Genomic DNA, 72,089 nt, shown 5'->3' on the forward strand with positions numbered 1-72,089 from the left:
TGCTCAGAGGATCCTAGTCCTCTTTGGATCTACCTATCAATGTGAACAGACATTCTCAGTTATGAAGTTCAACAAATCCAAACACAGATCCTCTATGACTGATGACCACCTCTCAGCTGTCCTTCGCATAGCCACTTCAGACATTCCGCCAGATTTCAATGCCCTTGTTCAAGCCCAGAACAGACTGGATTATTCTCGCTGAAGAGGTAACATGAGGTGGAAAGCATTACAAGTTATTGTTTGTGGAGATTAACAAATTAAAAAATAAATTGCACTGGTTCAATAATTGTTTTTCTTATTTAACCAATAGACCACAGTTTCACATAACCTAATATACATATTTACAGAGTGCTTTATTCTTCTGATTATCAGTACCAGCTATTCAAAATATTTAATTTAAGTATTTTACAATGAAAGAAAGTTGGTGGCCCTCTGACACAATTCAGGCTTCTCATGCGGCCCCTGATAAAAATTAATTGCCCACCCCTGGCCCATGAGCTCATTAAAAAGAAAGGTAAAGATTTCCCCTGTTCAGTAATGTCTGACTCTAGGGGTGCGTTGCTCATCTCTATTTCTTCACTAAGGGAGCCAGTATTTGTCCGAAGACTGTCACCTTCCTACCAAACTGGCATCTATTTATCTACTTGCATTTGCATACTTTCAAACTGCTAGGTTGGCAGAAGGTAGGGCAAGAACAGAAACTCACCCATGTGACCACACAATGATTATCTAATCTTTGTTTCTGTCTGCCTGCCTGCCTGCCTGCCTCTCTCTCTCTCTCTCTCTCTCTGGCTCTCTCTCTGTGTATCTGTGTATCACTCTGTCTCTGTGTCTCTCTTTCTCTCTGTCTCTCTCTCTCTCTGTCTCTCTGTCTCTCTCTCTCTTTCTGTCTCTCTCTCTCTCTCTCTGTCTCTGTCTCTCTCTGTCTCTCTGTCTCTCTGTCTCTCTGTCTCTCTCTGTCTCTCTGTGTATCTGTCTCTCTCACTCTCTCCCTCAGTCATCTACCTATCTGTCTGTCTCTCTCTCTCTGTCTCCCTCTTGTCTGTCTGTCTGTCTGTCTGTCTCTCACTCACTCTCCACGACATCCAGCTGTCTGTCTGTCTGTCTGTCTGCCTGCCTGCCTGCCTGCCTGCCTGCCTATCTATCTATCTATCTATCTATCTATCTATCTATCTATCTATCTATCTATCTATCTATCTATCTATCTAGACACATGGGCATTCTAGGAAACTTAAGGCAGGTAATTCTGTTTTGCTGCGAACATGCAAGGGGTTTTAATGATTAAGGTGCACTGAAAACATTAAATGAAATCCTTATCCTCGCCCCACATTCATACCACCATAGATCTTTTAGCCACAAAATGCCAAAATTCACTTCCATCAGCAGAATCTGTGAGAAATATATCATCCCTATTCTTTATTAGATAGGATTACAGATTAATGGCCCATGACACCACTTCCTCTCAGGTTCAAAGGGTTAGTAGCAGCAGGGTCAACTTCAGAAAACTTAATTTGAAATTGCCAAGAAGTGAAGAAGATTATAATTATGAGTACAAGAGGTTTGATATATGAATTAAAAAACCAGCTTTGTGGGTGAAAGCTGAGGAACTTTGGCTATCAGAACATAGTTCTGAGGAATTATCTCCTGGCAGCACAGAGCTGCAATTACTGATCTGCCCTCAAAAGCAGGCAAGAATATTTATTTATTTTATCAAAGTTTTGTGGCTACTCATCTCACACAAGGTGACTCTGGGAGATATATAACAAAATAATTAAAATCAAATGTAAAAAAAAAACAATTTAAGCAATTAAATAAGTATCATAAGTAAAACTAAAATTGTGAGAGGGCTGATTGAGATCTGTAAGATTCAACTTGGACCAGTCACTTGGAGCAAAGGTTTTGTCTTCCAAGCTTTTGGATTCATGCTGGAGCCCTTCCTCACTGAGAAGTTCCCTGAGGATGGGCTCCAGCGTGAGTCCGAAAGCTCGGAAGGCTAAACCTCTGGTCCCAGTGACCAACCCAGATTGGACTCTGCAACATTATCCTGGGACACGAATATTCACCTTCATGGTGCAACAATGTGTGAGCTCTCTAATGTCAAGGGATGAAAAAAAAATCATGTTTTGAGGGCTTATCTCAGGGGGATGGAGTTCCAGAGGCACTGCAACAGAAAAAGCAACAGATGAAACATCTTGGTGGACAGGACTCAAGATGCCCCTCCGGTGCACTTGATGGGATTGGTAATTGGGGTGAAGCAGATGCTCAGATAACATGGCCCATGTTATGTTGGGTTTTAAAGGTCAAAACACCTTGAATTACACCCTGAAGCAAACCAACATCCAATACAGATCATAGAGCAGAGGTTAACATTTGATTCTAGGAACACCGATAAGTAGCTTGCATATTGTACCTCCTGGTGCTTCAGGTATTCTTCAAGGGCAGCCCATGTAGAGCGTACTAGAGTAGTCCATTCAGGAGATGACCAGGTAATGAGTGACTGTGAATATGGCAAGATAAGACATGGTGAGGTGCATGTGACGAGGACAGCAACTGGATCAGAACACAGAGTTATGCAAAAACTCTCCTTGCCATGACTGTCATCTGCTCCTCAAGTGGGAGTCATGAGACCAGAAGGAACCTTAGATTGTCCACTGCAGTACAATCCCTCCAGTGCCAGAGATGTCCCAGTGTTAAAAGAAGGCCTAAAAACAAAAAGCCATTTAGTCCTGCAAGGGTTCAATTGAAGCCTATTGTTCCCCATACAGAACCCCACAGCCTCCAGGTACTGGGGGAACAACACATAGTTTGTCAGAGGCAAAGAGGTATAGTTGTGTATCATCAGCATATTGATAACATCTTGCCCCATTTTAATGAATAGATCTCTCCTAGGGATTTCATGTAGATTTTAAACAGGAGCGAAGAGAGTACCAAACTCTGTAGCACCCCACACAATAGGGGGTGAGGGTTGGATACCTCGACTGGTATTGGTCCTCTAGGAAGACAGAAAGCCAGGTCAGTTTAAGAGTTACCTACTCCCAAACCCCGAAGCCTATCCAGAAGGATACCATAGTTGATGGAATTAAAAGCTGTTGAGAGATCAAGGAGAGCCAGATGTATGCATTACCTCCATTCTGTTCTGCCAGAGATCATCCAAAAGTGCAATCAATGTCATTTCTGTCACAAGTCCAGGCCTGAATCCAGACTAAAAAGAGTCCAAATAATCCATTTCATTCAGAATCAACTGAAACTGCTGTGCAACCACCTACTCCATAACCTTCCCTAAAAGAAGGAAAGTTGGACGCTGTTTTAAGTTTTCCAGTATAGGGGGATCTTGCTCTTCAGGAGCAAATAGACCAGTGGTAGTCAACCTGGTCCCTACTGCCCTCTAGTGGGCGTTCCAGGTTTCATGGAGGGCAGTAGTGGTTTTGTCCGATACTGAAGCACTTTCCTTTTTTTTAATTTAATTGACTTTTTTAAAAAAATTCATAGCATTATTTAAAAACACTTTCATTAGGTTTTCATAAAATTCCCTGTGACAATTAAAATTTCTGAAGATATACTATTTGTATCGCCTGCACATAAGTTTAGTTCATGTTACATAAGTAAAACTAAACGGCGCTATAGTGCAACCGCAAACAAAAGAGGCTCAACCCAGAATAGCTCGCGTATCTCCCCCCACACCACGCAGCTGTAACAGACAAGCAGAGCTGGTAGCCGGCGCCCCCCCCAACCCAATCCACGATACGCGAGAGGCATGTGCAGACGATGATATACGGCACATTACTGTGGAACCGGTGGGCGGTTTGAAAATTTTACTATTAACAGAGATACAAAAGTGGGTGGTAGGTATAAAAAGATTGACTACCCCTGAAATAGACCAATGCCCCCTTAGGCAGTGAAGGCACAACCCCCTCTCTCAAGGAGAATCCACCTCCATTAGAACACACCCACATGTCACCCCAAGGGTAGCCTTCACCAGCAAGGAGTGACAGGGTCTAAAGCAGGTGGTGAAGGTCGTAGTCATAAAGTCCCTCAGGCCCAACAGGTTCAAACAATTCCCAGAGAATAGAATAAGAGTGTGCTCCAGGCATTTCTACAGGAACTGAACCAAGATTGGGCTCTAATTGGAAATGAATCTGAGTGGTTTTGTCTGATAGATACTTTGAAAATCACTCTGTACAGCCTCTGGTCACCCCAGCCCAAGAGGGCTCAGGCCTCCAAGAATAAGGTCAATGGGTTGCAATCTGGAATGCAATAGGGGTAGAGAAGAAATACGAAACTTTGCAAGACATAATCATTGCTACCTTAACGGCTTAATAAACTCGTAATCAAAAAATTGCAGCTGAAAGGATTTTTGGACCATTGCTGCTCTAAAGGTAAGCCACTTGTTATTCGGCTCATGTAGAAACCAAACCTACAAGCAAGCAAATTACACAATGGCCGAATTTCCCAGAAAGTGCTTGAAACTAGAGATAGTAGCAGCTGCTTGCCTTGTTTGCTCAAAGTCACTGTTTCTGGACTAAGTGAAGGGAGAGTTGCAACCTACAGCATTGCCGCAAATGAAAGTGCTTGTTTTTCCTCTATCTATTTGTGCTTCTGGGGGAAAAAAATCCTATTAAATATATTCCACCTCTGTTGTACACAAATGGAGAAGAAAAACCTGCAAGTGGACAGAGGGGGCGGTTTGTGTTATAACCTTTGTATTCTCAGATCAGATTAAATTTAATCCTCTGTCTGAGATCAAGCAAGAGCAGGAGCTGCTCATCTATGGCTTATTCACCAACCATTTCTTGGATAAGCCAATCTTCCAAGTTCAAGAAACAGATGGATCCTGAAATATATATATATATTTATGTGTAATAAATCACTTGCGAGTGTGAGAAAACCCCCCACTATCCTGATCATGTGGAGTAACAGAAAAATCGCATTTATTACTAACACAAAATATACTAATCATAGCTCACCATGTGATACTTGTGCAACATGTTAAAAGAGGTGTGTATCTACTCTGATGAAGTCTCCTGAGTCATGCAATTTAGGGTCTGCCCCCATTTCTCCCCCCCTTCCCTTTTCTGTCTTGTTCTGGATGCCTGAAATTGCTTTGCTGGCTGAGGGATTCTGGGAGTTGAAGTCCACAAGTTTCCAAGTTGCCAGGGTTGGAGACCCCTGCTTTAAATCCTTCCTTCAGGCCCATTTATCTGTGAAGATTGTGGCATACATTGCTAGTTCCGCCATGTTGTATTGCAATGCAGCCCATAACTGAGCCTCTGCAGATACAATTGAAACAATTAGAGATTTACCCCAAATTTCTTCTTCCCATTCCCTCCCCCCCACCCCCTTTTAAACATTTTGAAATGTACATGTAAATGTCTTGGGCCAAGACACCATCCTCAGTCTCAATATTTCCCAACCTTATTGGGGATTGATTTGATTTGATAAGGCTGCCTGATACCAACAGTTCTAGGAAACCGTTACATGTGTCAGTCTCAACTCCCCAAACTCCCCAGCCAGCAAAGCCATGGCTGAGAATTCGGGAAGTTGATCTCCACATATTTAGAAGCTACTGAGACAGGGGTGTCAAACTTGCATTGTCACGATGGCATCACATGACATATCACAACTGTTTCCCCCTTTGCTAAATTGGGTATGGGCGTGGCCAGAGTGTGACACATCCGGCCTGCGAGCTGCAAGTTTGACAGCCCTGTACTAAGACCAGGAAACACAAATATTGATTGTAAAACATGGCTAAACTAGCAATCTTCAAAATACCTTAGATGTACCTCTCTGAATTCCAAAGCTTCTGCGTTCCATTTTCCCCAATAAAACTATCAAATTCCAAATGAAAGCTGTCAGGACAGAAAAATTTTCTTGATCTGACCTAATCTTTTCCCTACGTAACTGAAAACAGGAACGCCATATTTAGCTAGATGTTCTGACCAAAATGATTATTTAGATGCCCTCTTCCCACAAAAGGGACAAATGTTTTTTCAGTTTAAGAGAGCTTTCTCTTAAGTATTAGCATTCTTGCTAGGTCAAAGGTGCAGGCTCTTCATGTAACAGAAGTGGCCAACTTATCTGCTGTCCTTCATTGCTTTTAAAATCCATGCATCAGGATATGCTTAAAGAAACCTGACTTAGTCCCACAAACAGTTAGATATATCATTAATGACATGAAGTACACAAGAAGTGCTTTGAAGCTGGCACAAGCACGAGCAATGACTACTTGTAATCATCGAAGCAGCCCACTGTTTTCTCCACTGTTGGGAGAACATGAAAACCAGGTGCTGCAGCTTTAAGGACCATAGTGACTTTAATGAATGGGTGCCTTAAAGCAGCAGCATCTTTTTTTTTCAGGCTTTCATGGAAACCAGGCTGTTTTAATGAATAGTAGAGTTCTCCTGTCTTCGTGCAAGGTCTGAAACACTTCTGAAAATCTCAAAAAGTACACAGTCCTACTCTGTACTTGTTCATTTTTTAATAACAGCACATCAGCAAGATAGTAGCTAGAAAAGAGCATTCCTTTCTTAAGTTTCTGGATAGGGTAAAAGGCTGTGATTTATATCAAGATTGCAGAGAAAACTTGCTCAAATCAGCTTATTTAACAGTGTGAGAAATGGCATTAGCTGAAAAATTAAGGCAACAACAACAAAAAAAAACCTTGAAGACTCTTTTAGGTAAGGATTGTTTTTCTCACATTGGGTTTTCATTTTTTTCCTTAATGAATTAATTCTAGTTAAACAAATGCCTTTTTGAAACAAAATACTAAATCTGGTTAATATTTCATCTCTCTCTTTAATACAGTAAATTTATGCTGTAACGTTTGCATACTCCTAACTTTTTTTTACTTGTTTTATTTTTAGTCTGCATGGAGGCAGAACACAGCGGATGCCACCCAGTAACAATATTTTGTATAAAAAAATGGAAAACCAGTGGATATAATGATTAAGGAGCAGCCTTTAGAAGGTGCTGTCACCCTGGCTAGTGGTAGAGGTGTCAAGTCACCTCCTGAAGATATTCACAGGGAGATCACAAAGGCCCAGCCGAAATGTAGAGCCGGCCATTTGACCCTTCAGCAACCAAGAATGTGGCACCATCTCAAATGTGTCCCATCCAGCCTTTCTGTGGATAAATGATTTAGACAGTTGTATTAAAATGCAAATTCCTGTCTTGCTTCCTAGTTTATCATCGGACTCGTTACACAATTTGCCAGTTATAGAGGAAAAATTATCATAATGGGTCCCTTGGGAACAATTATAGAAATGATATCAAACGTTACTTAGCATCCCATTCTGCTGTAGTTACCTACCACTTTTGTTCTTTATCAGTTGGAAGTGGGGGGAAATAAACAATGGCATCCATATAGCTATGTATAAATGGAGCATTAGCCAGGCTGAATTCCTCTTTACTCTTCTCCCCTCCCTCCCTCCCACTGCTCCAGAGAAGCTCTATTCCATCATTGTCCTGTCTCCTTTGTTTTCCACTCAGCAGTCCTTTAAAGCAGGAGTTCTAATTGCCAGGAAACCTTACCAAAGTCTGCTCCTTTTTAAAGAACCCATCAGGGGAAAAAAGGGGGGGGGGAAATCCCACCCCATATAGCTTTAATGTTTTCACTTCAAAAAGGAGAAGGGGAAGAAATGAAGCATAGCAGTGAAATAAGAATTTTTTGTGGCATTAAGGAAAGGAATGAAAAAAACTCTTTCCTTCTAGCTCCACTGGAATAATTCAACTTGGACATCATGAATTCTAGCAAACAATTGTCCTGTTGCTCCAAGGCCTTTTTTTTTTTTTTTGCCAGTGTGGTACTTCTAAAAATGTGTCACTAGAAAACAAGAATAAAATAATGTGTTTATAAAGTACAATGGAAGTTACAGCCATAATTGTCAGATGGTGTGACTTCTTAACTTTTCCTTAAAGTATTTTTAATTTAGAAAACTTATTTAGAAAAATGATGATTGGCACCCCTTTGAAAGAAAAACAAAAGTTGCAGGACAATCTAGATTTATTTCTAAACAATTTGATATAAAATTGCTGTTTGCTAAACATGGCATACACACCAGACTCAGTTGGACGTTTATAACTGAGGACACATACATAGGTGTGTTCTTCGAAGTCATTCTGTGTGGCAAAAATCAATCTTGTGATTGAAGAAACATCAAGTCCAAAGCCCCACTGAGCTTATACCAGCCAGGGCAGAAGTGTGTATGTTTGTGAATCTGGGGGTAGAGAATCCTCAATAGCTTTTATTTTTTCTACCACTGATTTGCTTTTGAAGAGAGAAAGTTTACACCAGTTTTCCCCTTTTTTCTTATACCCAGTAAGAAAATTTTACTACTAACAGAGATACAAAAGTGGGTGATAGGTATAAAAAGGTTGACTACCCCTCCCCCAGGGAGTTATGGCAAGCCAACCTGAGTCTCATTCTAATATTTTTCTACCCATCTGGATTTCATGCTTTTTTTTTTAAATTTATTTGCATTTATATCCCGCCCTTCTCCGAAGACTCAGGGCGGCTTACACTATGTTAGCAATAGTCTTCATCCTATTTGTATATTTATATACAAAGTCAACTTATTGCCCCCAACAATCTGGGTCCTCATTTTACCTACCTTATAAAGGATGGAAGGCTGAGTCAACCTTGGGCCTGGCGGGACTAGAACCTGCAGTAATTGCAGGCAGCTGCTGTTAATAACAGACTGCATTAGCAGTCTGAGCCACAGAGGCTTTTGTGCCAGCTGTTGTCTTATCAGCTTCTGGATGGCTTTTCCAAAATAATCACCATGACTCCGTATCATACACACACAAATTAGATGCCTTTAAATAGCTGTTCCCCTTGTACCCAACCACTCCTGGCCTCTGTTGCAAAATCAACCTGTGGCTTCAGAAGGAGTTGTGCTCCTGTGGAGAAAAAGCGCCTGAAATCACATTAGCCACCCAGCCTCTTCCACACATGGGAAAGATCAGAGCCCAGAATAAGCAGGTGGGCCAAGGTGGCACCACCCCATAGAAGCAAAAGAAATGTCTCACCAGGACAAATCTAGAGCCAGCATGGAGACCTTTGGCAGCTCTTTGTAATCCCTTTGGGATGTTATAGTCCTGGATAGTTGAGAATCATCTAAACATTTGTTATGTTTAACTCAAGATATGTATTAAGAAATAATTATTTTTAAAAACCTTCTCATTCCAACCTTTTCTGTCTCTACCTCCTACCTCCATCCATGGAGATAATTTTGTTGTTCTTCTGGTTTTTCTTAAAACCTAATTGGCAGTCCATCAAGGGACAGTTCCTTGCATCCTATAATCACTATGTTTAATCAAGTGTCTCTGAAGAAGAATATTGTCCAAAGCTTTTTGAAAGTATATAAAGCCAACAAGACCATCTATTAGCATTCCTAAAAACATTGAAATGGTGGTAAGGCAGGATTTCTGTTTATAGAATCCATGCGAGACCTATATTTATTTTTATTCTTTTTATTCTTTAATAACTTACTTTGAATAGGCATTAAACTGACTAACTGTTTTGCCAAGTGTCAGGGCAGTGATCAAGTGCTCATGCGATTGGTTCTTTTGAATCTGGAAGCAATAAGCAAACAAGTAAATGAAGGGATATTAATTTTTATTATTAGCTAAAAGCATAACATAAAAAGCTTACATACCAAGTGTGATAATACCCAAGTCTCCTATAAGCTGCCAGGAGCTCTTTAATAATGACAGCAGAATTACCCCAAAGGTGGCCAATTTCCAAAGTATCAAGTATTAGGTTCCATGCAGAAGCTGCCAACAGCAACCCCAATGGTTTTTTTTAATCAAAACTATCAGAATTCGCGGTCCTGTTATGGTCAGGAGACTGCAAGACCTGACCTTGACTGGCTGGCCTATATCTTCAGGATGGGAATCGAAAGTCTGGCATTTTCATAGCTCTGAAGATATTTGAAGATCCTATCTCCCCAGCTTCTCAAATATTCCATAAATAAGAGTAGAAAAGCCAAGCAGAATCAGAATCAGCATTAAAATAATACAAAGCAGAAATCAAAATATGTCACTGATCTCCTCAAAATAACAATGGTCTTCCATATTGCCACTACACCAGCCCATAATCTACCATCTCTCCCTTGGATCCCCTTTTAAAGGTTAGTATTATATTGATTACTTTTGGCACTGGACCAAATCTGAATTTAAAAAGTCACACAATTTTGCAAGGAGGTCAAAATGTTCGCATTTGACCATTTTGAGAATTTGCAGGTGGATTTGTCCCTGTAGATTGTCTCAACAGGTCCTAGAACATCTTTTGTTACCTCAGTTTGCTTTTGTTGTTCCAGTTCTGTCCTTGAGAAAATCAATAGAAGCATGGGTATCTGTCCCATCTTTTCCGTAATAAAGACAGATGCAAATAGTTCGAAGAACTTGCTGCTTCCTTGCTGAGTTTATTTAAAGAAGCTCCTCAAATTCAGGTTTTTTTTGTAGTTGATATGACCTTTTTATACTTTTTCTCTAAGAGTTTGTGCTCTTTTTTTGGTTCTCCTTAGAAAGACAGGATGGTCTCTACTAGAAAGTCATGCTGTTCTTTTCTTGGACTTTGGTTGATCCTTTTTAACATTGCAGCATACATTCAATAATTCTGGCTTTAAATGAGTTCTTGATTTTGTGAAGAATTTTGGCAATTGTTTTGTTTAAGTCTCTTTTTCAATGGAAGACAATATATGTATCTCAGAGATGAACTGTGAGGTCCTTGGTGCTCTTTGAGTTTGGTTGTTTGCAGACATTTTATTACCCAACTAGGTGATATCATCAGTGACAGTTAATGAGCGTTTGTTCCCCATTCTGCCAGTGCGGTTGACAGTATGGATTTTTCCCTTGGTAGTTCCTTGATTGTTTGTTTGATGTTAATTCCTGCTTATCTGGGAATCAGCTGCAGGAGAGGATGTGTTTTTGGTCTTTTTGTTTCCTTCTTAGCTTTTTTTAATTGTCTACTTTGTATGGTGTGTAAATGTGGCTTATCTCTATGTGTCTATTGGCAGCTGATTTGTCTCTATGTCAAGCTTCCAGGAATTATCCAGCATTTTTGGATTTGACTTTTTTTTTTTGTTTACATTTATATCCCGCCCTTCTCTGAAGACTCAGGGCGGCTTACAGTGTGTAAGGCAATAGTCTCATTCTATTTGTATATTTACAAAGTCAACTTATTGCCCCCAACAATCTGGGTCCTCATTTTACCTACCTTATAAAGGATGGAAGGCTGAGTCAACCTTGGGCCTGGTGGGACTAGAACCTGCAGTAATTGCAGGCAGCTGTGTTTTAATAACAGGCTTCTTACAGCCTGAGCCACACCACGGCCCTAGACTTGATCTAGGATACTCACAGTTTCCCAGTTGAAACTATGGTTGAGTCTGTTTCTGTGTTGTAAGTTTAAGTCTCAGTTTTCACCAGTCAATAGTGAAATTCACCAGTCAATATTTTTTTTTAGAAATTTTCCTATTTGCAATCAAGTGTGACTGTGTTACTGGACACTGCTGACATTTTCCAATTTGCATGTAAACTAAATATAGTAACATTATATTCACTGTTTCCTACAGATAACAATACATCTATATCTAGCACCAAACCATTATTACCTCTTAGGATTAAATATAGGGCTGCCTCCCCACTTCCTCAGTTCAAAGACTAATTGCTCCAAGGCATAGCCATGTAGGGTACTTAGAAATGTGGTTTCTTTGTGTGGCCTGAACATGAATGTGCCCTGTCTATGAAGGTATATAAGTGAAGTTCCTATTATTACAACTTCTCCTTTTCTTACTTCCCTGATTTGGTTCATCATTTCAAGATAATTCTGCTTTTTGATCATATGCCTACATCAAATTGACATTTGAGGTCAGATATTGAGCCAAGGTGGCGCAGTGGTTAGAATGCAGTACTGCAGGCTACTTCTGCTGATTGCCAGCTGCCTGCAATTTGGTAGTTCAAATTTCACCTCTCAGGGCTGACTCAACCTTCAATCCTTCCAAGGTGGGTAAAATGAGGACCCAGATTGTTGGGTGCAATATGCTGACTCTATAAACCACTTAGAGAAGGCTATAAAGCACTATGAAGTGGTATATAAGTGGAAGTGCTATTGCTATCAAGATTTTGTGGAGAAATCAATAAATTATGTTGTGTTTGCCAATGTTTTCTAATAGATTGCATCAGCCATCTGGATATAAAGGACAATTGCTTGCTTGTCCTGTCTATAAAGTTTGTGTGCAGGAATCACCATATCCAAGTGATAACTCTGTTCTACCAAGTTCCTGGTTTAGCTGCAACATCTACATTCTTAGTCAAAAACATTCCCCAATTTGGCTCAAGTGATTTTACCACTTGCATTGTAGTACCTATATATCAGGGGTGAAATCCAGCAAGTTCTGACAGGTTCTGGAGAACCGGTAGTGGAAATTTTGAGTAGTTTGGAGTCCTGGCAAATATCACCTCTGGCTGGTCCCAGAGTGGGATGGGAATGGGGATTTTGCCCTATTCTTCCCCTGGAGTTGGGTGGAAATGGAGATTTTGCAGTGTCCTTCCCCTGCCACGCCCACCAAGCTACGTCCACCAAGCCACACCACGCCCACCAAGCCATGCCCACAGAACCAGTAGTAAAAAAAATTGAATTTCACCACTGCTATATACCATACATTTCCCTCCCCTGCATATACTGTTGGTATTGACTCTCTACGCATGCGCAAGAATGGCGGCTTACTGAGCGCTCTGATCGGCGGCTGGCAAGATCCCTGGCTGATGGCGATGTCCTGCTGCCTCCTCTGCCGCTTGCTTCCCCCGGCCCGATGAACTTTACATCCCAGCAACCGCGGGTGGGGTCCTAGGACCTTTTGAACCCGCGGTCGCTGTGTTGGAGGTCGGAGAAGCCGGAGACGGGGTGGGCGAAGATGGCGGCCTCGCGGAGGTGCGTGGGCGGGCGGCCGGTCCTCAGCTGTTTCTCAGCTGTTTGGCGGTTAGCGGCGTTTGTTTCTAGTGCCGCTAACTGCTTCCATCAGACGACACCCCTCGGACTGAGCCTCATGGTCCCGGGTCCCCCGCTCTTGTTACCATCTCCCTGTTAAATGCAGGGTGAGCGGTGGGAGACGAATGGCCATGTGGAGGTGTGGGGGGGGGGCGGCGTGTGCCAACTACGCCGCGACACCCGGACTGCGTGGCTTGGCACTTTGGCCCTCGCTTCGCCACAACATCTTCCCCGTCGGCGGTTGAGGCTCGGCGGACAGGTGGAGGCGGCCTTGTGGAGATGAGGGGAGGGGGCTGCATGCTTTCAGCTGAGACGGCGCTCATTCAGCTGAGACGGCGCTCATTCAGCCGCGCCCTGGTTACACCCCTGGTTGCACCCCTGGACTGCGCCTCCTGGTCTTCTGGTTCCCAGCTCGTTGGACCATCTCCCCCACTGAGGGTGGGGGCGAGTGGTGGATTTGACGACCATGTTGAGGCGTGGGGCAGGACGGTGTATCCTCCAGCTGACATTGTGGCTACCCTTTTACCCCCACCCTCGGTCCTCCTCCCTGGACTGCTGGAACATCTCTCCCGCAGACGGCACTCTCTGGCCCAGCGGAACATCTATCTGGTGGCCGTTGGACAAGGTTAGGCCTTTTGATAACCACGGCCGCCATGCACGGTGCTGGAGGAGAGGTGAGAGACGTGAAGGAGGCGACGGTTGTACCATCTACTTCCCTGAGGGGATTCGGACTATGGAACAGAGCAGTCATGCTTTGGTCTGGGTTGGGTTAAGACGGTTTACGATCTTTTGTCTGTTAATCCACCAGGCTAGCAATGGATTTTACATCTATCTAATGGATTTTACATCTATCCAGGACAGACTGCCTGTTTTCTTTTTCCATCTGATACCGGACCCCGGAAAAACATCTCAGTATAACATCTCAGCTGCTAAAGGGGACATAGTCAGCTGTCGACTGATTCCATGCGTTATTCGCCACATGAACTCTTGCGCCTGCGAGGTGCCCCTGCCTCGCAGGAATGGCCTGCCACATTACCTAGGGCCGGCCTCAATGACGGGTCTTGGGACCCACAGAGGTGGCATGCGTCAAGGAAGAGTCTTTGGGGATTTTTAAATAGGGAATTTTTAAAGGGGAGGTAAGGTCGGGTGTTGGGGGAAACCCGTCGGGGAGGGTATGTCCAGTCCCAGTGCACACTCACGACATTATTACAGCCGGTCCGAAGACAGAGGGGTATGTGCAGAGCAGAGAGTATTATTCCATCTGTACGGTAAGTGGGAGAGGCAGATATGGCGGAGGCGGGGGGTCGTATCGTTCTTTGGGAGCACGTGTTCGATGTTTAAAAGCGATCACGTGCTCCGGCCCCTCAGTCCTCACTCGTTCCCCGGAAGGTCAAGACCCTCAGAGCTTGGGTCTTCGGCTGGTGCTTTGCAATGCCCGGTCCGTGGTCAATAAGGCTCCCCTGATTTGTGATCTGATTCAGAGGGAGTCCGCGGACTTCATGGGCATTACGGAGACCTGGTTGGGCACAGAAGGGGGTGTACCCCTGGTTGAACTGTGCCCTCCGGGTTTCCGTGCATTCCATCAGCCGAGGGCCCAAGGTAGGGGTGGGGGGGTGGCGGTTGTGATTAAAGAAAGTCTAGGGCCGAGGGAGTCCACTGTTCCTCAGATAGCTGGCTGTGAATCCCTCCTTGTGAAGTGGGGCCACCGGAATCAGATGGGGCTGTTGATCACGTACCTGGCTCCTTGCTGCGTGACTACAGCCCTACCTGAGCTACTAGAGGTGCTTGCTGGCGTGGCGGTTGAGATTCCCAGACTTTTGGTCTTGGGGGATTTCAACCTGCCATCAGCCGGCTTGTCATCAACGGTGGTTCAGGAGTTCCAGGCCTCCATGACGGCCTTGGACCTGATTCAAGTAACTGATGGCCCTACACACATTGGGGGAGGCGCGCTAGACCTGATTTTTATCTCTGGTCAGTGGGTTAATGATCTGGATTTAGGAGATATAGTTAAAGAGCCAGTGTCATGGTCAGATCATTTTCTTCTTCGCCTAGACTTTCGGATCGCCGCTCACCACCGCAGGGAGACGGAGCCAATGCGTTGGTTCCGTCCCAGGCGCCTGATGGACCCGGAGAGGTTCCGGACGGAGCTTGGGCCGTTCCCTGAGGATCTTACCCACGGCACGACTGAAGAACTGGTTGCGGCCTGGGAACGGGCCGCGGCTGGGGCTTTGGACCGTGTCGTGCCTTTGCGGCCTCTGACCCGGCGTAGATCTCAATTGGCTCCCTGGTTTTCCGAGGAGCTGAGAGAGATGAAACGCCGGAGAAGACGCCTAGAGAGTACTTGGAGGTCTAGCTGTTCCGAGGCTGATCGGACACTAGTGAGGTCCTTTACTAGGACCTACCTAGTGGCAATGAGGGAGGCGGCGTTCTCGTTCCCACCCTCATTGCATCGGCAGATAACCGCCCGGCCGCCCTGTTTCGGGTGACCCGTTCCCTCCTCCATCAAGAGGGACGGGATGACCCCTTACAGGGACGAGCTGAGGAGTTTAACGGTTATCTATACGATAAAATCGTTCAGCTTCAGGATAGTTTGGACCAAGATTGCGATGATCCAGCTGAGATGACAGAGACACGTCTTGTTGAGGTTATTTGGGATGAGTTTGATTCTGTGGCTCCCGAGGACATGGACAGGTTGCTGGGGAGGTTACATGCAACTACATGTTTACTGGACCCGTGCCCTTCCTGGTTAGTGCTGGCTGCTCAGGAAGTGACACGAGGCTGGCTCCAGGGGATTATAAATGCTTCTTTGATGGAAGGGGCCGCCTTGAAAGAGGCGGTGGTGAGACCTCTCCTCAAGAAGCCTTCCTGGACCCAGCTATTTTGGGTAATTACCGTCAGTCTCCAACCTTCGCTTTGTGGCGAAGGTTGTAGAGAGTGTGGTTGCATGGCAGCTCCCTCGGCACCTGGAGGAAACTGTCTATCTAGACCCGTTCCAGTCTGGCTTCCGACCCGGTTATAGCACGGAGACGGCTTTGGTCGCGTTGGTGGATGACCTCTGGAGGGCCAGGGACAGGGGTTGTTCCTCTGCCTTGGTCCTATTAGATCTCTCAGCGGCCTTCGATACCATCGACCATGGTATCCTGCTGCGCCGGTTGGAGGGATTGGGAGTGGGGGGCACCGTTTATCGGTGGTTCTCCTCCTATCTCTCTGACCGGTCGCAGACGGTGTTGACAGGGGGGCAGAGGTCGTCCTCGAGGCGCCTCACTTGTGGGGTGCCTCAGGGTCGATTCTCTCGCCTACCCTGTTCAACATCTATATGAAGCCGCTGGGTGAGGTCATCAGTGGTTTCGGGGTGAGTTATCATCTGTACGCTGATGATACTCAGCTGTACTTTTCCATCCCGGACCACCCCAGCAGGCGGTCGAAGTGCTGTCCCGGTGCCTGGAAGCTGTACGGGTCTGGATGGGGAGAAACAGACTCAAGCTCAATCCCTCCAAGACGGAGTGGCTGTGGATGCCGGCATCCCGGTACAGTCAGCTGCACCCGCAGCTGACTGTTGGGGGCGAGTTAGTGGCCCCAAAGGAGGTGGTTCGCAACTTGGGCGTCCTCCTGGATGGACGGCTGTCTTTTGATGAACACCTGGCGGCCGTCGCCAGGAGGGCCTTTTACCAAGTTCGCTTGGTTCGCCAGTTGCGTCCCTTCCTTGACCGGGATGCCTTATGCACGGTCACTCACGCTCTGGTTACGTCTAGGCTGGATTATTGCAATGCTCTCTACATGGGGCTGCCCTTGAGGTGCACCCGGAGGCTGCAGTTAGTCCAGAATGCGGCTGCGCGAGTAGTAACGGGAGCCGCTCGTGGCTCCCACGTGACATCGCTGCTCCGTAGCTTGCACTGGCTTCCTGTGGTCTTTCGGGTGCGCTTCAAGATTTTGGTAACTATCTTTAAAGCGCTCCATGGCTTAGGACCCGGGTACTTACGAGACCGCCTGCTGTTACCCTTTGCCTCCCACCGACCCGTACGCTCTCACAGAGGGTCTTCTCAGGGTGCCGTCCGCCAAACAGTGTCGGCTGGCGGCCCCCAGGAGTAGGGCCTTCTCTGTGGGGGCAGTGACGCTCTGGAACGAACTTCCCCCTGGCCTGCGTCAAGTGCCTGATCTTCGGACCTTCCGTCGTGAGCTCAAAACATATCTATTTATTAAAGCGGGACTGGCATAATTTGGGTTGAATTTTAAATTGGGTATTCTTAATATTTTTAAATTTTTAAATCTAAATTTTAATAATCAGCCTTTAAAATTTGCTCTTTTTAAATGTTGTTTTAAATGGTATATATTTTGTTTTTATTTTGGCTGTACACCGCCCTGAGTCCTTCGGGAGAAGGGCGGTATAAAAATTTAATAAAATAAATAAATAAATAAAATAAATAAATAAGTATGAACCTTTTTTCACAACCTATCCTAACTGTTGTATCTGCCCATTAACCTAGCTCTTACTGCATTTACTGAAACATCACCCTGTCCCAACCAAATGCAGCCTTTGTTCATTTGTAACAGGGCTCTGTGGAAAAATGTGCTTCGCTTTTCCCCCCCCTTTGATGTTACTCACTGGTAATTTGGTTCTACTTGGTTCAGGTACAGGTTGGGTGTCCTGCCACTCCAAATTCCATTTTTCCTACCAAATGTCTTCCACTCATTAAAACCTCTGAGCTCTGCCTCTCTAGCTGTCTTCCTCGGCGGTCCTGAGCTTTATTTTCATCTTACTGTCTATATTTGGCTTCCAAGATTGGCCAGTTTCATTGTCCAATACCTTGGTGTTTAGCTTCTTCCTTGGCATTGCCCATCAGTTTATCTAAATGGCACATGATGTCTGCAACCTTTGCACCAGGCAGGGAAGCTACCATTAAAGCTACCCATCCATCACAAACCCATCTGCATGTAGTCCCAGTGCTTCAATTACATTTTTAAAAAAACCCTGCCTACCCTCAGGAGGACTCTTCTTGTTATCAGAAGAAAAAGGTCCAAGGATTGGGTTCCCTCTGGAGAAACATGCTTTTAGAGCAGGGGTGTCCAAACTTGGCAACTTTAAGACTTATGGACTTCAACTCCCAGAATTCCTCGTCCAGCTTTGCTGGAGTCATCTACAGATAGTCCTTGATTTATGACTGGTTGCCTAAGGATCTTCAAAGTTACAAATATGAGCTGGATTCTAAGAACCAGCTTCAACCACCACCACCACCACCCTGCATTCACATGATGGCATTCTGGGCACTGGGCAACTATTTATTTATTTATCTATTAATTAGATTTCTAGACCACCCTTCTCCCAAAGGTCTCAGGGCGGTGTACAGCCTTATTAAAACACATAGGTACACAATACAAATCCCAAATTTACAATACATTTAAAATGAAATATTTAACCGGCCAATTGAAACTAAAACAGTCAAAAGACCGATATAAAACCCTAAAATATAAAATTATAAATAGATTAATACAATTTAAAATTCAATTAAAATTAAGTTAAACTAAAATAGGAATTAAAATAATATTTAGGCTAGTCCCGCCCGATTGAATAGCAGGGTCTTCAGTTCCCGCTTGAAGGTACGGAGGTCGGGAAGTTGGCGTAACCCTGGAGGTAACTCATTCCATAGGGTTGGTGCTGCCACAGAGAAGGCTCTCCCCCTGGGGGTCACCAGCCAGCACTGTTTGGCTGATGGCACCCGGAGCAGGCCCGCTCTGTGGGAGCGCACAGGTCGTTGGGAGGCTATCGGTGGCAGAAGGCGGTCTTGTAAATAGCCCGGTCCTAAGCCATGGAGCGCTTTAAAGGTGTAAATGACTGCATTTACAGTCATTTGTAAAATCCTGTAGTCACATGATTGTGATTTACAATGTTTCTTCAGGAAACTGGTGTTTACTTCCTGTTTCCGGCAAAAAACATACACATAGTGAAAGTTGAGTTTGCTTAATGACTGTGGCATTACTTACAGCCACTGTGTCAGCTTTAAGTGACATGTTCACTTAATGACCACCACCAAAAAGGTGGTAAACTCAGGCATACTCATGTGATAACCTGCTTAATGACTGGCATGGACTTACGACTATGTTATATAAAGTATTAATACCACTTGTTAATACCAAGTGTTAATACCACTTTATAATGCCTTGGTAAGGCCACACGTGGAATATTGCATTCAGTTTTGGTCGCCACGATGTAAAAAAGATGTTGAGACTCTAGAAAGAGCGCAGAGAAGAGCAACAAAGATGATTAGGGGACTGGAGGCTAAAACATATGAAGAACGGTTGTAGGAACTCGGTATGTCTAGTTTAATAATAAGAAGGACTAGGGGAGACATGATAGCTGTGTTCCAATATCTCAGGGGTTGCCACAAAGAAGAGGGAGTCGGGCTGTTCTCCAAAGCACCAGAGGGTAGAACAAGAAGCAATGGGTGGAAACTAATCAAGGAGAAAAGCAACTTAGAACTAAGGAGAAATTTCCTGACAGTTAGAACAATTAATCAGTGGAACAACTTGCCTCCAGAAGTTGTGAATGCTCCAACACTGGAATTTTTTAAGAATGTTGGATAAGTATTTGTCTGAAATGATGTAGGATTTCCTGCCTGGGCAGGGGGTTGGACTAGAAGACCTCCAAGGTCCCTTCCAACTCTGTTATTAGTATAATTGCAGGTTCAATGGTTGTAAGTTGAGAACAACCTGTTCCTGCCATTCTGCTTAGCCACCGTAGCTTCAGGAGAACAGACTTGTTCTCTGATAGTCAGCAGATCATTGCATCAAGCAGAAACGAACAACTTAAGTCCAATAGGCAAGTAGTCATATATTTGACACTGTATACAATAAAGGACAGCAGCTGAGTCAGGACTGGAATTTACAGTTTGTTCAATATGCATCTTATCAGTCCTACATGCTTCTAAGTAGAGAAACCACAGACCGAATTTTTTTATATACAGGTAGTTCTCAATTTATGACCACATCTAGGACTGGAATTTCCCAGTGAGCTGTGTCCGATTTAAGTGAATCTGGCTTCCTTCTGCTTGCCTGAAGCCAGGAGGTCAGAAATAGTGATCATATGACCCAGGGATCAGGGGTGAAATGCTCCCGGTTCAGACCGGATCGCCTGATCTGGTAGCGATGGCGGTGGATGGTTCGGAGAACTGGTAGCAAAAATCCCTACCCCCCCCCACACATGCCCAGCTGAGCTGCACGATCATCAGAGGTTTTTGTGTTTTTTTTACTTTTAAAAGCATTTTTCCTTCGGCTGAAAAAATGCTTTTAAAAGTAAAAAAAAATCTCTTATGATTGTGTGACTCAGCTGGGTGCTAGCCAAAAAATGGGGGAGGGGAGTCCATTTTTCCTCCCAGCAGGCTTCACACATACCCCCCATTTTTTGGTTTGGCTAGCAGGCTTCCCTGAAATCTGAAGCCTGCTGGAAGGGAAAACAAACTCCCCTCACCATTTTTGGTTTGGCTAGCAGGCTTCAGGTAGGTTGGGAGGAAAAAACGGGGCGTGTGTGTGGGGGTTTCGTTTTTGAGAGAGAGAGAGAAAGAAAGGAGGGAGGGAGGCAGGGAAGGAAGGAAGGAAGGAAGGAGGAGAGGAAGGAAGGAGTACAAACTTGGCACTAGACACAGCTTCAGAGGATAATTCAGGGCTGGAAGGGACCTGGAGTTCATCTAGTCCAACCCTGTTCCAGCAGGACATTGTTAGTGAGTTTCTGTCTTTTCGTCCCCCAGTCACATGGTTACATAGCCACACCCACCCAGTCCCATGACTCCCACCAAGCCACCCCCATCATGCCACGCCCACAGAACTGGCAGCAAAAATATTTATATCTCAACCCTGCCTGGGATGCTATAATTATCATAATTACATGCCAGAAACCAGGCACCTGAATATTGATCACGTGACCTTGGCAATGCTGTGACAGTCCTAAGTGCAATAACCCATTGTCACTTTTTTCAATGCTGTTGTAACGTTGAATGGTCACTAAACGAATGGTTGCGAGTCAAGGACGGCCTGAATATTGTAATGCATTTGGGAGTTGGACTTTTCCCCTTTAGGATTTTAGGAGTGGGATTGAAAAATGCCATGGTGACACAGTGTTTAGAATGCAGTATTGCAGGCTAACTCTGCTCACTGCTAGGAGTTCGATCCTGACCGGCTCAAGATTGACTCAGCCTTCCATCCTTCCGGGGCCAGTAAAATGAGGACCCAGATTGTTGGGGGACAATATGCTGACTCTGTAAACTGCTTAAAGGGGGCTATATAGCACTATGAAGTGGTATATAAGTCTAAGAGCTATTGCTATTAAATAGCAGAACTAAGTCTTCTAATCCAACCCCTTGCTCAAGCAGGAGACCCTACATTCAGCAACAATCTTTTATCAAGCAGTCGACATATTAGTGAATATCACAAAGAAATAGGAACCCATGGGAATGTAAAATGGAACTCTGGATAGGTTTGGGTAATGAAAAACACATAACAACACAAAACAAATACCCATCCAAACACAGATCTAGGAATGAGAAGATAGAAATGGGCTGTTCGTAGAAAGGTGTTAATTCTCCATGACATTGGATCACAGAAAGGCTGGCTCTTCCAGAAAGAGTCTTTTAACAATACCCAGTTTAACGGGCTTCCATTAGGAGTTCACTGACATAGTTCTACAGGTTCTCCTATCAAGGACTACATCAGGACTGCCTCAATGGTACCTGCTGACCTTTAAAAAGCGATAAATCTCCCAACGCATTCTCCTTTCTGAGCCTGGGCAGTGCGTTGATATTCGGAACAGCCCTTTCTGCCTAACCACCAACCACCCCCTTGTGTTACACTGCGAGTGTTGCAGACTCCGTGCCAAGGATTTATAACCTAAAGCCAAGGCAATAAATCTGCTTTCAATTGCCTGTTACTCTGGGTCATTTCTTCCCAGCTGCACAGAATGTGATACAATATTCCCCGGAAGCGAGCTGTGACTGTGCAGAATAGTTGCTAATCGTGTTATCTATGCAGCAGGCACCATGTACTTAATGTAATCATAACACTGGCACAAATTAATCCTTTGAGATTCCCCCCCAAGAAAGTAGATAAATCCTAGTAACCCCATTTCACAGATGGGGAAACTATACCGACTTGCCTAAGGGTGAATCGTCTGTCACAATGCTCCTTCGCTCTCTTTCTTCATTACAGTCGCTACTCCTCCCCAGATAGTCCAATACTGAATGGGAAATTGTGGCGGAACCTTTCTGCCAGCTAATACAAACTCTCTCATGTTGGTATTTCAAATGTAATTTTACTGCAGAGTGTATGGAAGGAAGAGCCATTAAACGAGGTCAGCCTCTGTCCCCACATATGGGCAGAGATGTTTAAGTCTAGCTTTGTTTAATCTGCAGGAGGATTTGGGCATTTCAGCTGCCCAGGTATTGAATTGGGTGGGTTTCTTCTTCTTCTCCCAGTTCATATCTGTTTGTTCTGTTTTCATGAAGTTTCCCCCCTGTGACTGGAAGTGTCCAGGTTTCCTTCTTTTAGAAGGGTACACTCACACAAAATTTCCAGCTGCAGATGAAAATGCGGGAAGGAAATTGCCCTCTCTCTCTTTTTTAAAAACTGTAGTTAAAGAAGACAGCCACTTTGGTTTAGTGGTTAAAGCACCAGGCTAGAAACCAGGAGACTGTGAATATAGCGGTCTTCCAATACCTGAAGAGCTGTCACACAGGGAAAAGGACATTGATTTATTCTCCATAGCTCCTAAGGGCAAAACAAGCAGCAATGGGTGGAAGCTCATCAGAAGCTGGACAAGCTGGAACTAAGGAGGAATTTGCTGACAGTAAAAATGATTACTCAATGGAACACTTGTCTCCTGGAGTTAGTTGTAAGTGCTCCGTCGTTGGATGTTTTCAAGAAAAGATTGGACAACCTTTGTCCGGGATGGTATAAGGACTCCTTGCCTTGGGCATGGGGTTGGACTAGAAGACCTCCAAGGTTCCTTCCAGCTCTATGATTCTATGAGTTCTAATTTCACCTTAGATGCAAAGCCAGCTGGGTGACCTTGGGCAAATCACTCACTTTCTGCCAGGAAGAAGGCAAGAACAAACCACTTTTGAAAATCTTGCTCAGAAAACTGCAGAGTGTAATCCACACGGTCTCTGGATGTCAAAAACTGATTTGAAGGCAGTAAGAAAAAAGAAGGAAAGAATGAAAAAGCAAAAGAAAGAAAGATTTATATGTCCACCTAACTCAATATTGTGATTCCAGGCAGCTTAAAAGAAATAAATAAATAAAACCTGAGGAAAAAGCAGGGGTGAAATGCTCCAGGTTTGGACCGGATCAGCCGATCTGGTAGCGATGGTGGAGGGTGGTTCGGAGAACTTATAGCAAAAATCTCTCTCCCCCCACCCATGTCCAGCTGAGCCACACGATTGTCAGAACCCCCCCCTTTTTTTTTACTTTTAAGAGCATTTTTTAATAACCTCTTCGGCCAAAAAGGTTGTAAAAAATGCTTTTAAAAGGCTCTGACGATCCCAGCTGAGTTGCCGATAGTCAGAGGCTTTTTTTTCTTTTAAAAGCATTTTTGTACAACTTTTTCAACCAAAGAGGTTGTAAAAACTACTTTTAAAAGGTAAAAAACGCTTTTAAAAGGTAAAAAAGGGACAATCACAGCTGAACCATGCGATCATCAGAGCCTTTTTTTTTACTTTTAAAAGTATTTTTTAACAACCTCTTCGGCCCAATAGGTTGTAAAAAAAAAGCTTTTAAAAGTAAAAAAAAAAAAAAGATGGCGTGCCATAGCTGATTCCGACCCTCCCCCCCACAGCGGCTGTTCTACTTACCCCATGCCTCCTTTTGGCTTGCACTGCATGCGCGCTCACCTTGCATTTGGTGTGTGGTCTGCCCTGCGCATGCACGCGCAGCACGCATGCGCAGCCAGTGAACTGGTAGTAAACTGGTTCAGATTTCACCACTGGGAAAAAGGCATGTTTTTATTGCCTTTCTGAATCCAGATGAGCTGACATCTCAGAGGGGAGCAGATCATTCTAAAGCAGGGGTCTCAGCATGCGCTGGCTGAGGAATTCTGGGAGTTGAAGTCCACGAGTCATAAAGTTGCCAAGGTTGGAGACCCCTGTTCTAAAGGACTCAATATGCTGTTTTAGTTAGAGGAGGACTCCTAGCTCAAAGTTTTTACCTCCCTCTTCCATCTTTTTCTCCTTCCTTTGTGAGAAGGAAAAAGGATACAAGTGGTGAGAAAACCCAAGGCAGTTCAAAATAGAATAGATTGCAGGACAAACCTTTTCCCCCAAGCCCATTCCAGAAGAATCCCAACATTAAGGGCATCTCATGCGATTATTTCCACTTGAAAGAAAGATGAAATGTTCAACAGTGACCCGAGTTTGGGTCTTGTTGCTTTTCTATAACTTTTACAAAAGATTATGTGAAAAAGAAAATGTTGCAGCTCTAAGGCACAGATGGGCAAAACTTTCAGCTCTGTGATCAGCATTGATTGCCTAAACCAGGAGTCTCCAACCTTGGCAACTTTAAGACTTGTGGACTTCAACTCCCAGAGTACTTCAGCCAGCTGGCTGAGGAATTCTGGGAGTTGAAATCCACAAGTCTTAAAGTTTTATTTTTATTTTTATTTATTTTTTATTTATTTATTTTGGTCACAACAGTATATATAAGCATAGGCATGAAATAACTATACAATATATAAGCACATATATAAGCATACTGTAAGTATGTAATAACTATATTAATTGGATATAATGAAAGGAAACAATAGGACAGGAATGGTAGGCATGCTTGTGCTCTTATGCACGCCCCTTACAGACCTCTTAGGAATGGGGTGAGGTCAATAGTAGACAGTTTTTGGTTGAAGCTTTGGGGATTTTGGAAAGAGACCACAGAGTCAGGTAGTGTATTCCAAGTATTAACAACTCTGTTACTGAAGTCATATTTTCTGCAATCAAGATTGGAGTTGTTAACATTAAGCTTAAATCTATTGTGTGCTCGTGTATTATTGCAATTGAAGCTGAAGTAGTCTTCAACAGGAAGGACATTGTAATAGATGATTTTATGAGTTAAACTCAGGTCATGTCTAAGGCAGTGGAGTACTAAGTTTTCTAAACCCAGGATTTCAAGTCTGGTGGCATAAGGTATTTTGTTGTATTCAGAGGAGTGGAGAACTCTTCTTATAAAATATTTCTGGATACATTCAATTGTATTGATGTCTGAAATGTGGTATGGGTTCCAGACAGGCGAGTTATATTCAGGAATTGGTCTAGCAAATGTTTTATATACTCTGGTTAGTAGTGTAGTGTTTCTGGAGAAGAAGCTACTCAAGATTAGGTTTACAACTCTTAAAGGCTTTTTTGTGATGTAATTGCAGTGGGCTTTGGCACTTAGATCATTGGATATGAAAACTCCAAGGTCTTTAACAGGGTGGGGGTCATCAGTAAGGTAATGTCCATCGAGCTTGTATTTAGTGTTTAGATTCTTTTTTCCAATGTATAAGACAGAGCATTTGCTGGTTGAGATTTGGAGTTGCCAAGTTTTTGACCATTCTGGCACAAAGTTAAGGTCTTTTTGAAGGGTAGCTGTATTGTTGGTGGTGTTAAATAGTTTGACATCGTCAGCAAAGAGAACACAATTACTTATAATATGGTCACAGAGATCATTAGTATATAATATGAAGAGTGTTGGTCCAAGAACACTGCCTTGGGGAACGCCGCTATTGATAGGAACAGGATTTGATAGAGCATTGCCAATTTTGACCACTTGTTGTCTGTTTGACAGGAAAGCTGTTATCCAATTGTGGAGGGGTCCTGAGATGCCGTAGGATTTTAGTTTTAGGAGAAGTTTATCATGTACCACTGAGTCAAAAGCTTTACGGAAGTCTATGTAAATTGCATCTATTGTTTTACCTTGATCAAGATTTGTAGTCCATATGTTTTTGCAGTGAAGAAGTTGTAAATTACATGATAATTTTTTTCTGAAACCAAATTGTTTATTAGAGAGTAGGTTGTTTGTTTCTAGGTGGAAGGTAATGGATTGATTGATGATAGATTCCATTACTGTGCAGGCGACGCAGCATAGAGAGATTGGTCTGTAGTTTTCAACGAGGCTGGGGTCTTCTTTTTTGAAAACAGGGATGACCGTGGCTAGTGATCAAAGTTTGGGAAGGGAACTGGTCGTGAAAGCTTTTTCAAAGATTATGCTTAGGGATTCTGCTATATTAGTGGAAAGCTTTTTAAAGAAGTATGCACATAGTCCATCAGGTCCAATAGATAGGGATGGTTTCAGTTTGCGAAGAGCAACATTATCTTCTGTGAAATCTATTTGTGTAAGGTCGTTGTACTCATTGTTGGTACGATTGGGGAATGTCAGGTATGAGCTGTTAACAAAGACTGAGCCAAAGAATGTGTTAAAGAGATTTGCTTTAACTGACAAGTTAAAGTTTTAATTTTAACTTTTAAACTTTAAACTTTTTAAACTTTAAGTTGCCAAGGTTGGAGACCCTTGGCCTAAACACAACTCAGAGGCTGAAGAACTAAGCATGCCTACATATTTATATCCACATCTCTCCCCCCACACCACACACACACACACACTCATGCAGACTACCTATTTCCTGAACAATGGTGCTGGGTAGAAACCCCATTGTTAAGCTGTTTCTCCCCCACTCATTCCCCCCACTTTTTTTGCAAACTCCTCTGTTACTCATGGCAGTTGACAACAGATAACCTGAGATCTTGAGCCAGATCACTTCCTCCTTTGTCCCAGTGACCCACTTCAAATCACTGAATTTTGCTACTGTTAGAAGAAGGAAGTCAGTAATCTTCTCTTTGACTTTCTTGACAGCAGACAGTCTTCTTATTATGGAGTGCCTCTACATCAGGGGTCTCCAACCTTGGTCCCTTTAAGACTTGTGGACTTCAACTCCCAGAGTCCCTCAGCCAGCTTGTTGAAGTCCACAAGTCTTAAAGGGACCAAGGTTGGAGACCCTTGCTCTACATCATAGCATTTCTTGGTTGCCAACCAATCAACTGGTCATCTGATTTCCAAGGAGAATGCATGTTGAACCGTAAAGGAAACTTCTGAGGGCAATAGTTGGCCAGCCTTGCTCTAAGAAAAGGAATCCAGATTGATATCTGGCTACATTACTACAAAGTTCCTCCAGAACATACTGAGGGCTAATTTGTGTTCAGCTGCACAGAGCATGCACATCGTTGGCTAACAAAGTCATTCTCTATCCAAAATATAATCACCTCATTCCCCCTTTTCCACTTTTGTTTCCCTGTAGGTGCTTTCTTTCCTGTTTGTTGTTTTTAATTATCTAGCTAGAATGAGAGGGGGAAGCAAAGGCAAAAAGCTGTGAAAAGTAAAGCATACAAAAATGTACACTAGCAGCAGCAACAACATGAATTCAAGATTCTAAATATGAAGATGCAGTGACCTCCAGTTCCCTGACGTGGCCACATCAACACTGCTAGGTCACTCTCATTAAGATATTTTAATTAAGGAACCTCTGTTATGTATTTTTAATGTAAGATTTGCATTCAGGTTCATGAGTCAAGTGGCTTAGATGATAGAAAAAGAAAAGAGAGGGAAATGAGGATTTGACAACGCTATGCCTGTCATGGGAGGGAAGATTTCCCCTGCCTACCTCTTCCTTTGGACTGATTCATACTTGATGAAAGGTTTTGAAGAGGAATATCTCAGGTTGACCTGATACAACCTCCCAGCCTTGTAGAAATTAGCCTTGCACTCCACAAATCAAATAATTCATCAAATAGACAGATGATTTGAGGGGTGCTTGGTGCGCCGTGTTTTCTTGGTGGTTTTGTGGCAGACATTTCAGTGCTACTGATGATGTTATCTAGTTTGGGTAATGAAACAATTACCCAAATATTTGTATTTCTACAAATACTGTATTCCCTTCTATCAGACAGATGATACATTGTACCTAGAAGGTACAATGGCAAAACACTTCTGTATTGCTGCTCAGAAAAATCACCTATCCATGCCCCTTTCCAGGGGTGAAATCCAGCAGGTTCTGACAGGTTCTGGAGAACCGGTAGCAGAAATTTTGAGCAGTTCAGAGAACCGGTAGCGGAAATTTTGTGTAGTTTGAAGAATTGGCAAATACCACCTCTGGCTGGGCCCAGAGTGGGTTGGGAATGGAGATTTTGCACTATCCTTCCCCCAGGAGTGGGGAGGGAATGGGGATTTTTCAGTAACCTTCCCCTGCCATGCCCAGCAAGCCATGCCCACCAAGCCACACAATGCCCAACAAGCAACACACACAGAACCGGTACTAAAAAAATTTGGATTTCACCACTGCCCCTTTCCATATCATCTCCAGGAGTCACAGGGAGCTTAAACATCCCTTGTGAAAAGTACAGCTAAATGTAAAATTACATATGATAAATCCATTACACAACAAGCTTTGGATCTTCTGCAGCAGTAGGGCCATCCTCAGTCATACTTCCTTTCTGCTTTCAGGAGCCAAGCTTCTCATGTATCATTCTATACAACAGAGGGAAGATTCTATGATAAAAAGGAAGACATATCCCCATTCGGTCATTATGAAGAGTATTGTGAGTGCTGGTAAATGAGCTGTCAGCACTGGGGCAATATGCTAGGATCCTCCATTCACTCATTTGGCAGCAACTTCACAGGCCTTAATGGGGTTCACTCCAGATTAATTGCATCTAGGTTGATGATGGTGCAAATGTGAGTTGACTGGTGAATATGTATAAATAAAACCTGGGATAGAGGCAGCATTGAAAAGAGGTTTTGCAGGCTGCCTATTCAATATGGATAACTGCCTGGTGCTGCCAAAAACTTACAAATTGATTACAGGCCTTTCATATATTACTCTATTAATATGCATCCTTAAGCATAGAGTATGTACATTAACTGTAGAGTGTAATGTATGCCCTCGCTGATTTACAGATTCAGCTCTGCACAATTTCCAATATTATGTGCAGGCAAGGTCTGAAATTCATGCTGTTTTTTTGCACGTGGTTCACTCTTTCGTGGACTATGTCCAATAGCCACACTTCATGCACAGCTTCACCATTCATAACCCAGCAATATAGGGCATGATTTACATTCAGGAGGTCCCAATTCAATTCCTTGACATCTCCAAATAGGGCTGGGAACGATGCCTCTTGGAAACTGATAGTATAAACAATATGAGCTAAAATAGATCTGTGCTCAGATCTGGTATCTTCTTACGTTCCTATTCAGCTCTTTGGTTCTTATGTTCTGCAGCCATCTGCAAACGTTTGACTTTCTTTTAAAATTCTCTTTTCCGTTACGTTGGCATATATATAATTCCCAACCAAGGTGATCAAAAGTCACATAATGTGAATCAGATGATGTTGGATTTTGGCCCAACCATCTGGTGACACCAGTTTGGTGGGGGCCAATATACTTGATGCATTTAGAACATCTTTTTTTTTAATTTGTCACAACAGTATATACAATCATCAACATAAACAATAACCCATCATGAGAGAAAAAGTATATATAAGTAAAAGTATAAGTAAAAGTATGCATATAATACTATAATGAAGGGAACAATAGGACAGGAACGGTAGGCACTTTTGTGCTCTTATGCACGCCCCTTAAAACACTTTGTAAAATTTAAAACGCCCCTTTGTAAACACTTCTATTTGAATCCTTCTCTAGTTGCACATAAGTAGAAGCAGGCATCCATTTTTTCCATCCAGTTGGGTCCACAGAGGTTTTGACTTGTGCTGCATCATCTGACGGTGCGTTCAGGAAAAGCGGGACAGTTAAACAAGTTCATCACTACAAAGTACCATCGACAGGAAAACAAAACAAAAATCCATTGCGCTGCCAGTCTTCACTAGATTTATTTGCATATATTTCTAATCTTCGAGTTACTTCATTTTTCCAAACGGTATCTGGGCTATACTTCCCAAGTGAAAGCATCAGTGAGAGCTGACTCATAAGGCCTTGATTACATTGGCTTTTATCCAGCATAAGCTTTATAAGTGGTAGTTTCTTCTGCCTTTAAGCATTGTCCGCTATGGTTAGTCGATAGTGTCTTTCTGTTATTTCTTTTAACATTTTATGGTGCAGAGAAGGAGGAAGCTACAGCAAAGCAGGCAGGAGACCGGGGGGCTATACTGATGAGTTAATATCGGTAATATAAAGAGAAAGATATTTTCAACAATAGACTGCTTAATTCAAGTAACACTTGAGTAACTAACTCTATAGCTCCATTCAGGCACTTATCATCTGCAGTGCTCAGTGTATGAGAATTCTGGATAATAACCACATACACAGCTCTCTGATGTCACTGCTGCAGGTATTCAGACATTCAGCAAGAATATCTGCAGCCATGAAGCTAAGATAGGCTCCACATGGGCTACGCTCTACCTAATGCAAGGTCTTGGCTCAGGTATATGTACAATGGCTGTACTTGGCTGTATGTACTGACTGTATGTACTTGGCTCAGCTGTATGTACAATGCTTCCCTGTGCAGATGTTCACAGTCCTCACATGAGCGCTTTCAACAGATGACATCATTAAAGCAACATCAACAGGGGGAATGTATCTGGAGTTTCATGTTTAGAGCCTTCTGGATAATGGATGTCTGAATGGGGCTTCCGTCTCTTGTTTATGCAGTAAACAACATTGAGTTCATTGTCCACAAAGCATATTTGGCAATAATTTGATTCTGCAGGTGATTTTAAGACCCATTAAAAACTCTGCATCCATTCTCATTTGCAACTTTCCCTAATATCTGGAATCTCCCAAAAACAAGAATGAAGCGGGAAGAGAGATTAAACAGAAAAGAGAGAATGGAATGGTAAAACAAGAAAGATAATATGGACGCAAGTCTTGTGGAGAGGAAGAAAGATTAAAACATGGGGGGTAATGAGGGATCCAAGCAGTGGTGGGTTTCACAGTATGTTACTACCGGGTTTGTGTGCGTGCCTGACTTCAGTGCATGCGCCCAGCCTTCCGCGCATGTGCTTTGCTCTCACATGCGCCTTCTGCGCATGCGCCCAGCCTCAAAAACGTGCCTAAATAGGATGGCATAGAGCTGGGGCAGTTAGGCAGGCCCACCTGTGATTTCCGCTACCGGTTCGGGAGAACCAGTCCGAACCAGCTGAATACCACCCCTGCATCCAAGCTTATGGTGGATTCTTAGCAGGCAATAGGGAAGAGAAAGGGACCCATTCTTTGCTACCTTGACTGTAGCAGGAGAAATTGCGATCTCTATCCTTGAATGGAATAGCCTCAGAGAGAACAGCGGATTATCAGGGAAGAGCTGATAAAATCTGATCCTTTGAGAAGACAATTTCTCAGGACATCTCCCAAACAGAATATCTCTCAAATCCTATAAATTGGTTTCTTGATGAAGGAATCTTTTCTTTTATGTACACTGAGAGCATATGCACCAAGACAAATTCCTTGTGTGTCCAGTCACACTTGACCAATAAAAATTTTATTCTATTCTATTCTATTCTATTCTATTCTATTCTATTCTATTCTATTCTATTCTATTCTATTCTATTCTATTCTATTCAAACAAGTTGGTTGCCAAATCTTTTACTGCTTTGGGGTGATGGATTCTGAAGGACCCCTTCCTTCCCTTCCTGAGCACCTAAGGAACAAAGAAGTGGAAGCGCCTAGCATGAGCAGATTTGAAGCAATTATTTGCCTTACAGGCACAACAGCCAGACAAATATACAGGCAAACATGGGACTAATTTTAAGCAAATCTAAACTACTGAAATGTAGCTTGCTTGAAGCTGGCTGTTTGTCCTCTCTTATGGAAAGTAGGGCAGTCTCCTTAAATGTACAATACATTTCAAAAGCTCAATATACCATCCACATCTCTTCCCTCGTTCAGCGACATTGTTGCTGCCACAAAATCTAGTATAGGTGGCTTAATTTCTCCTTCTGGACTGGGCCTCCCATATACTTTTCCTCAAGTTTTCCAAGCTTTGGTTCTTTTCCTCAGCCAATAACTGGGCAATTTCCTCTCTGATAATGCTGCCAATCTCATTGTTTCCCCATTGGTCAAGCTGCCAACTGATGCTCTGGAAGTCTCTGCATCCTACCAGCTGCTCCTTCCCAGGGTTAGTTGTTGTTGTTAGTTGCGAAGTTGTGTCTGACCCATCGCAACCCCATGGACAATGTTCCTCCAGGCCTTCCTATCCTCTACCATCCTCTGGAGTCCATTTAAGCTCACGCCTACTGCTTCAGTGACTCCATCCAGCCACCTCATTCTCCGTCGTCCCTTTCTTCTTTTGCCCTCAATCTTTCCCGGCATTAGACTCTTCTCCAGTGAGTCCTTCCTTCTCATTAGGTGGCCAAAGTATTTCAGTTTCATCTTCAGGATCTGGCCTTCTAAAGAGCAGTCAGGGTTGATCTCCTCTAGGACTGACTTGTTTGTTCACCTTGCAGTCCAAGGGACTCTCAGGAGTCTTCTTCAGCACCAGAGTTCAAAGGCCTCAATTCTTTGGTGCTCAGTCTTTCTTATGGTCCAACTTTCACAGTCAGGGTTAGTTACAAAGAGTGGAATCCCAGGAGGGCAGAGCACTGCAGGTAGAAATACTCTGTGCTTTCTCAAATTATCTCTCATTACCAGTGGTGGGTTACTACCGGTTCGCCCCGGGTCAGGCGAACCGGTAGTGGTGGCGGGAGACTGTACCCACCCGCCCGGATATCTCTGCGCTGTGCAGAAGCGCCACACATGCGCGTGAGCACCCCTGCACCCACGAGCAAACCGGTAGCACCCAAAATTAAAACCCACTAGTGCTCATTACTCAGAAGTAATCTTACTGCCTTCAGCAAGAACCATTCCGTTGGTTCCCAATACTTTTCTTTTCTTTTTTCTTTCTCTCCTTCACTACAGGTAGTCCTCAACTTACAACAGTTCATTTAGTGACCATTTGAAGTTACAACAGCACCGGAAAAAGTGACTTATAACTGTTTTTCACACTTATAACTATTGTGGAATCTCCATGGTCATGTGATCAACATTCAGAGACATGGCAACTAACTCATATTTATGACGGTTGCAGTGTCCCAGAGACATGTGATCCCCTTTTGCGACCTTCCAACAACCAAAGTCAATGCGGAAGCCAGATTCACTTAACAATCGTGTTACTAATTTAAGAACCACAGTGATTCACTTAACAAATGTGGCGAAAAAAGTCGTAAAATGGGAGAAAACTCACTTAGAAATTTCTCACTTGGCAACATAAATTTTGGGCTCAATTGTGGTCATAAGTTGAAGACCACCTGTACTCCTTCCTCGGGTTTTTAGATATTTTCTGAGCCAACTCTGCTTCTTTCCGAACTAGTTTCACACCCCTCCATTCACTATCTAGCTTTTGGAGGCCAATCAACTTATAAATCCAAACTTCTAATCACCATCACAATCTACTCATTTTTTTCATGAGTACATTTTTCCTTCATCACACTTTAATCTTTGCTTGTTTGCTTGCATCGACTTCCTGGATCTACTTTTACAACCCTTTTTCCTTATCCATAATGAATCTGGAGGTGCAGCCTGTTATTCTTAAATTTGGCTAAGCCCAGCTTGCAAACTGCACATCTCCAGACTTTGCTAAATCAGGACTTGACAGAGAGCCTCACTCTGTTTCTCAGCCCCATCATAAGCTGTAAAGACTTTGTAAGTGGCAGCAGTAGCTCTGCCTCCGTATAATTTACTGCAAGGCTATAGTCCATCAGGGGCAGAAAATCATCTTTATCTGTTTAGCAACACGTTCATTAAATAAACACCTTCCTGGCAGCAAGCAATTTCCTCAAGTGTTTCTATGAAAAATGCCTTCAACCAGATTATGATGGGACATTTTTCACTGGCGGCATCCAGGGGGAAAGACAGAGCTGGAGCAGAAACTCGTTCATCTAGCTTAGCTGAAATGCAATTTTAAATGCTTGGTATATCACAGACTCTCGTTGGAGAGACAGCCTGGGTCAGCAGGCCCCAAATCTGATTTACCTTGTTTATTATTTTGTCTGCTCCCATAGTATGAACTGAATGGGTGATTTGCTGTCTCTGCCATTCTGCCATTCCTCTGCCCTGTTCCAAGGGCTTAGAAACCACCTGACACAGCCAGTTCAGTTTTCAAACCTGGTTAGACTATCCAAGCTTTGGTCAAGTTTCTTTTGTTTATCAGCTGCTGCTGGAAACATAAGAAAGCTGCCTGATAACCATCTTAGTCTGTCCTATTGAATACTGGCCAGAATAGGCCCTTCTCCAGCTTTTCAGACAGAGTTTTGTCCTTGATAATGCCAAATTGAAAATGCCAAGTATTTGGAATCTTTCATGTGAAATATTCATCTGTCTGTCTCTCTGTCTATTTGCTATCATCTATCCAACACATGAGAGGCACACGGTGGCTCAGTGGCTAAGATGCTGAGCTTGTCGATCGAAAGGTTTGCAGTTCAGCGGTTCGAATCCCTAGTCCCGCGTAACGGGGTAAGCTCCTGTTACTTGTCCCAGCTTCTGCCAACCTAGCAGTTTGAAAGCACAGAAAAAATGCAAGTAGAAAAATAGGGACCACCTTTGGTGGGAAGGTAACACTGTTCCGTGTGCCTTTGGCGTTGAGTCATGCCAGCCACATGACCACAGAGGCATCTTCAGACAGCGCTGGCTCTTCGGCTTTGAAACTGAGATGAACACCGCCCCCTAGAGTCGGGAACAACTAGCACGCATGTGCGAGGGGAACCTTTACCTTTACCTTTATCCAATCCATCTGTCAGAAAAGAAATAGTAAGTCAAATAAATTAAAGGCATGACCTAAGAAGAAGAAATATAACTAAATTAATTTTCCACTGCCTCCATTCACTGTAGTTCTGTACTTATAAACCATCCTTGCTTTTACTATAACTACTCATCACTTCAGAAATTCATATTTCTTCCTTAAATTTGTCACAACTTCCCTTTTAAGGTACCCAGCAACTCCACCTATCATGGTTTTTAAGTTTCCTCCTTCCAAATGTCTATGGAGATTCTCAGGCATCCAGGTTATGGTTGTCCCAAAGGTGCTTTTTCAAGAAGCAGATGGATTTTTTTGTTTTTCTTTGAAGACGTTTCGCTTCTCATTCAAGAAGCTTCTTCAGCTCTGACCGAATCATGGAGATTGGAAGGATTTATATTCCTTGCAGCCATCTGTTTGTCTCATCTCTTTCTAAGCATTGCATAGAATATAAATCCTTCTATTCCCCACCATCCAGTCAGAGCTGCAGAAGCTTCTTGGATGAGAAGTGAAACATCTTCAAAGAAAAACAAGGAAGTCCAGTTGCCTCTTGGAAAAAGCACCTTTGGGATTTCCTCCTTCCATTTTCATGTCTTCAGAAAACACTCATACCCTTACAGCATACTACTCAACTATTTTTTCACCAGTATCTGCTCATCTTACATTTCCCCTGTTTTCATTTCTTTTGTAAGTCTGCTGTCATCAAACACAAACTGATTTACCCATTTTGGTTTATCACCATTTTGTAACCCTTGCAATTATTTATTCTACTTTTCTTGACAAACACCATGTGTTTGTTCTGTGTTAACGTTAACGTTGAGATCCATATCTATGTTGCATTACATAATATGTTTAACAGTCGCTGCAAATTGTTCTCAGCCAACAGTACGGCCTCATTGGCATTCAGAACTTCAGATCTCCAACCAATGCATCTCTAATATCCCCACAATCATTAATTTTGTATGCATCCATAAATAAACAACCAAGGGAAAACACATATCCTTGTCTTACTCCCAGCTCAATACTGAACCATTTATTAAGCACCCCATTGATTTTCATGCATCCTTTACTTCCTTCATATATCTCTGTCATCACATTCAATCACTTTCATATTTGTACAATAATTCCAGCCTCTATGTTTTACCATGTCTTCTCTAAATTAACAAGTGTACCATAAACCTCACAGTTATATACTTCTCAGTCACCTGCTTTGATGATTGGCATAAAGCCACACTGCATTTCACAGATATTGCTCATGGTCCTCTCTTGTACTTTTTCAATTAAAATTCTTTCCAGGCACAGTTAACAAAGCAATTCCCCTGTAGTTTTTGCATTCACTTACTCTCCCTATTTTCTCTCTGCAAAGGGGAACTGTAACAGCATTCTTCCAATTATCATGCACAGGTTTAGTCTTCACGTACATATTGGATGGGTTTCACAGTCATTTTTGTAAATAAGCCACATCCATAAGGAAGCCAAGATTTCTTTGGTTACACCATCTAAACCTGCAAATGTACAATTTTCCAATATTCTCACATTGTATTTATGGCTTCCTTTTCATCATTTCTTTTCTTAGACTACTATACTTTCTACCATTTGTTTCTGTTTGACACTTTGACATATTCATACATACCTTTAAAAAACTCTTTTCAGCTTTCTCTCACTTGAGAAATATGTTATATATGCTTGTTATATCAAGGTATATTGTTGACCTCTCACAAGTGGGCAGCCTACATAGACTTAAAGCCAAACCAAGCAGAACATGATAACAGAATAACAGAGTTGTAAGGGACCTTGAAGGTCTTCTAGTCCAGCGGTCACCAACTGGTGGTCCGTGGACCACTGGTGGTCCATGAGAAATTTTTGGTGGCCCCCAGAAAAATTATTTGCATTTTTTATATTGCACTAAATCAGGGGTCCTGAAACTACAGCCCCTGGGACAGATACGGGCAATGAACGTTTGTGTTGTTGCAGAGAGTCTCCCCCTTCGGGGTCTTCTTGCATGAGTCGGAGGGGACAGAAATTCCAACTTGGGGTTTGCTTCAGCCTCCTGGTGTGGGGCTTTGGGCGAAGGCTGGGGGGGGAAGAGCCGTTGGTGGCGAAGAGCCAGAGGGCCTCGTTCCAGTGGGACTGCATCATGGCCTGGAACTGGCTGACCATCTCAGCCCGCTGAGCCTCCAGGCGCTGGTACCTGGCCTTGCACTCCTGCTGGTCTTCCTTCTCTTTGGAAAGCCTATGCTTGTAGTCCTCAGTGAAGTGCTTCTACTGAGCCTCCTTCTCAGTCAGATCCAATTTGAACTGAGCCAGCTGTTTTGCCAGCTCTTTCTCATGGTGGCTGCTTAGCTCCAGCAACTGCTTCCTGTTGGGGCCCTAAAGAGCCCTGGCAGGCAGGCGAGGAGTAGCGAGTAGAGACTGGCAAGGTGCCCCTCGACGTGAGTGACATTGAGTTGGCCACACCCATCCATTCACATGACCACCTTGCCATGCCGACCCAGCCGGTCATTAGGCAGATCATATTAGTGGTCCACGGGATTTAAAATTATGAATTTAGTGGTCCCTGAGGTCTGAAAGGTTGGTGACCCCTGTTCTAGTCCATTCTGTTCCTGTTCAGGCAGGAAACCCTATCCCATTTCAGACAAGTGGTTGTCTAATCTCTTCTTAAAAATATCCAGTGTTGGAGCACCCACAACTTCTGGAAGCAAGTTGTTCCACTGATTAATTGTTCTATCTGTCAGGAAATTTCTCCTTTGGTCTAGTTTGGTCCTCTCTTTGTTTAGTTTCCATCCATTGCTTCTTAGCCTGCCTTCAGGTGCTTTGGAGACTAGGTTCAACCCCTCTTCTTTATGGGAACTCTTTAGAGAACAATTAAAAAAGTAATGGTGAGTGAAGATAAGCCCAGCTCCAACCATAAAGAAAAAAACCTGTGTACTGATAGGCTCACTCAACTTCCAAGCCCCATGCTGAAAGGAACAACCGTGTTTTTAAGGACTTCTGAAATGCTAGTTGAGTTGGGGGCTCTATGATCTTTATGATTCATCCCTAAACATTTCATCACTTTAATCTTTAATTCCAACTACTTTGCCAGAGGCTCCTTGTTTAGCCCCTTTCACCCACTTTCAAAAATGTTTTTATTTCCACCAAAAAATATTTTTATTTCTGCATTTTCTCTCCCTTCTTGTTTAATCTTAAGTAGTTCATATTTTCTTTGATTACATTTTTGCAGCTATCTTTTTCTCCCTAGATATTATACAATATTACTTGTGCAGGAATTCTTTTTCTTATGTGTATTTTATCTTTATTCATGTCCTTTTTTTACTTTTGATTCTTCATAGCCTTTTTAGCATAACTACATTAGCATAGTTTTTCATTATTATAATTCCACACATTTCTGCATTCACTCGGTTCCAAATGGCTTCAAAGTCCTTTTTCATATCCATCTTCTACTAATTGCATTGGAAGATTAGTCTTCCATATCATATTTTTAAATATATATTCTCTTGCTACTACAGGTAGTACTCAACTTACAGCAGTTGATTTAGTGACCATTTGAAGTTATAAGGCACTGAAAAAAGTGACTTATGACCACCTTTCACACTTATGACTGTTGCAGCCTCCCCATCACCATGTGTTCAAAATTCAGATAGATGGCAACTGACTCATATTTATGATGATTGCAGTGTCCCAGGGTCATGTGATCATCTTTTGTGAACTTCTGACAAGCAAAGTCAATGGGGAAGCCAGATTCATTTAATAACCAAGTTACTAACTTAACAACTGCAGTGATTCACTCAAAAAGTATGGCAAGAAAAGTCTTAAAATGGGAGAAAATTCACTTAACAAATGTCTCACAACAGACATTCTGGGATCAGTTGTGATAAGTTGAGAACTACCTGTTTTTACTCTAGGACAGGGGTAGTCAACCTTTTTATACCTACTGCCCACTTTTGTATCTCTGTTAGTAGTAAAATTTTCTAACCGCCCACCTGTTCCATAGTAATGTGCCATGTATCGTCATCTGCGCATGCCTCTCATGCATCGGGGATTGGGTTTGGGGGAGCGGGTGCTGGCTACCAGCTCTGCTTGTCTGTTACAGCTGGGTGGTGTGTGGGGAGATGCGCGAGCTATTCTGGGTTGAGCCTCTTTTGTTTGCGGTTGCACTATAGCGCCATTTAGTTTTACTTATATAACGTGAACTAAACTTATGCGTGGGTGATACAAATAGAATATTTTCAGAAATTTAAATTGTCACGGGGAATTTTATGAAAACCTAATGAAAATGTTTTTAAGTAATGCTATGAAATTTTTTTAAAAAGTCAATTAAATTAAAAAAAAGAAAAGGGCTTCAGTATCCGGCAAAACCCCTACTGCCCACCATGAAAGCTGGAACGCCAACTAGTGGGCAATAGGGACCAGGTTGACTACCACTGATCTAGGATCTTTCACTTTTTCCTTTTCTTTCATGTCCAGATTTCCCTCGAGATCCACACCTCATGCCAGGTTCAAAGGTAACTCAAAAGTCTTGGGGAGCTGGCCCAAAAAATGGATATATGTATAGTATGTGCTTGTTCAGCTATATTAACCAGACATTAAACCTGTATCTTGGTAGGTGTGTTGTAATTTATGCTCATTAACCATTCTAGTTGCTCTGAATTATCTTGTGGCAATTAATAAAAAGATAAAACATCACTAAAAGCAAAATCAATACACTACAATAAACAACCCTATTACCAGTATGCAAGATGATTGAATAGTTCTCTAGTTATATGAGAGTTCTACTGTGCCTCATCAATTTTTTTCAAGGCTCATAGAATAGAATAGAATAGAATAGAATAGAATAGAATAGAATAGAATAGAATAGAATAGAATAGAATAGAATAGAATAGAATTCTTTATTGGCCAAGTGTGATTGGACACACAAGGAATTTGTCTTGGTTCATATGCTCACAGTGTACATAAAAGAAAAGATACATTCATCAAGAATCATAAGGTACAACACTTAACGATAGTCATAGGGTACAAATAAGCAATCAGGAAATAATATCAATATAAATTGTAAGGATACAAGCAACAAGGTTACAGTCATAAGTGGAAGGAGATGGGCGGTGGGAACGATGAGAAGATTAAAAGTAATGCAGACTTAGTAAATAGTTTGATAGTGTTGAGGGAATTATTTGTGTAGCAGAGTGATGGCGTTTCGGAAGAAACTGTTCTTGTCTCTAGTTGTTCTGGTGTGCAGTGCTCTATAGCATCCTTTTGAGGGTAGAAGTTGAAACAGTTTATGTCCAGGATGTGAGGGGTCTATAAATATTTTCACAGCCCTCTTTTGACTTGTGCAGTATACAGGTCAATAATAATGCAGCAAATAATAATAATAAATCCTGAAAACAAAAACATAATGGTCCATTATTACAAATCACGTCCAGGAAAGAAAAGATTGCAGAGAACAGAACAGAAGCTACCAGTTCAACAACAGTTTGTAATAGAAAATGAAGTATTCACATAAACAAAATTGGAAAAACTGCAAAGATCTACCCAGGGCAAAGAAATAAAAGATTGCCAAAAGGTGCCAGAATGTAGAAGGAAACCAGGAGGAGACAGCAATAGCATAGCTATTGAATCTTTTTTCATTCTCAAACTAGGCACCATGTCCTCTTCTTTCTCCGCAGAAAAGAACAAAGCCCTCTAACTAAAAAAGAAGATGAATTGAAACAAAGAATAACTGAGGATCTGGAATTGCACAAAACAACAAAATAAGGTTGCATACATTGACACTTGTTCCAAAGAAACAGCTAGCACAAGTATTAAAAGATGCCAATACTGTAATATAAAATATAAGTACCAGCTCACTGCAAGAAACAAACCAACTAATGTATAGCATGGCTGCAATTATAAGTGAATATTTGCAAAATCAGAAAAGAAGAAATCCTGCAATGATACCTTTAACACCATCAAACTACAACATCTGCCTATCCCAGGACTCTGGAAAGGAGTTTATAGGTGGATATCCAGTGCAAAATCCAGTCTAAAATTCTGTCTGACTGTGTGACCACATATAATAATATTCCGGTTTTAAAAAGAATTACTCTCCAGTCAACTGAATGCTTGCGAGTGCATTCAAAGTTCATTGCATAGAAACATTGGGCTAATTTTCTGTCGATGCCATAGGCCACTGAGGATCTTCGTACATTTCAGTTTAACTCTTCCTTGGATGCTTAAATATTCTGGTTCTGGACACATATAGAACATTATGTGGATCTACCAAAAATATTCTTTTTTTAAAAAAAAAAACAACCCATAACTTTATTAAGTTTAAAAAAGAGATAAAATACAAAATAATAACAATAAGGAAAACAGATTGGAAGAGAAGTGATCAAGGAAAAAAAGTTAAAAGTGATGAATTTTTTTTTAATGGAAAAATGAAATACCAAAAACCTGACTTCTGACTTTTTTCAATACAGATACAAACATATAATAAACCAATCTCTTGCTCTAAGATAAAAAAAAACACACAAAAACATAATATAAGAAATATACAAATGAAACAATCAAATTAATACCACAATTATATATTAAAATAGCCTCTTCTAAGTTTAAACCTAAATATATACAAATACAAGATATGCATATCTAATAACAACAAAGATACATAATATTTCTATAATCATGTTAGGTCCAAAAGTGGTCACCAAATAGAAACAAAGCTAAATATTTTTTTGCTTTCATTAAAGTAGTCAGTTTTGCCATTTCTGGGTGAGTTCCATTAATTTTACGATCCTCTCTTCAGTCGTGGGAATTTCTGTATCTTATCACTTCTGTGCATACAAAAGTCTCACTGCTATTGTCATATGTAGAAACAAAGTCCTATGTTTTCTTTCAATCTTCTTATCCATAGTACCTAAAAGAAAAGCTTCTGATTTTAATCATGCATCCATTTTTAATTCTTCTGAGTCAAACAGCATGCTTGGTCCCAATACTTCTTGGCAGTCTTACATGTCCATCAAAGATGATAAAAAGTACCTTCATATTGATTACATTTTCAACATTTGTTTGGTATTTTTTGCTTTATACATCTTGGACAATCTCTCAGGAGTCAAATACTAACGATACATCTTTTTATTAAAATATTCTTTCAAATTCAGTGAAAATTTCAATCTGTTAATCCACATATTGGCCAAGCATAATACTGTATCCCAAGTTTTTTGCTCATCATACAGTCTTTAACTTGTACATCCTCCTGGTTCATTTTCAACAACAGTTTATATACCTTGGCAATAATATGTTCATCATTAGTACATAAATCCCTTTCAAAGTGTTTTCTTTAATCTACAAAAGCAAAATTATTTTTACCCCATTTCTACCAGTTGTATATAGGAATACCATTGGCAAATAAGTTATTTTTCCAACTCTTGTTTTTAATCTAAGTTCTCTTTCAGTAAAGGTCAATAAATCAGCATAGGTCAACCAAGTTTGTGTAACTGTCATTTCTTTTCTAAAAAAGGCTTCCTGGGATGACAGCCATAAAGGGATTTTAGGAGACAATCTTGCTTTATGTTCGTTCCAAACTCTCAATATAGCACATCTAACAAAATGATTTTTAAAATCTATATTAACTTTAACTTTGTCATTCTGTAGAGAGCTGCCAAAAACATTCCTTAGTTCATACGTAGTTCTCTCAAAAGTTACTGGTTTTATGTATGATTTTTTTCTAATATTGATTACTATTTATTTATGCAAAGCATGTAGTTTCTTGAAGCACTTTATAAATAATAAATGCTATTATGTTTATCCATTTTTTCCAGATCAGTCTCCATATTTAAAAAAGTCATGCACAAATTAAAATGCAACTGAAAGAGTTGCATAAAAAATCAGGAGGATTAAACAAACAAATAGCACAGCCAAAGAATAACTAGCAACCATACTTTTTTTTAATCATAATCCCTTAAAGCTTTTTTTTTTTAAGAGTTCATTTTATCAAAAGATTCTGGCACTTTTTCTTATCAATTGGAAACTGTTGTTTTCTGTTTAAAAGATTAGTCCAAACTTTTGATGTCATTGGTCAGAATTCCTTACCAAATTTCAGGATCTCAGATATTTTTTTAACAGCTCTTAAAGATTCTACTCTATTTAAAATTGGCTACAGGGCAGTGGTGGGTTGCTACCGGTTCACCTCGGTTCGGCCGAACCAGTAGTGGCAGCTGCAGGAGGCTCTGCCCACTTGCCCGGATGCTTCTGTGCATGCACAGAAGTGTTGAGTGTGAGTGAGCATGTGCGCACAAGCAAAACGGTAGCAAATTAAATTGAAACCCACTACTGGTCCAGGGTCCTACTCCTTCTTTCCAACGGTTCAGAACATGCCATAAATCTGTACAAAGTTGCCCAGTTTTCCAGAATAGGTTTATCTTTCTACCTGTATAAAATCTTTTAAAAGTTCAAGAGACATCGGGAGCCGTAGAGCATCTGGATCAGTAAAACTATATACTTAATAATATTCACATGTCACCCCAATCAGTCTTCCAGGCAACTTATAGTTACATACATTCAAATTCCGCAACCAATGAAAATAAATTTCAACAAAAACCATATAACCCCCAAATGCCTCCAAAAGATAAAAACAAACAAACCACCACCAATTAACCCAGGCATGAGGCTGAAGCTCTTGATATATCACCGTTTTTTTTAGTCGACAATGCCTCAATTAGTTCCCAAAAAAGTTAATTGAAAGGGGCCTGCGTGACCTTGGGTGGCAATCCGATCCATAGGGCTGGAATAGCCATAAAGAAGACTGTTGTGGAATTCCTATTCCTGTAAGCTTACATGGGGAGGACAATCTTCAGCATACCTTCTTGACTTAACATAAAGAATGCCCAGACTTTACACAAAGAAGATGATTCTGCAAGTGACAGGAATGTCAGCTATAAAAATCTTTATAGATGACGCACCTTGAATTGCCAGGGCAGGTTCCAGAAAGGGGAACATTAGCCTTGTGGAACAGCTTTTACCTGTCATCCATTTTTATTTGTGGGCAACTGCATTTTGAAGAGCTACAGTTTTCTGTGTCATGTTAAGGACAGCCTCATGTAGAACAAGTTCTCCCCCCCACCCCCACCCCTTTCCTCCCATCCTTGGCACAGAAGGAAAATATACATGGTCATCTTTCAGATTTGAAGAAGACATGCTGTTGTGCAATTCATTTGTGGACACGGAGGTGGGTCTGCAGTCCCAGTCCGGATGTGCAAAGTCTACTACAATGGGGGCACTGAGAGTCCATTGTTGTCGTAACTGTGGGTGTTATTCTTTGATGCTGCTTATGGTTTTGTTTCATTTTTTTTGGTGGCAGGTCAAGCCAGTGGAAGCTTCACAACACAGAGATTACCAGCAGCTACAGCTTTGAATTCCCTTGGCTGGATGTCATAGTAGAGCTTCTTTCACAGCATTTTTGTAGAGGTTGCGTGGCCAATCTTGAGTCTTTTCCCAGACTCCAACAAATTATAGAGCAACTGGTGAAGCATGCTGTGGTCATACTTTCTGATGACATGTCCCAAATATCTCATCTAAGCTCTGATACTGGGACTCAATGCTGGTTGACTCTATAAGATCCAAGACCTCCACCCTGGTGACTCAGTCCTGTCAATGAACGCCAAGGATGGAGCAGAGACACATGTGTGAAGTTTCTCCAGTTGTTTGATGTGTCTTCAGTACAAAGTTCAGGACAGGAGAGTCCCACTTTTACCAGCTTTTAACTATTATTTACTGCTGTCTGTTATTTGAGTTACTGGCCTATAAAGTATATATTTTATCCTAGTTACACCTAAGACTTTTTTTCTCCTACCCTACTATATAGAAATGTTTTAATTTACTAAGCAGTATAAAGCTTTAGCATAAATCTTTTCACCATTTTCTGTACATTACAAAGGACTGAAAAGCTTGCCCTTGATTTCACTGCCAAAATCAGGTGCCACTCTCAGATTCATACAGATGTATATTTCCAGATACCATTTGATGCAAGAAGAGGCATGTCGAGTTTACACTTGCAGGTAATCGTTACAGGTATCACAACGTGGCTTCCTTGCTTTCACATAGAGCAGGGGGGTCAAACTGGTGGCCCGTGGGCCAGATGCATTCTGTGCAGGCCATGCCCACCCAACTCCGCGAATGAGAAAAATGTTGCAAAACATCACGTGATAGCAGTGTGAGGCGGTGAGTTTGACACCCACGACATAGAGCAGGGGTGTCAAACTCAAGGCCTAGGGCCCGGATCTGCCCCACGGGGTGCTTAAATCTGGCTTGCAGGGCCAACCTGGAAACAGTGAAGGACCAGTCTGCAGTACCTCTGTCAGTGAAAACTTAGCTCAGGAGGGCCACAGGTGGGCCTCCTGAGCTCTGTTTTCACTGGCAGAGGGTTGCAGTAAGCTTGGGAGCTTAGGGGCCCGTTTTCGCTTGCAGAGCGCTTGGGCCACCACAAGTGCCCCTGACACAAGTGACGTTGAGCTGGCCACACCCACTCTGGCCACACCCACCGTGGCCCCCAAGGTCAAACACAACCCTGATGCAGCCCTCAATGAAATTGAGTTTGACACCCATGACATACAGTAGAGCGTAAGAATGGGGCGATAGAAAAAGGGCAATATTTATCCTGAAATAGTGTTCCATGCAAAAGTCTAATGGTTATATTGATTTTATATTGTAGACTGTGGAACCAATGCAAGATCCCCAGATAAACAGGGACCCAGATATAGACAACCCAACCTCAGCTGAGAGCTTCCCAAGAATATAACCAGTCTGGAAGCCCTATCAGGTCAAAGCCACTTCTACGATACCTTTTCCTCTGGACCAATCATAGTACTGGAGCTAAACATGACAACATTCCCTTTCATCAGCGTTCCAAAGCAGATCTGTAATGTTAATCAGAAGAACCTTGATATTCTGTAGGAGTCTGAGCCTGGAAGCAGGCATTTAAAAAAAAAACACACCCTGGCTTTCAACTGCTTTCATTCTGCTTTGAGGTTAATAGAAGGCTAATTTGAAAGCATTCGGTTAATGAGAAAGCTAAAAATACACCTCCCTGTTCAGACCTTCCCTCTTGGTGCCTGTCATGGCAGCAACAGCTGCAAAGCATTTGTAAGTGGATGCATCATAATGCTTTTGGAAGAATAAGTGTTATAAATCACATGGGGGTAGTGGGGGGCAAAGCATCTGTTCCCCCATCAGTTCTAATAGTTCTCACATGCTGGAAATGCAAAGGGCCCATTAGTGCTTTAACGGTTGCTGTAAAGTTGCTAGAAGGCATGCAGGGAATAGAGGCTATGTATACAAACATGGCAGAGAGCACGATAAGTTTCCTCCTCCAGTATCAAATCCAGATACGCAGAACATAAAGTGAGCCTCTCCTTCTGCATCAGCACCGTAGGCTCTTTGGTGTTTCAGATATGGAGGTTTAGAAAGGGCTTCAGAGCATGCAGGGTTCTCATCTGGCACAACGGTAACTTAAACCAAAGGTATATTTTACCAAGATCATACTGCAGCTGCAAAGGGTAGCCGGACAATTCTGAGAACAAAGTCAGCTGGTTTAAAGAGTCGCGGACAGGTGCAACCCTGGGCGTTCCACCTGCTCTAAAGCACCTTTTTTGTGTATGTCTACCTTCAAATCTTACACATTTTACTGGTTTCATTCTCAGATTAATGGTTTGGTCCATTGGATGGGACGGTAAAGCACTGTATGGTGACTTAGCTCTGCATCTATTATAGCTCCTTGACTTTTACTCTGAGATTTATTGGAACAGCAGAGACATGCTATTCTGTTTAGTCCCTCATTCTGCAAATTCAGCCTCTTTCTCTAGTCCCTTGTCTCTCTAAATTGGACTTCGTTGCAACCTGTTTCTAAAGTGAAGTTTATGCTCAGTAATCAAGATTAGCGAGCAATTTTACGTTATAATTTAAATTATAAAATTATAAATTATAAAATAAATTAAGTTCTAATTTTAAGTTCTAATTTAAGGGATTGTGGCCTCTTATGCAGGCTTTTAAAAATTGCATTTTTCCCAAGATGAAGTTATTAAGCTTAAAATAAAAGATTTTGGGTCACACAAGACAAAACTACCAAGACTGAGTGAATCTTCAGATAGGTAATTTGATTAAAGGAGACCCAATCAATTTACCTCTTACAATACACTTTTTAGCAGAATGATGTGATGAAAACGGTGTCTTGAATCCCTTTGGAGACAGCAATAGTTCAGACATTGTTACAGATTTTATTCATTTGTTTGTGCAATTGGTATAGCTGTCCTTCTCATAAACACGTCACTCTGGGTGGCTTACAACAAAGATAAAACAATAATACTTAAAATCATCATCATCGTCGTCAAAAACATTAAAAACTTATAAAAACAAGAAGCAACGGGTGTTAATAATAGCAGAGCTATTCGTCAGCCTATGTGGACAAAGTTGAAGAATATGATTAGGTTTCTGATATTGGCAGGAATATTCAGTTATTGAGTTTTATCACCTCTGCAATCCCTGTCTATTAAAGTACCTGGAGCAGTATTGCTGTATTGTTTACATCTCATATCTTTAGGCAGATTCATTGGAAGGGAGAGGAAGACATATTCAGTTCTTCTGATTCTGTGAGCTAAACTATCTAAACTAAATACTTGATGTTAGTGTAATATATTAACTCTATATTAAACAGTATATTTCCTTATACCGTAATAAATTGTAAAGGCCATTTGCTGGACAGTTGAAGATCGTAATGCTTTCCATTTCACATTGCTATGATTTCTCTCTTAAAAGAGTAAAGGGGAAAGATTTCAAAAACTTTGCCATGAAACCCTTGAAATATCTGGTCAATACATTGCTAGGTTAATATCCTTTAAAGAATATATTCTTTATATCCCATTCTTGCTGGGGGCAGAGGGGAAACAGTGGCGGGTTTTCAATTTTTTTTACTACCCCTTAACTTGAATGGTCTCCACTGAAGGCTTTATATTTATCATGCTACCTAACATGATGGAAACTTGCTTACATTTCTCAAAGTGTGCCCATCTCTTCTTCTTCCAAATATGCAAAAACCCTATATCCACTGTCACCCATTAAATAAAACATTACCCTGATAGACTGGGACAGTGACAATAGTTTCAACTACTGTCCATTTTGGAGGAAGTCCCTGTTGGATGCCAAAACCATATGTAAAATATGATTTTACTGCCAGCCTACCTTCCCACACTTCCCAGCCTGATAGAACAAGAGATTCATAACTCATTATAGATGGCTGAACTCTATCAAAAGAATAATCTGAGACTGTCATTATCACTCAGTTTCCATCCATTCTTGAGTCCTTGAAAGAATGAAAAAATGAGCAATTGATTTACCATTTACTTTTTATGTCAGGTGTTCCCTCCGTACCACATGTTCACAGGAACACGTCATAAATATGCCTTTCCTAATTCTCTCTCTTCTCATCTCCAGCCTCTGTCTTTGGCATATGCATATCATTTCTAATTTACTTCCATCGAGGGAATATCCTGTTTTATGACATAAAACTTTATAATGTGAAGCTAATGGTCCATGGACAGTAATACTGCTCCACTGGAAACGCAGTGAGGTACTTTAACTATTCTGAGATGTTGTGTGGCATACTTTGGTATCGACACCTGCTGCCATTTGGGACCAGGTAAACAGGGATTGCAAAATAGCCATATTTTAATTTATCAGCCAAATTGGCTTCCTCATACCTATTTTGTATTTCATGTGAAGTTTACATTAATATAATCCTAGAATCTTTGTAGAGGGCAAGAGGGAAAACAATCTTGTCCTTTTCCAGAATGGATAATCAACTTTTGGAATATAGTTTATATGCAAGAGCACTATTCTTTTCCAGCATTCTAAACCTAAGTGTCACTTGACTAAAATAATGGGTTGAGGGGTGAGGAAGTCTTGTTAGAAATGTTACTATCTTGTTTTCCTTTCTATAAATGCTAAACAATTAGATAACTGATGTAGTATTCACATAGCTACCTGTCACATAAAAGACAGCTCAGGAATGGAACCAAATCTTCTCCAGCCCACAGAGGAATAGGCCAGGCAGCTTTACTTCTATCTTTAAGAATTCTGATAGGCTTTGTTGTTAGTTGTGAAGTTGTGTCCGACCCATCGTGACCCCATGGACAACGTTCCTCCAGGCCTTCCTGTCCTCTACCATCCTCTGGAGTCCATTTAAGCTCACACTGACTGCTTCAGTTACTCCATCCAGCCACCTTGTTCTCTGCTGTCCCCTTCTTCTTTTGCCCTCAATCTTTCCCAGCATTAGGCTCTTCTCCAGTGAGTCCTTCCTTCTCATTAGGTGGCCAGAGTATTTGAGTTTCATCTTCAGAATCTGGCCTTCTAAAGAGCAGTCAGGGTTGATCTACTCTAGGACTGACTTGTTTGATCGCCTTGTAGTCCAAGGGACTCGCGGGAGTCTTCTCCAGCACCAGAGTTCAAAGGCCTCAATTCTTTGGCACTCAGCCTTTCTTATGGTCCAGTTTTCACAGCCATACATTGCAACTGGGAAAACCATAGCTTTGACTATATGCACTTTGGTTGGCAGGGTGATGTCTCTGCTTTTTAGTACGCTGTCTAGATTTGCCATAGCTTTCCTTCCCAGGAGCAAGCATCTTTTAATTTCTTGGCTGCAGTCCCTATCTGCAGTGATCTTGGAGCTCTTCCCCATCTATCTGCCAGGAATTGAGAGGGCCGGATGCCATGATCTTAGTTTTCTTAATGTTGAATTTCAAGCCAACTTTCGCACTCTCCTCCTTCACCCGTATCAAGAGGCTTTTTAGTTCCTCTTCGCTTTCTGTCATTAGAGTGGTATCATCTGCATATCTGAGGTTGTTGATATTTCTCAACTTAATTCCAACTTTTGATTCATCTGATGGGCTAAGTTCATACAAACAGTGAGGCAAATGTTTGGTTTGGCACCTTCAGGCACTGTGGTTTGTAAAAGTTTGTGGCTATGTTGTATGGACCAATCTAGTTTGGGATTATTCAAAGACCACAATGAAACAAACCATAATTTTACATAATGTGTGAATCCTGTCATAAACTTCCTTGAGCCGGGGACAAGAGATGCTTTAAATAAAATAAATGTAATGTAATCATCTTCCTGTTCAAGAACTTGTTCAAGCAGATAAATATGGAGATAAATTCACAAAGTAGACACAAAATCAGGTTGATAGGTTTGTAGCACATTGATCTTGGGCTAAACATGGAGGCAACAACAAGATTTAGTTCTGTAGTCAATAAATAGGTAAGTATAAATAGTAGCCAAACCCAACAAAAGAAGTCCTCTGTGGAGTTTACTCCGCTAGTCATTGCTGACTCTAGGGGGTGGAGCTCATCTGCATTTCAAGGCCATTGAGCCAGTGCTGTCCAAAGACATTTCTGCAAGCTAGGGTGAGGAGGGGAGCTCACCCCATCACATGGAGCTTGGGTCTCGAACCCTGGTTGCTGGCTTTCCAGCTGACAAGCCAAATTATCTTAATTGCTGAGCCATCGCGCCACTCAAGTACAACAAAACGTATACAAAAATCTTAGTCAAATGGTCCTGGTTAACTTGGGTAATGAGGAAACAACAGCAAATAGCAACATTGTTCCAGCTTGACTAGTCATCTTCATCTTCTGTACTATTATTATAGTACCACTACTAGTAGTAATAATTCTTAATGAGAGAACAAAACCAACCTAGACTCTAATATTATTAGGGATATGTACATTTTAAAAATGATTCAGAAGAATTGCTTCAAACCTCAGGTGAGCACTTTAATTAACTGAAACATTAAAGAAGCATATTTTAAATACAACATTTAAGCCAATGGCATATTTATTGTAGGCTTTTGGGGAAGCCGGAAAAAAGAAGTGTATGCTTTCATCAATAGCAAACTCTACCTGTTTGAGATCCAGAGAAGAGTCTTAAATATTTATTTACTTGGTATGCAGAACAGCTTTTCAGGAACATAGACTTATTCCAGAGTAGAGTTCCCATCCCTAAGCACTTCTTTCCTTGCAATCAAGAACTGTCTCGGCTTCTGGCCCTGGATCCTCAGTTATCTGCTCTCTTAAGGACTTATTGGGACTCAATCTCTGGATCACACTTAAGTTATAGATCCTTCAGGCTCTATAATCTAGAGATTAACTTTGGTACAGCCTCCTTTGTAAGAATATGGATCATTGGGGCTATGCTTTGGATAAAGGATCTTTCAGAGGATTAAGCAGTAGTCAACAATAGGTTCATGTTTTTTTCAGGCAAAGGTTTTTTCAATGTCATGAGAGTTAGCTCTACAAAACTTTTATCTCTTAGGCTCCACTGGAGTGGACCACAATCCCATTTAGGATTTCCATCTACTCTTATTGGCCAACCAAGTATCCATTAAAGGCCCAACACCAATCCTGACATCTGTTCAGGGTTCCAAGTATCACCCCCAATGAAATAAACCTCCAAGCTTTGAGTTTCCTCAAAGTTACATTTTATTAGTGATGTCATATTGGCACATCTGGGAGAACCCGAATCTGAAAGTTTCCAGGTTTTCCCAACACAAAGGAAAGTTGAAGTCCATCATGCTGGCCTAGGATATTAACCAGTGTGCAATACTGAGTATCAGCAACATGAAGAATCTGCTGAGCGACCCATCAAGTTTTCAAAGGAATGTAGGATGCTGTCTTATGCATTGACTAATTAAATTCAGTAGCTCCTCCTAAAGACTGTGTCAGAATTTGTTTCAGAAATTAAATCCAGAAAGCACACACAGGCAGACTGATGCAGCAGGATTCATTAACTTCTTTATACACATAATAATAGATGAAGTAAATTTACAATACCAATAGCAGATATCTTCCAACATAGCAGTTACAAGCAAAACACAAGCAGGAGAGAATAGTTCGTTTCATTTCAGCAGATCAGACAAGCCCAGGCTTGTTTCATTTCATTTCAGAGCTGAGCATAGAGCTTAATACAAAGAGAGCCTCCTCTATACAGGGCAGTTAAGCTTCTGTACTCAGTTGCCTAAACCACACCCAGACTTCTAGCTTAAGTTTCTGTTTCTAAACAGCCTTCATTGGCTGAGACTGTTACCATGTCTCCATTCAGTCCCCATTGGCCAATCTATTCCAGTCCATGAATATTCATACTCTGACAGACTGGCAATGGTTTTCTAAGATTTCATATGGGGTTATTTCTGCCCCCCCCACTATTTGCTGCCTCCATGATTGGTGGACAGATCAAAAAAAGGTAAATTGTGGTCACAGTAGAGTGATTGAAGCTCTTCCCTTTGTCTGTGTGTGTGTGTGCTGTTGATGCCCTTATAAAGGGCCAAGCTTCAACTGCTTTGTTGTAACCACCATCTTGCCCTTTCTTACTCCTCCTGCAAATGCCATCAATACTAGCGGGCAGGGACCTTCTGCATACCAAGAGGATCCTCCCTTTTTCAACCATATATGATCATGAAGGGGAACCATTGATAGGCATATTGTCAGTACAACAAGATAAACCAGACTTAAGAAACTCCTCTTGCTTCATGTCTGAAATGTAGGAACTAAAAAAGGGGAAATTATTAATTTAATATTTTTTAAAAAATTAAAAGCTTTAATAAAACATAGATTTATATAGTTCTAGTCCAGTACTGGGCCATGTTAATGGCAGAGATATTTCTGATCAGCAAGTCGTTCTATGTGCAAGTTGGTCCCAGAGACGGGGTGAAATCTACTTACCTTCCTTACTGGTTCGGAAGTGCACATGCTGCATGTGACTACATCACATGCACATGCAGACCTGCACATGTGCAAAACCTTCTGTACATACACAGAAGGTAAAAAACACATTACTTCCTGGTTAAATGACACCTGGGTGGGTGGGTGGAGCTTTGCTCCGTCATCGCTACTGGATCACTGAACTACCAGCCACGATCACTACCAGATCGCAAGATCCGGTCCGATCCGGGAGCATTTCCTCCTTGCCCAGAGGGCATTGTAAAAAAATTAATAGTTGTTTGAATAGTGCCACATTCACATTTGAACGAAGAAACTAATGCTATATAAGTTAGGACTAATTTCATTGCAATAGCTATAATCTTGCAAATCTGAACATATCTCTTTCATTTTATCTTTGAGCTAACTAGGGAGGGGCTAGTCTGATATGTTTCAGATTATTTTTTGTCCTGGGTTCAAGTCTATCTCTTATCTGATCATGGTCTTGGTAGCAGCTCTTTCTCCTTTCCTCCAGGCCATTCCCTATACCAGGGGGTGGGTTCCAATTTTTTTTACTACCGGTTCTGTGGGCGTGGCTTATTTGGTGGGCGTGGCTTGGTGGTCATGTGGCTGAGTGGGCGTGGCCAACTTGAAGTCATTCAGGGAAAGGTTGGGCGGCACCTTGCTGTGAGTGACATCAAGTTGGCCATGCCCACTCAGTCACATGACCAATGCTGCACAGACAGGGCAATTTCTCCTGGCAGACAGCCAGAGCTTTGCTGCCTCCTCTTTTCCTCAGAGGAGCTGCTTCCAAGTCCTTGCAAAGGGACACACAAAAACACACAAAACAACACAACAGACTTACACACAATGTAAAAGCAGCTGCACTTCACCCAAAATGGCCCCTGCAACAAGCAGGAACCTCACACAGCCACAAAAAGCTCAAAAACCAACTTTCACACTTTACACACACACAACACAACACAACACAACTGACATACACACACACACACAAAATGCCACATACAGCTTTGTGAGATTTTGTGTGTTTGTGTAGTTAGAGTGAAACACTACAGAAACACACCAAATCTCAGAAAGCTGCACAAATATTTTATTTTATTATTTTATTTTATTTATATTTTTTAGATCAGGGGTCTCCAACTTTAGTAACTTTAAGGTTTGTAGACTCCAATTCCCAGAGTTCCTCAGCCAGCAAAGCAGTTGCTGACTGAGGAGATGGATTCCAGGCAGGCAGATTCAGTTGCTAGCTGATGCATGGCTAAAGCATGGCTTTGCCAGCCCGAAAGAAGCTGTAATCAGGAAAGTGAGGAGAGGGGGATTGGGTGGGCCAGAGGAAAAAAAGATTTTAAAAGGCTCCTCTGAGGATCCCAGCTGAAGTTGCTTAATCGCAGCCCAGAAGCTTTTAACTCAGCTGGGATCGCCAGAGGAACCTTTTAAAACCTTTTGTTTTAACAACCTCTTCAGCCGAAGAGGTTGTTAAAAAAAAACACTTTTAAACGGTTCCGATGATCCCTGCTCAGACACGCGATCATCAGAGGGTTTTTTTTTACTTTTAAAAGCCTTTTTTTGGCTGAAGAAAAGATTCTTTTAAAAGTAAAAAACAAACACACCTCTGATGATCGGGGAACCAGTTCGGGGGTGTGGCCAGCCAGCCATTACTACCGGTTCTCTGAATGCCAGCAGATTTTTATTATTTATTTATTTATTTATTTATTTATTCGAATTTTTATACCGCCCTATCTCCCTAAGGACTCAGGGCGGTGTACAGCCATATAAAAACACAGAAATATACAAAATAAAACATTCAACTAAAAAACTTATTATAAAGGCCAAATATTTAAAATCAGATATAAATAGTAAAACCCAATTTAAAACCAAAGCTAAAATTTAGTCATTAAAAATTTAAAACCCTAGTCCAGTCCTGCGCAAATGAATAGATGTGTCTTAAGCTCACGGCGGAAGGTCCGAAGGTCAGGAAGTTGACGAAGTCCTGGGGGAAGCTCGTTCCAGAGGGTGGGAGCCCCCACAGAAAAGGCCCTTCCCCTGGGCGTCGCCAGTCGGCACTGCCTGGCCGACGGCACCCTGAGGAGTCCCTCTCTGTGAGAGCACACGGGTCGGTGGGAGGCATTCGGTGGCAGCAGACGGTCCCGTAAGTAACCCGGCCCTATGCCATGGAGCGCTTTGAAGATCATTACCAAAACCTTGAAGCGCACCCGGAAAACCACAGGCAGCCAGTGCAGTCTGCGCAGGGAGAGGTGTTATGTGGGAGCCACGAGGGGCTCCCTCTATCACCCGCGCAGCTGCATTCTGAACTACCTGGAGTCTCCGGGTGCTCCTCAAGGGGAGCCCCATGTAGAGAGCATTGCAGTAGTCCAGCCGAGATGTCACGAGAGCATGAGTGACCGTGCACAAGGCATCCCGGTCTAGAAAGGGGCGCAACTGGCGCACCAGGCGAACCTGGTGAAAGGCTCTCCTGGAGATGGCCGTCAAATGGTCTTCAAAAGACAGCCGTCCATCCAGGAGAACGCCCAAATTGCGCACCCTCTCCATTGGGGCCAATGACTCGCCCCCAACAGTCAGCCGCGGGTGCAGCTGACTGTACCGGGAAGCCGGCATCCACAGCCACTCCGTCTTGGAGGGATTGAGCTTGAGCCTGTTTCTCCCCATCCAGACCCGTACGGCCTCCAGACACCGGGACAGCACCTCGATAGCTTCATTGGGGTGGTCCGGTGTGGAAAAGTACAGCTGAGTATCGTCAGCGTATATTATTACCGGCTGTACAGAACCAGAGCAAACCGGGAGCAACCCACCACTGCCCTATACCCTCTGCATGTATTCTTCATCAACAAATGAAATCATTAATTCAACTTTTCCCATCTTCTGTCTTTCTAAGGTGCCAGAACCACAAAACCTGAAATGGCCGGTCAACTATTGTCCAGGTTGGCTAGGAATTCCGACAGCTCAAAAATGTCAGGCTGGCAGATTGCAAATTATATTCCATGAGAAATGACATAGAGTTGTACCCAAAAAAGCAAAGTCATTCCTCTATGCAACGCGGAAGAGATGCTGTGTGCTGCCACCAAGTCTTCTTTTCTTTGTCAGAGTCTGGATTGCATACTTACGTTTGAGGTGGTTGGAGACCAGAGATACTCCATTACTACAAGCAGTAGCATTCTGAGCATAAACAGTAGAACAGAATTAGAATTGTTAGAGTTAGATTTAGATTTAGATTTAGAATAGAATAGAATAGAATAGAATAGAATAGAATAGAATAGAATAGAATAGAATAGAATTCTTTATTGACCAAGTGTGATTGGACAGTGCATAAACTCATAGCTTATACAGCTCATATAAACAGCAAGTAATAGGTCATTTCCTAAGCTTTTAAAGGGCAGTGATTTGAGCACACCATCCAACTGTGTACAGCAATAAATAAGAGCAGCCTCTGAGTGCCTATCAAATGAGTCTTTGAGCAGTCTGCAGCTTCCTCAGCAAAGCTGCCTTTTCACGCCTTTGACTCTGGAGATATTACACGTATGGCATCTCTCTCTTCCCTCTCCTTTTTTCTCCAGTATCTCTCTTCTCTCCCTTTCCCTAATCTCTGGCTCTGATCTCTCTCTCTCTCTGTATCCTGTCCCATGGGCAAATGAGAGCCAAACAGTTTCATTGGCCACCACAGTCAAAGCTCAGGAGACAATTGCGGCTCAGGCTTTGAAGTGCCTGGCTGAAAATCAATTGGATTTATTTATAAATGGAAGGGACATGCTGACAGAAGGATTCAGCTGTTATTACAAAGTAGCATGGCTGGTCAAAGATGTATTACCATCTGAGATAGAGTAGCAAATGGGGCAATCCATAAAACATAGTTGTAAGCACTATGTATTGACACCAGAAAGATTATTTTTTTAATTTTTAAAAAATTATTATTTGCTGTTTATCCTGTCTTTTTTGTTGGTCAGCTCAAAGTGGCATATATTTATGGCAAACTCCTGCTCCCTATTTTCCTTACTACTACAAACTTGTGAAGTGGGTTTGGATGAGAGTCACTAGGTTGCAATACTCTACTTAATTACTGGGTGGCAGCAAAGAGTTATCTGAAAATCCTTGTTACTCTCTGGTGGCCATTTGGATTGTGGCAGCCCAGACCTGGTAACCCTATCTACAACCAGGAACTGTCTCAGTTGAGGGATGGAGAGTTTTGGGATTTGTTTTTTACAAATGATCTGATGAATGCATGTGTATACTGACAACAAGAGGAGAGACATTGAGCAACGTATTTTATTTCCCATTTGTGTGAAGTGGTACAGCGGAAATTTTTGCTTGTTCGAGGTGCACTAGTTAGCTCACAGCAAGGGCTGAAACTAGCCCTTTGACTGAAATGGTGTAGCCATGTGTCTGAAATGGCATAGAGTTAGACTCTCCTGCTCAAGCAGGGGGTTGGACTAGATGACCTCCAAGGTACCTTCCAACTCTGTTGTTCTGTAGGAAGTTAGCACCCACCCCCCTCCTAGAAGAATGAAATATTTTAGAAAATATTTAAAAAGGCAAAATATATTTCCCTGGATGAGAAATGGAGAAACATGTTTTAAAGACAGCAGCTTCCTGACTCCCCCCCACCTTTGTCAATGGGCCATTAAAAGCCTCAGCTAAGCTCACTCATTCTCCCCACCTTTGTCAATGGGCCATTAAGACTTGAACCAGTCCATTGTCTTCATGACAAAGATAGGATTAGCCCTCTAACTCAGAGGTTCCCAATCTTTTTTCGCCCAGCGGCTCCCGGAAATCCGACCTGCAACTGCGCATGCGCACCAGACGCGGAAATCCGACCTGCAACTGCGCATGCGCACCAGACGCCCAGAAATGGCGCATCAGCGCGGACCCAGCGCAGATATTCATATGACGATAGCGCGGCTCCCTGGGGAGCCGCGGCTCACTGGGAATCACTGCTCTAACTATCTAGCAGCAGAACTCACCACATGGCAAGGCTCAAGAAAGCTTGAGACAACCTACAACATTAGCTAAGACTCCCACCCCCTGGGAGTCTTGACAGCCAATCAGGGTACTCTTCCTGTGCCCCAGAAAGTTCAAAGCTCAGAAAAAGCATAAAGCCAGGGAGCACACAGGATCTCAGCCCTTTTCTGTTCAGGATCTCAAGCCATGTGATCCTGTCCACCATTAAAACCATCTTTCCAAGCAGCCTCCATGTTTCCAGTGTCTTTGTCCTCCCTTTGGAACTGAACCCAGAAGGACATTTCTTCCAACAGTTCTTTGCTTGCAAACATTTTATTGGCAGCTAAGTAACATCATCAGTGTGGAGAATAGGCTGTTTATTTATAGCCATTTGTCCTGCCATTCTTGGTGGGAGTGTAGCTTCCTCTCTGATGGATCCTGCATTAGAGTATTGTTTCCTTCCTAATTGTACTGTATATCCAGTGCTGTTTCCTGCTTCTCTGGATATTGACTACTGGAGGAGATGTACTCTAAGCTATTTCCTTCCTTCCTACATTTTTGTGTCTTTTTACAAAATTCTTCACCCCAAAGAATACTAAAGAGAAGTCAATTTATACTTTATTGACTATGCTCTTCAGTTGTGTTGATCGTGTCAAATTACGGAACACTCTTAGGAAAATGGGAATCCCAAAGCATCTCATTGTCCCCATGCAAAATCTATACACAGGTCAGGATATATGTAGAAGAGGAAGTTACCGTCTGGAAGAAAGTGGGTGAAACAGACTGGTACCAGAAAGACTTTTTCAATATATTTATCCATTCTTATTTATTTATTTATTTTTATTTATTTATTTTGTCACAACAATATATGTAAGCATCATACAGAAAGATTATATAGTATATAAACACATATATGAGTAAATATTAGGAGGTATAAGAATATATATATATATAGGAAGAAGAAAAGAAAAACAATAGGACAGGAACAGTAGGCATGTTTGTGCGCTTATGCATGCCCCTTATGGTCCTCTTAGGAATGGGGTGAGCTTGAGCTCAATCCTTGAGCTTGGTTCTCAATCCTTAGGCTTGGTTCTGTAGGAAGTTAGCACCCACCCCCTCCTAAAAAAATGAAATATTCTAGGAAATATTAAAAAGGCAGAATATTATATTTCTCTGGATGAAAAATGGAGAAACATGTTTTTTTAGGCAGGAAGCAGACTCACTCTTAATAGCCCCCGCCATTCTCAATAGCCCACAGCAGATGTCTGCACTTAAGAGATAAAGAGATAGCTAGGTCTATTCATAGGCAAATGCCCTCAGCCAAGATTCAACAAAGGAAGGATTAGCCCTCTAACTCAGAGGTTCCCAATCTTTTTCGCCCGCGGCTCCCCCGGAAATCCGACCTGCAACTGCGCATGCGCACCAGACGCGCCCGCGGCTCCCCGGAAATCCGACCTGCAACTGCGCATGCGCACCAGACGCCCCAGAAATGGCGCATCAGCGCCGGACCCAGCAGGCGCAGATATTCCGCGGCGCCCCCATGACGATAGCGCGGCTCCCTGGGGAGCCGCGGCTCACAGTTTGGGAATCACTGCTCTAACTATCTAGCAGCAGAACTCACCACATGGCACCTGGGAAGATTACATCACCCATCAAAGCTCAGCCAAGCTTGGGACTCAGGAGAGTTGCCCCTGCATAGCCCCATGGGAGTCCGACAACCAATCAGAAAACAAGCTCGAATTCAAAAGCCCAGAGGGGGTATAAAACTCAGGTACTCTCAGCTTCCCCCCCCCACTTCACCCAACATCTTCAAGGCATGTGATCCTATCCACCATTAAAACCATCTTTCCAAACAGCCACCATGTTTCCAGTGTCTTTCTCCTCCCTTTGGAACTGAACCCAGAAGGACATTTCTTCCAACAGTTCTTTGCTTGCAAACATTTTATTGCCAGCTAAGTAACATCATCAGTGTGGAGAATAGGCTGTTAATTTATAGCTATTTGTCCTGCCATTCTTGGTGGGAGTGTAGCTTCCTCTCTGATGGATCCTGCATTAGAGTATTGTTTCCTCCCTAATTGTACTGTATATCCAGTGCTGTTTCCTGCTTCTCTGGATATTGACTACTGGAGGAGATGTACTCTAAGCTATTTCCTTCCTTCCTACATTTTTGTGTCTTTTTACAAAATTCTTCACCCCAAAGAATACTAAAGAGAAGTCAATTTATACTTTATTGACTATGCTCTTCAGTTGTGTTGATCGTGTCAAATTACGGAACACTCTTAGGAAAATGGGAATCCCAAAGCATCTCATTGTCCCCATGCAAAATCTATACACAAGTCACGATATATGTAGAAGAGGAAGTTACAGTCTGGAAGAAAGTGGGTGAAACAGACTGGTACCAGAAAGACTTTTTCAATATATTTATCCATTCTTATTTATTCAACTTACATATTGTGTATATATATATATATATATATATAGCATAGTTTTAAAACTGGAGGAAGAAATATCAATAACCTGCACTATGCTGATGACACTATTCTGATAACTGAAAATGCAAATGATCTGGAACCTCTAAGTAATGAAAGTCAAGGAGCACAGTTAGAAAAAAAAAGTGGGACTGTGATTAAATGTAAAAAAAAAAAAAAGCCCAAACTAATGACAACAGATTCTGCAACCAGTTTTAGAATTGTCAATGAAGACACTGAGGGATGGATAGCTTCTGCTTTTTTGGCTCAATTATCAACAGTGTGGAATCAACAATCAAGAAATACCCTACAGGCTAGCACTTGGTAGGATAGTAATGAAAGTCTTGGAAATTATAGTTAAATTATTGTATAGCTACAAGATCAGAATTACACCAGCAATTTAATAGTGAAATTGGATTTTGTTTTTTTAAAATAGTAATTTTGTGAAAGATTACAATTATAACGGGAAAAACGAATACAAACTAACGAAGAAAACAATAAAAAGAAAAATAAAAGGTGCAGAAAAGAAAGAGAAAAAGATGAAAGAAAAAATATAGTAATGAAAAAGAAAAGAAATATATTAAGAAGTGACTCCTCCCTTCACCACAACAAGTATAAACGATTTAATACTCCTTTTGAAATACAACAAATGGTCTCTTCTTCCCATATCCAAGAAGTCTCATCAGTTCAATCATTATATTAGCAAAAGTCCATTAAGGCTTACTAAAGATAATAACAACATTTATTTTAACCTTGATCAAATAGACCAATCTTATACTTCTTACAATCTTGATCTTTTGTCCCTTCAAATAATGCCAAAGAATTGGAGTTCGTCTTCACAGCTTCAACCAGCCTCTTCTGTAAATCCAATATAGCTATCAATTGTACAACTTTATGATTTGTATACATCATACAAGCCACCCTCTTGGTTCGTTATTTATATACAGGTAGTCCTGAACTTATGATCACAATTGAACCCAAAATTTATGTTGCTAAGTGAGAAATTTGTTAAATGAGTTTTGCCTCATTTTACAACTTTTCTTGCCATGATTGTTAAGTGAATCTGGTTTTCCCCTTGACTTTGCTTGTCCCAAGGTTGCAAAAGGTGATCACATAACCCTGGGATACTGCAACTGTCATAAATATGAGTCAGCTGTCAGGCATCCAAATGTATATTATGTGATCATGGGGATACTGCAATGATCATAAGTGGGGAAAATGGTCATAAGTCACTTTTTTCAGTGCTGTTGTAACATCAAACAGTCGGTAAGTGAACAGTTGTAAGTTGACGACTAGCTGTATCCTTTTTAATTATTAAGACATCAGTCTTTTTTTAAAAAATCCAGTATAACATCTTTTTCCATGTTATTCTTGCAGCTTGTCATTTTTAAATCCACTTCCAAACTGATCTATGCTTGTCGGGTAGACTTTTCGATAACATCTTTTAAATGCAGTCTATCTATAGAGGCAGATACTATTAAAATTTACTTCTCAGTCAGTTGTTCATAAATTTCCTTCAATATGTCCACTGGTAAATTACTTTGCTTTATTCTGTAATTATAAATTGAGTTTAAGCGTTCTTCTCTTCTAATTCTAATCATTAGTTTCCTGTAGTTCCCTCTAGTGTCCAATTTCTAAACTATTATTGTGTGTGTGTGTGTGTGTATACAGTATACGCATACACACATACACACCCAAAAGTATTTTCCCATGGGAAGATATTTATAATTAATTCCAAAATCTTATTTCAAATATATCTGGGCCCTTAGTCCATAACTGGGTCCATAAGTCCAGAACAACTATTTAGTTCATAAAACTTTCTAAGTTGAAGTTTTAATCATCCTTTTGCTGTTTATTCCCATTTAAGTTGTTCGACTTGTAGCTGAAATTTCTTTAGCTAAGGATTGAAGGGAACTCATTCAGTGCTGTCAAACTTGTCAATCCAAAGGTTCCTAATAGCTAAAAAAGCAGTTAGCAAGCAATTTCTGAAAGTGATTAGAAAAGGAAATATGCACACTTAGTGTGTGTTCAAAGGGACTGATTGCAGTTTGAGTAAGGTGGTTATTCCTTCATCTCCCAAAGCTCTAAGCCAGGGCTATTAAACTCACATTGTCACATGGCGTATCGGGACTTTTTCCCCCTTCGCTAAACTAGGTGGGGGCAGAGCCAGCACATGACACATCCGGCCCGTGGCTCACGAGTTTGACACCCCCTGCTCTAAGCCCACTGGAGACTGTTGTCTTGCAAACACTTCATGAGAAGCAGCTGTCTGAAGGTGATCTCAAGTCCTTTCCTTTTCTTCCAAGGGATTATGAAGACCCGGTCTATTCATAGATTCTTCTATGATGCATTTGTTTTTGTAGCTATCAGGGGTATAGTCAAGACTCACTTCCAAAAACAGAATTCAAAAGCATCAATGTTGTCACGAATTTGATTTTTCAAAATCTAATTTCACTGACAAAGGAGAATATTTGTAGCTCAGTCCAGTTCAGAGAGCACTAAGGACCTCTCTAATTTCACCATCAGTACTTCTGAGTATTCACAGGCTCTTTATTCTGTCAGCTCTGCTTTTTGCAGAGGTCTCTTCAGTCTAACACTTCTTCCTCAGAAGTACTGATGGTGAAATTAGAGAGGTCCTTAGTGCTCTCTGAACTGGACTGAGCTACAAATATTCTCCTTTGTCAGTGAAATTAGATTTTGAAAAATCAAATTCGTGACAACATTGATGCTTTTGAATTCTGTTTTTGGAAGTGAGTCTTGACTATACCCCTGATAGCTACAAAAACAAATGCATCATAGAAGAATCTAATGCAGAATTTGTACCTGGCAGACACAAATGACCAGGATCAAATGATCATAATTTTCACACATTATGCAAATAATGAGACCTTTGAGAAGTCCATAATGCTGAGAAAGTTGGAAGTAAAGAGGAAACACCCAGTGGTGAAGTGAATGGAGTTCAATACAGCAATGATAGGAAGACCTGAAGGAATTGATTTGGTTTATCTATGTGGTCCCTAACAGTCACCATCAGAGTGATAATACATAATAAATAGGAAGCTCAGTGGCAACTTGTGCTTGGAAAGTTGCAGCCACACTTGAGTTACTGTTGTTCTTCCTTGGTTACCTTATTGGTACTTTTCCATATTAGTTAAAGTTTTTGAGAACTTAGGGCTGTCTCCTGAATCATTAAGTCAGATGGACTTGACTATCCTGTTTTTGTAAATCTGTAGAACCTTACCTTGTATAATGAATTTAATACAACAGCACATTTTATTTTGTATATATTGAATATAAGAGAGAATTTTTAGTATAAATTAGCCATAATGATGCTACTATTGGCAATGCAATTCAGGAATGGAAATATTAACACATTTAGTATGGGTTTGTCCTACTACTGTAAACTTTTGGCCTGACCATTAACAGGTAGAATAATTACCATATAAGGAAGGGATGCATATGTTTTTCTCAGTTATTACCTCAATATTTGGAATTTTCCATAAGGAGAATTTTCACACATGTAGAAAGGTCATAGGAGGAGAGATTGACACTTGATTTTTAGTGATGAATTGTTGATATGTGAAATTTGTCAACATTTGAATTGGGTATGTGTGTGTGTGTGTGTATTCTCAGAAAAGGGCAAGGACAGAATTTGGAAGAATGTGTGGGGAGGATTGTTTCTTTTCTTATACCACGTTGTTTTCACAATGAAATATAATATTATCTTGGTTTCTTTGCTGTTTGAACTTTTTTTTAAAAAAAGGGTAAGTTCAAAGGGTTCAATTCCCATAGGAGATAATACTACATTTCAGTAGCATCCCTAAAGAATATCTTATTACACATTGCAGTTTAGTTTGAACTGTGCAAAAATGGCAGCTCCTGATTGCCCAGTATTTTCAATGCAAAAGAAAACTGCAGGTGTCTTGCACATTAAATGAAGTTTACAACTAAACAATGAAACATATAATGCAGTCAGTTGGGGCTGAGGATGGCTTTGCACACAGTTAATGACAGTAATATTCTACATTTGCCTGGGTGCTACTATGGGAGGGGTTAATTAACAGTCACTGCCCAAATTAACAGTATTAGATAGAGCACATTAGTCTCTCTCTCTCTCTCTCCCCCTCCCTCCCCCTCTTCTCTCTCTTCAAAGTACACACTTTGGGGAGCTGATTGCCTTAAAATGCAAAGAGGAAAAGAGAAGATTAAAGCAAACTTGTTGTGGAGGTGAGGGGGGGATGAGAAGCAAAAATAAAGACAGGAGGAAAGTACAGGACAAATCAACATACATTACAAATGTCCACAGTATAATTGGATATGCAGCTCCTAGGTGTCCGCAGGCAACTTGCAAGTTCGATTGATTACATCTGATGCCTTTTTATTTCACACCAATGTTCACAGCCAGTCCTGGGTTGGGAAGGAAGAATATACAAGTAAGTTGCAGGAAATAAAAAAGGGGTTTGGGGAGAGATATGAAAAGAAGATAGTGGAGTGAATGTGAACGGGAGAAAAGGAAAAGCAGGGGGTTTCTGGCCGTCTGTGGCCAGAGCAATTTCAGCTGAAGATGCTAACATTTTATCTCTGGGATCCCTTGACCTTTCTGACTAATTTTGGCAGGAGACATGAATCATCCACAGGCTCTGGATTAAAAAGAGGAAGAAGAAAAAAAGAATGAAAGAAAACACCAGTCACTTAATGGTGAGTGGAGCCCTGGAATGACTTCTGGTTAACAGTAATGGGATGCCTGTAGGGTTTAAGAAATGAAAAGTGGGGCGGGGGTGGAATGCAATGTCGGAGGGAAGGAAGAGAGATCTACTGTCGCCACCGAGAATTCATTCACATCATCTTTTTTTTGTGCATCAGAGAATAGATTGATGGCGTCTAGGTGGCTCCCATCTGAGGCACTACTTGATTGCTTCTGCAGTAGCAACCTCACATAATTAACAAGCACATATTAAGATGAAGACAAAACAACAAACAAACAAAAAGAAGGCTGGGAGTGGTGGAGGAACTCTTTATTTTTCTCCACACGTATCAGTAATTTCACTTGGAGGAGGCTTCATCACCAAAGGAGAAAGAGACCATCATTCCCCCCACCCACTCCCAAGTTCCTCTAACTTACTGCTATGACCTTCAGCAATGGCATCTCTGTTATGCAAACTTCTCATCTTTCTTTTGTCTGCTCTGATTCCAAGAAACAACTAATGTTATTGCTGGTTACCTTCTGATACTGTTGAAATTAGGGTTGGACCATGGCCCCACAACTTAAGAAAGGCCCCATTAATGACCATCAGAAAAGTGGCAAAAGTTGGACAAATAAGCCATTTGGCCAAAATGGGTTGCCATGGACATTCTGAATTCCATTAGGATTGGTCCTCTTCATCATAACAAAACCCTTCTGGTAACATTTAATCCAGATCTAAATTAGCAATAGTGGGATGAAAGCTAGTTAGAACCAAGCCTGGCTCCTATTTGTCCTTCCACAAAAAAGATATGCAAGAGGCTGATTGTGGCCCACTGAAACCTTGAGGTATTATTGCCAACTATTTATTTACCATCCATTTCCAAAGGCTGGGAATAAAGGCATGAATAATAATGAGCCGGGCAGACCAATGGGGGAAAGAGCTCCTTATATCCCTAGATCAAGAGTGAAATACAGCAAGTTCTGACAGGTTCTGGAGAACCGGTAGCGGAAATTTTGAGTAGTTCGGAGAACCGGCAAATACCACCTCTGGCTGGTCCCAGAGTGGGGTGGGAATAGAGATTTTGCAATATCCTTCCCCCAGGAGTGAGGAAGGAATGGGAATTTTGCAGTATCCTTCCCCTGGAGTAAGGTAGGAATGGATAATTTGCAGTATCCTTCCCCTGCCATGCCCACCAAGCCACACCACATCTACCAAGCCATGCCCACAGAACCAGTAGTAAAATATTTGGATTTCACCACTGCCCTAGATCCATTCACAGGTCTGATCAGAGTGAATTTATAGATTAGCTTTAATTCAACCACTGAACTATTGCTGAAGATGCCACACTCTGATCAGTCCTGTGAATGGATCTAGGGACATAAGGAACATTATCCCCCATTGGTCCACCGTGCTCATAATTATTCATGCCTTTATTCCCAGTCTTTGGAAATGGATGGTAAATAAAATAATTGGCACTAATACCTCAAGGTTTCAGTTAAGAATCTTTTCCTATTCTATGAGGAAATAGGAAAACTTGCACCATCCTGTAAGCAAGGCCTATTCACTACCACCCATTACTAATAGGTGTAATAAATTTATATATATTTTTAAATGAGCTTTTGAGTGAATTGCAAAGAAACAAGGTTTATTATTGTCTTTGATATTTGGCAACACGAAGACTATTTCCTGACAGCCCTGTGCTGCAGATACACAATTCTTTAGTGAACTTCTCTCAGCAACCTTCCTCTTTCAGCCGGAGCTGCCTTCCAAATATCTTCAGGTACAATCACCTTCATTCCTATGCAGCATAACTGACAATTAGACTTGATAGAAATTATGGGAAATGTATGCAGGGAAGGCTTCAACATGTGACAGAAAAAATAATCATGGTATGAATAGTCTATTTCTTTAATAATGGGTAAGTATAACTATAGAATAGAATAGAATAGAATAGAATAGAATAGAATAGAATAGAATAGAATAACAGAGTTGGAAGGGACCTTGGAGGTCTTCTAGTCCAACCCCCTGCCCAGGCAAGAAACCCTACACCACTTCAGACAAATGGTTATCCAACATCTTAAAAATTTCCAGTGTGGGAGCATTCACATTCTGCAAATAAGTTCCACTTATTAATTGTTCTAACTGTCAGGAAATTTCTCCTTAGTTCTAAGTTGCTTCTCTCCTTGATTAGTTTCCACCCATTGCTTCTGGTTCTACCCTCAGGTGCTTTGGAGAATAGCTTGATTCCCTCTATTGCATTCAGACTAGTGGTGGGATTCAGCCAGTTCGCACCACTTCGGGAGAACCGGTTGTTAACTTTCTGAGCAGTTTGGTGAACTGGTTGTTGGAAGAAATCATTAGGTAGAGAACCGGTTGTTAAATTACTTGAATTCCACCACTGATTCAGACCCTTCTCCAACTTGATGTTCCAGGATTCTAAAATTTCAGAAGGTGGATCCCTAGATTGATGTAAATCTTGTCTGTACAATGTTGGGTTCATATTTGGACAGCCATTAAGAAGATGGGAGTGAAGGAGCTAGGGTGCTTGAGAGTATTCCCTCTGCTTATCTATACAGCTTAGACATGAAAGAAATGCTGTGTTTTTGTGCTTCTATTCTTAAAATGCTCTTTAAAGAATGATTCGGTTATTATACACATTAAGTGCCATGCCTTGAAGCAATTTTATATATCACCTAAAACTTAGTAGATAAATATAATGCCCTTTTCCATACAACAAAAATAAACTTGGACTGCAGTGTAGCTTCTGAACCACTCCAGTGGCCTCACATCTACATTTCCCCATCATCTAATTTGCTTCACTGCTGTAAGTGTATATTTATTGGCTTTTGTAGATATCCTCCCCCGCCCTTGTGCTACTAAATAATGAATATTTGAGGCAAACAAATGTTTTGTCTTTCATTCACAAACCATCTACGACTGTTGAGGCTCAAGAGTTAAGAGTTACTCCTTCCCTAGCATTACTTTTGCCCATTAAGGTATTATCTCAGCCATTTAGAGTCTCTCTTCTCTAACCTACAGTAATAAATAATGCACAGCTGAGCAGCCTGTAGCTCTCCTAATGTTTTTCATATGCATGTTTTTCTTTGTTAACAATGTTCCTGTTGACCAGACCCTTTCCTCCCATTGGGTTCGCTTTTGGATAGGAGAGAGAGACGAAAACAAATAAAGGAAAAAAGGATGCTCCCTTCTGCATTCGTCAATGACAATATCAACTCATGTTGCTTGATCTTTGCCTTGCAATTTCTCAGAAGGTTGGTAAACAGGCTGTAAGAGAGGTTTTGGATTGTGGAGCTTATTGTTGGGCTGCTTACACACACACACGTCTTTCAAATTTCTTTTGCTGGTTTAGTTGAGCTTCTTTTCTTTTGGAGAAGTGGCAGAAGGTGTTGTTTTTTTTCCCTGTTCACATCTCTCTCTCTCCTCTTGAAGCTTCCCAGCCTGCCCATGTTTCTCAGTCTGAAAATGGTCCAGAAGAGGAGTTTCTTTATGACATCTTCTCTTGGGATTTAATGGAAACATGGGAAGCCAGGGAGACTGCTAGACCAATGACTGAAAAATAGAAGGCAAGATACTGACTCGTGTTCCTTGGCCATTTCATAACTTTACTCATAACATAACACCGCACCTCGCTTGTAATACTAGCTGAAATGTTCTTCTCCTTAGAAAAGACATTTTGAAAGGAAGTTCCCTGTCATCAAAAGGAATGAGTCTGGTTTGGAAAAATGCAAGAGAAATGTTCTCCATGGCCCTAAACTGAGCTGGACTTAGTTCTACGATTTATGCAGATGCAGATACAGTTCCAGAAACATTGACTCCTTTCTTCTTTTAATTAAGTCACCTTTAGGGTTATTAAGTGCAGAGATATCTAGGAAGGGGTTATCTCTTGGTCCCCTCTTTGCATCTGCCCTGAAATTCCTGACTAGAAAAACTGATATTCCTAGATACCCACTTTCAGTCTGTTTTCCACCAATCCTCCCTGTCACCCTTCACCCAGTATTTTCTTTTACCTTTTTCTTTTCCCCGTCTAAGGACTAACCAAATCCAATCCTGCTTGGCTTTCCAGGTCAGCTACATGCTGCAACCAGCTTAAATTGGAAGAATTTACAATTTTCTGAGTTTAAGCTTATAACAATATATCACGAAGAGCATTAAAGGATGTCTAAACTACCTTGGAATTTATCTTTATATTTGCTTCTGTGTACCCGAGTCGTATAACCTTTCTCAGGCCAAGAGAGCCTCATTTGACTTTTGAATTATACACCAAGTGCCATACTACACTGTAAAATGTGGTCAGAATGGTAGGGTTTTATGCATTTTGGAAGCTCAGAGTGATCTTTTGTTTAACTCTCTAGAGTTTTTACTGGCATTCTGTAATTGATTGTTTCTGTTCAATCTGACTACATCTTGATTTCACATCTTGTAAATGTATTAAGATACAACAGAAATGGTACTGAGTATTAATCAGGAACCTAGGAGCTCCTTTTCTGACTAACAAATTGTATTAAGACCGTAACCTTTTGTGAGCTCAAATACATATGAGCTACAACTCAGGATAGCTCATGCCTTTTAATACAATTTGTTAGTTAGAAATAGTATTACTAGATTCCAGATTATTTTTTTTTGCCACCATATACCAACTTAACTCTTCTCTTATAGTGTCTATAGAGAATTAAGAAACTGTTGAGCTGAAATAAGCCCAAGATAAGAAGCAGTGGAGATGACCTTGGAGAAACCACCCAGAAGCCATTAACAGGTGCAAAAGCATGTATTGAGCTCAAGGAGACAGAAAGTATTAGAAAGGGAGTTAGCATAACTTTCCCCTGATCCCTGAGGTATAAGCAAAGGGAAGGAAAACATAAAAATTTTAACACCAGGTCTCTGAGAGAAACCAGATCAGGAAACTGATTCCGTAGGAAAATTAAAAATACTGAGTTAGGCTGTAGTAACAGAATCTTGCAAATCTGCCTGTGTTTTCTCTTCTCTCGCTGCTAGACCCTCATGGAATTAAGGGGGAGCCAGTCTCTTTCTGATACTTTCTCACTTTCCTAGGCTTAATGCATACTTCTGCACTTGTCACTGTCTTAAGGGTTTCTGTATAGTTTCTCCAAGGTCATATCCATGGCACCCTATAAACATATGAGTCAGTTTTTATTATTTAAAACTCTGGAAAGAAAGTCCTAACTTTTGAATTATGAAGAACAAATCTAGTGGAACAAACAATTAATTATGTATCATCAGTTCAAGGTCAATTTTTAGTGACCGCATAGATAGATTTTCTCCAGGACAATCTATCCCCAAACTCACCCTAGAAGTCTTCCAGTGGTGTCCTCATCACTGCTATAATTGAGTCCTTCACCTTTCTGTTGGTCATCCTCTTCTTCTCTTTCCTTCCATCTTTCACAGCATTACAGACTTTTCCAGAAATCTTCATATAGTAGGTCTGAAGTATGATAGCTAGAATCTGGTCAATGGGCCTTGAGTGAATGGGTTGATTTATATAATACATTTGTTTGTTTTCTTGGCTTTATCTCAATTGGATTCAGTGCTCTATTATTGTAAGGATTTGGAATGACTTATGGGTTGTCTCCAAATATTCAGTCAGAACTATGCCTCTTTCTGAGGAATTCGGTCATGATGATTTGAAGACCTCCAAATCTTAAAAAATGCCTATTTTTCTTGACTGGTTCCTCTTTTTCTTACATGTAGTTTGTTTGTGATGACCTGAATCCCGATGCATGTACACAAGAGAGGTAAGAAAAGCCAAAATGCCAGATATGGCCTAATGGAGGGATGATCTGTGGCATTTTCAGCATGACATTACTGGAATTGCATAGTCTCTGAATGACTGCAGACTACTTGATCTGGAATTGCCTTGTCAATGAATCTTTGGGGGAAAGTATGAGTGATCGAATCAATTTATTTGTGTCTTTAAATCTATCTTGTCATTTAGTTACTTCATTTTGAGACACAATTTGATTTCTGTGTTTATTAGAGTGGCTACATTTTCAAGATAGGCAGAACTTCATTAGTAGCAAAGCATGCTACACAGTTTTCCAAGGCTGGATTCCTACTAGACTAGAATGTCATCTAGAGCTATCCAGCCATCACTAAGGCAATACAAAACCAGTTCTTAGTACTATCATTTCAGAAAAGTGTTGGTTCTGTGACTAGAAGATGTCGGAGGTCACTAATGATTTGTTGTTAGTTGCAAAGTCATGTCCAACCCATCACGACCTCATGGACAATGTTCCTCTAGGCCTTCCTGTCCTCTACCATCATCTGGAGTTTATTTAACCTCACGCCTACTACTCCATCCAGCCACCTCATTCTCCGTCGTCCCCTTCTCCTTTTGCCCTCAATCTTTTCCAGCATTAGGCTCTTCTCCAATGAGTCCTTCTTTCTCATTAGGTGGCCAAAGTATTTGAGTTTCATCTTCAGGATCTGGCCTTCTAAAGAGCAGGTTGATCTCTTCTAGGACTGACCGGTTTGATCGCCTTGATCACGGTTTGATCGGAGTCCAAGGGACTCGCAGGAGTCTTCTCCAGCACCAGAGTTCAAAGGCCTCAATTCTTTGGCGCTCAGCTTTTTTTATGGTCCAACTTTCACAGCCATACATGGCAACTTGGAAAACCATAGCCTTGACTATAAGCACTTTTGTTGGCAGGACGATGTCTCTGCTTTTCAGTATGCTATCTAGATTTGCCATAGCTTTCCACCCCAGGAGTAAGCGTCTTTTAATTTCTTGGCTGCAGTCCCCATCTGCGGTGATCTTGGAGCTAATTATGATTGTACCTAAATCATGAATAGATTTCAGGTTTTTCAGACCTAATTCATCATATGGCAACTGAAAGGATGGGCCCAGAAACATTCTTATTTGACAATCATTATAAATTTTTTCCTCCCTAGTTTTAGGTTTGTTGTTGCTTTTTAAACAATATCTCAAACATGGGCAGTAAATTCTAGTTATGTGATTATGATTGGGATGCTTGTTTTATTTTCCCATTGTTTTAATTAGAATCTCTTATATAACTGAATTCAGCTTTTTTAGTTGGGCTGTGAATTAAGTTAGTCGAACGGTATCAGATTTGGTTCCTTTTTTCTTTCTGATTGGATTGTAGATTTTGGGAGGTGTGTGCACATTTTAAATCAATATTCAATAAAAGGTTAATAAGCCGACATTAGAAGCTATTGAATCTTCCTGAGAACTTATTTCCAAGAGCTAGGATCTGAGCATGGTACAGTACAATGTTTTATCTCATAGATAGATAAATTGTAAATGTTGATCAGAGAATACACAGAATAAACACACACACACACACACAGACATAAAGGTTAAGACGAATAAAATCCATCTTATCTATCCGGTGAAGTTATTGGTTAAATTTGTTAAATTCCTATTGGATTTTCTCTTTTTCTTTGTCAAAGCAAACACTTTAGAGACTTTAATAACCATAGAAGGATGTTGTAAA

The 72,089-nt window shown here is 41.5% G+C and overlaps 1 protein-coding gene across 1 annotated transcript in view; it reads left to right on the forward strand.

The window, feature by feature from the left end:
• The window catches only part of LOC131190577 (general transcription factor II-I repeat domain-containing protein 2A-like), a 1,806-nt gene extending 1,604 nt beyond the window's left edge, over nucleotides 1-202 (forward strand). The window contains exon 1 of the mRNA XM_058167917.1: nucleotides 1-202. This exon is cut by the window's left edge and continues 1,604 nt beyond it. Within this exon, the coding sequence (XP_058023900.1) occupies nucleotides 1-202 (202 nt within the window).
• Nucleotides 203-72,089: the final 71,887 nt, after the last annotated feature.

Source organism: Ahaetulla prasina, chromosome 2, assembly GCF_028640845.1.
Source record: "Ahaetulla prasina isolate Xishuangbanna chromosome 2, ASM2864084v1, whole genome shotgun sequence".
NCBI lineage: Eukaryota > Metazoa > Chordata > Lepidosauria > Squamata > Colubridae > Ahaetulla > Ahaetulla prasina.